The following is a 72089-nucleotide window of genomic DNA, read 5'->3' on the forward strand; positions in this document are numbered from 1 at the left end:
GACAAAACCAGCTTGGAAAAAATATTTGATAGCAACAACAAATTGTAAATCAAAGATGGCAGAAGCAGCTTTTGATGATGTTTTATTCCATTTCCAGGACTGAATGCAAAATGCTGAGGCAGCGTATTGTATCTTCCATGATAATCTGCAAGAAACGAATATAAAGAAAATTAATCCTCTATATTCTCGGTAAACATATATAGTTAAAGAAGACTATATAATTAATTTATCTAGTGATACACCAATCGTTTAAGTGGTATGTGGCGAAGAAAAGGGCAAGAAAGCCTTTAATAAGATAGGTTAAGGCTCATCTCATCTTATCAATACGTCTATCTAATAGATAGATTTATAAATAAACGTACAGATGAAAAGTAATATAATAAACTTGTGTTATCCGGTTAGAAATTACTGATAATAAAAGAAAAGTAATCAAGGATTAAATGCTTACCAGATCTGGCGTTTAAAGAATCATGTCAAATTTTGTGAAGAAAAGGAATGGTTGCTAGCAAGAGTGAAAGAACGAATATCTCGTACGTGGCTAACCATCAAACGGTCTTCACTATTCTTTTTAAGTCTTGCAACAAACTCGCTGTTCATATCAAATACCAACAGTTCTTCCAGCTGACTGAGATGGTTTATGCCCAACGGAAGCATCGTTAATTGCTCACACTTGCAAATGGTTAGCTTTGCAAGCTCGGGCATCGCTTTTTCCTCCATTATCACCGTATGTAAATGCTCAAATTGTTCAAGATACAGAATTTTCAATTTCCTGAACGTTGCAGCTTTGAATTCCAATAACTCACCCGTGTAACAATCAACCATGTGGAGCTCCAACAGATTTGGCAAAGCTTGAAGGGCCTCAAGTGGGCTGTCCTTCAATCTTGACCACTTCAAACCAAGTCTTACCAAACTTTTAAGCGAGGAAATCCACCCAGGGAACTTCTCTAAGCGCCCCTTTAGATATAGTCGTTGAAGAACACAATCAGGATGAATAACCACATCATATTCCAAATGAATGTATTCTTCCTCACTTGCTGAACAAACATCCAGAGTCAAAAGGTGTTCCATTGTTGCAATGGATTGACACAATGCCTTTCCGTCTTTTCTTTTGAGATCTATTATTCCAAGCTTCCTGAGCTGACTCATTTTTTTCAACTCTTCTATAACTCCACTTCGACTATTTGCCTTAACACATGACAACTTTTCTAAGGCAGATAAATTCCCAATACTTGGAGGAACCTCTACTCCTTGTACTGAGTTGAAAGTCACATAGTTGCTTACATTATAGCGGTAAACTAGAAGATGGCGCAAAAATTTGAGTCCTAAGATCTCCAATGGAAGCTTAGTTACACAAGTTTGTCTCAAATCTAAGGTTTCAAGAAATGCTAGATTCCTTATATATTTTGGGATCTTTTCTATATTGGTTTCCCTCAAACTTAGACACCTTAGAAGGGTGAGTTCAAAAATTTTATCAGGAAAATCCTCAAAACATATACCCTGCAAATCCAGAACCCTCAACAACCTGGAATGATGAATTAATTTTCCTATGCTGGGACTAATTGAATTTCCCCATGCAAACACGAACAAGGTTCTAACAGAGCTTTTACCTTTCATCAAGTGAGACAAATTAATTTTAGAATGATTAATCGATAAGCGTCGAATTTTTTCACCTGAGCTTGCTCCTAGTTCCGAGAGTGCTGTGACAAAATTTTCTTTTTCAGAAATCTGAATTATGAATTCCCTGACAAGGTTTAGTACTCGGCAGCTACTTACTCGTCCATCAAAATCCCATGCGCTTGCAGAAACTAAATTCCTTCCAATGAGCTCGTTGAGGTAGTCCTCTGCAACCTTCTCAGGTGTTTTGCCAGATGTATTCTTTATAAACCCTTCAGCTATCCACGAGCGGATCAATCTCCCACGAGGAATGGAGTATTCCTCAGGAAAAATGCTAAAATACAAGAAACAACTCTTGTGATTGATTGACAGATCCTTGTAACTTGGCCACAATATTCTGCTTAATATTGCCAGACCTGAGTCAGGGGCAATTTCAGAGCCAAGACTGTCATGCAATGTCTTCCACTCGTAAGGAGTTTGCCTCTTCTTTGCTAGTAAACTACCGACGGCTGCAATTGCTAGGGGCAACCCTTCACACTTCTTCAAGATCTTTTCCGACCAATCCTTCAACTCCGAGGGATATTCGCTTCCTTGGAAAGCCTTTTTACAGAATAACTGCCAGTCAAAAGGTGACGTTAATCCTTTCAGCTCAATCTTATGATCCGAAGATTTACGGCAAGCTGCCACATCCAGGTTCCGAGTAGTAACAATTATTCTACGGTGAAGGCGACTTTCAGGCAAAGCCTTCACAATTTCTTCATAATCATCTTCTCTCCAAACATCATCTAAAACAACAACATAACTCTTTCTCTCCAAAATGTTTGTCAATTCCGCCCTTAAATCCTCTCCAGATGAAGGGAGGGATAGGTTCTCCCTCCCCCCACGAAATTGTTTCAGCATACTCCTTAGAACTTCATCGATTTTGAAGGTTTGAGACACGTGAATCCAAGCATGGCAATCATATTTCCCGAAAGCAAGAACTTTTTTGCTTTCGCAAACAGTTTTCACAAGAAAAGTCTTTCCTGTGCCACCAGTCCCAACCACCGAAATCTTCATCATGCAACTTGAATCTTCATAAATTAACCGATGGAGACGTTTTTTTTCCTCCTCAAAGCCCATCATTTCATCCTCCCTATGTATCTGGTGAATCGCATGATCTCCATCTCCCACCCCTGAGTGATGACTTGTGCCTTCTTCATGGGGAATATTAGTATTGATCCGCATGTTTCCACTAACGATCTCCATCTTTCTCTTGATGCCTTCTATGGTGGAGGAAATCTTGTGGAGCTCTCGTGGGCGTTTGGCACCATCAACAACTTTGTGAGCAAACTCGGATAATCTGTTACTGCAATATATATCGGACACATGATACTTGAACTCAAGAACAACATCCTCCATATCATAAGCTAATTCTCGAACTTCGCTTATTTGATTTTTAAGCACTTCCATTGTTTCTTCTCTTCGATCCATGTCTTTTATATACGATTCTATATTTTTCAGCATACTTTTGACATGGTCAACATCACCGCGCACATCTTTTTTTAGCTTCACTTTCCCTTCAATGAAGGGGAGGACATTCTCGACCAAAACCAGCGCCGCTGAAACAGCAATATCCGCCATTCTTGCTTATTTTTCTGAGGGTTCACGATGTTCCTTTTTTTTTTTTTTTTTGGGCAGGGGTACAATAATCATGTATGCATTTCTGTTTTGTAAAGTCAGTTCAAGTCTTCAAGAGAAAGTCAGAAAACACAGCGAAATTGCCCTGGTCGACGAAGTCCACTCTCATAAATGACAAAGAATATCTGTTCACGCGCTGCTCTATCCAACCAAATTGGTTAGATAACATCAGCAATTAAAAATTTAAAAAATAAGAAAAGTTCAACCATTTTAAGTACAGACATGAGAAGAGTATCACAAACACAAGTTTATCAAGCTTGAAAACAAAGTATATAATCAAACATTTTCCCCTAATCTTATCATTCAATTGCCAGACTGGAATGATTTTCTGTGCTAAAATTCATATGAAAGATCTACAATTAATTAGTTAGTAATAAAATTTGAAGAATATGATTATTTTAGAAATTGAAGAGACGAGATTGCGTGTAGTTAACAGGTCCAGAGAGGAAAATTAAAAACAAATAAAGACTTCATAGAGCCGGAGACAGATCAGGACAACACAGAGCTCAGAAGGGGTCATTTTTAGAATAAAAGATCACAGTAGTCATCTCAAATGATGAAGATTATACTATATCTATCAAAGTTCATACTTGTCTCTAGTGATACGGTCTATAGAACTCTAACATGACAAAATCTTTATACATTTGAACTTGTTCTTCCAACTTGTATCAGACTTGATTAATCAATTAATTCATGCATTCACCAAGTTGGATAGCCAATTAAAAAGAATCTAAAAGGTCCGTCACCCACTATTAACATTTCTTTTAATTAATAATTTTACTATATGACAATAACGAGAGAATTTGTGATATTATGGTCATTTCATAATTCAATATGTATATATTAGGTAAATATTAAATTTAATAACTATCAATTAAATATAAATAAAAAATTTAAATTTAAATATAATATAAAAATATTAATTTGCGATATGCTAAAAATGTATACATACATATATATCTTTATAGATAGAGGGATAAATGTGTCTTAACACGGTAATTATTTATTTTTTGTTATTACAAACTTCTTAGGAAAGAGCTATATATCATTTATTTTTTTAGTACAATTTGAAGAATATTAATAAAGAAAGAAAACATTGGAGACGAAGACAATGCGATTCTTTTCTGAATCTTGCAAATTGGCGTATGCAAGAATGGACCTCTTAAAAATTATAATACTCTTAAAACTGGAAAGTCCTGGGTGTTGCATAATATTGTTGATAGAAATTCATAAAATTTTGTCTATTTTTAAAATATATTTAACCAAAAAAGACAACGTTTTACTATTCCTTAATTATCAACTCATAATATCTCTAAATATTACAGTAAGTTTGAGTGTAAACTATTTTTTTTTTTTGTTTTTTTGTTTTTTTGTTTTTTTGTTTTTTTTTTAAACTTCAATCCTTACATTAAGATACCAAATTTTTTTTTGCACTCAAGTTTTCAACCTTGATCGATATGGTCTACGAATTCCTAACTTGAAAAAAAAAATAAAAAAAATCATACATTTAATTTAATTTGAACTAGTTCTTCCAACTTGTTTCTGGATTAATTATTACTTAATTCATACATTAACTACTTTGGTACGATTATTAGACATAAGATTCCTTCTGTCCAAGTATATATGATAATCCCATTTTTAATTTAATTAATTAAGTTATTAGCAACACATACCCTTGACTTTTTACAAACTAGTAAGTAGCAGTTTCTCTTTCTCTTTGCATCACCAATTGTTACATGACGTGGCATTTGCATTAGCCCAAGAAGTTTCTTTCTCTTATTTCTTCCATCGGGTGGTGCAGAACGATTTCCAAAAGTTGAATTGGTATGATCAATATATTATTTTGACGACTTTGTTGTGTTTATATAATTAATTTATTTCTTGAGGTAGACTAGGTTAACTTACTAGGGTTCTTCCGGCACATTCTAAGAAAGAGTGGACGTTGAATAGACTAATTAATGGATTTATTACTTAAACATAATACAATATTTAGGGAAGACTTTTTTTTTTTTTTAAATATTTTTCCGTAAGAAACATCATACGAACTAGCTATCATCTATTTATTTATACAATTTGATATTCACGAAATGAGAGACGAGGCTTTATCATCCAAGTTGCGCTTCTATAAATAAAACTTCCAAGTCTTGCAAATTGGCACATACTCTTATTATAAAAGTAGGAAATTTCTGTTACGGTTGTTGCAGTATACTGGTATATAAAAAGTCATTAAGTTAGATATATTTAATAAAAAAAGGCAAAATTTTATTTAGGATTTCTTATCATCTCATAATATCTCCACATATTACAGTAAGTTGTATTATATATATCGGTTGAATTTCTGTTAGATTATAATATCTATATATTAATATAAAGTTGAGGTATAGACTATCTGATTGTCATTTTGAAGCTTTAGGATTCCTTTATTTTGACATGGTAGAATAATGTTGGACACATGGCCTCATGTAATTGGTGGTAATGACATGACATTTTTACATTTGGCTGTATGTTATTGGTGGTGATTTAGATGAGTTGGATTCTTTGTTACATATGGCTTATTAATGACACATATTAATAACCTTAACCATTGATGTTTCACATTCACTTTAAATATTTTCATTTATATAGAGATAAATTTATGTGAATGGAAAAGGATTTATACGTTGTGTGTAATGTAAAGGGTTAGAGATATTCATGTGAATATGAAGGGTTTGATAAGTTATAATTTTGATGCATTGTATGTGTTGTGTTGCTGTTTATTTGTTACATGTTTATTAATGACATATTAATAACCTTAATCATTGATGTTTCACCTTCACATTAAATATTTTCATTCATATAGAGATAAATTTATGTGAATGTAAAAGGATTTATATGTTGTATGTAATGTGAGGGGTTAGAGATATTCATGTGAATATTAAAGGTTTGATAAGTTTTATTTTTGGTACATTGTTTGTGTTCTGCGTGGCTGTATATGTGGAATCAATATAAAGGGTTAGAGATATTAATGAGAATATGAAAGGATTGATACGTTGTATATTTCAAATGGATTGAAATCCTATATATTTGTAGATATTTTTATGGTTTGATGCATTATTACTAGCAGGAAAAAGAGGTATATGTATTTATATTTGTATATATCTGATATCTTATGTTCATGCCATTTTCTTGTCAATATTTTTTTTTCCTGAAATTTGACGTAGGTGTATACGATTTGTGGGAAAAATAAAGCTGCTGCTCGTAGTTGAAATATATATCCTGTTAAAGGTAATAACTATTTTTAATTTTTTATTGTGAGACACCACAATAATTGCACTTGATAGTTGTATATGCCGATTCATTATAAATATTTTTTGCCTGAAATTTGATTGTAGCTGAACCATATCAAATCATTAGTATACCCACAACTGTTTTATTTTACATTTTAAGGTTCAGTAGCCGAACCATTTCTATTATTATTTTGCCCACAATTTCGATTCATTATAAATATTTTTTTCGTGGATTCTGATAGTAGCCTAACCATATCCACAACTTTGTCACATAAAATCCACATGCCGAACCATGCCGATTCATTATAATTTTTTTTCCCTGGAATTTGATGTAGGTATATACAATTTGTGGAAGAAACAAAGCTGCTGCTCACAGTTGAAATATATATCCCACTAAAGGTAATAACTGTTTTTATTTTTTAATTGTAATACTTCTTGCTAAATGTGCTTTAATGTCCTGTTATCAATTTGCCGAACTATAATGTTGTATACCGAATTTTAAGGGTCAGAACCCGAACCATATTGGACATATCGAATTATACGCATCAAATCACGGTGTCGAGCCGTGCCGAACCATTTTACTGCGATATAATTGTAGAAATGCATTAACCTATTTATGTTGATATTCTTATTGCCTAACCATATATTGTTCGGCACTATTAATGCTGTTACATTTGTATAATTGTGGAAATACATCAATGAATTTATGTTGTTAATTTCAGTGCCGAACCATATTTTACCGCCTAATCATTATTACAGTTACATCCCAAATTATTCTTCTTTAAAAATTGTTTGATGGAAAAGAGAATTAAATGTAGTACATATTGTGTGACATGATGAAATTTATAATTAGAAGTCTATTTTTCGAGTTAACTTCACTTACTTAATTGATTCTTTACCCCCTTTTTTTTTTTTTCAGACAATCTATTATAATGTCTTACAGTTCGCTGAAAGATCTTAACGAATCAATAGATGATTGGGTAATCATTGTCAGAGTAATAAGATTTTGGGAATGTCTTAACTTTAGAATGAATAATGATCTGATTAGCATTGACATGATTTTGATTGATGAACATGTAAAATATATTTAAATTAGCTTAAAGTTTTCTTATTTATAAATTACACAAGTTTGTTAACGTTTCTCACTTCCATTGATTTTACAGAACAATGTGATACATGGAACAATACCAAAAAACAGGGTTGTTAAATTTAGTAACCAAATTCATGAAGGTTCTATATATATCAAAAAAAATGTAAGAGCCATACCATGTGCTGCTACTTACAGATTTGTTGAAGGCACATATCGTATATAATTTCTCATGACCACATCTGTAAACCAGATCAAAGAACCACGAGTAGTTATTCCAAAGTAATGAAGTATCATTTTCAATTTGCTGGTGTTCATGATCTTCAAAATAGATTAAATGACACTACTTTTTTCTCAGATATATTTAGTTTGACTTATCCATATTTTAAATATATGAAAAATAAACTAATAAAGTAATCTATTATACTTAACATAATCAACGGTCTGCAGATGTCGTTGGAATTTTGAATGGAATAGGAGAGACTCAAGAAATCATATCAACAAAGAGTAAAAAAGGAGATGTTAGACTGCGGATTGAACATAAAGTTTTTCTTCCAAAACCATTACCTCCTGCTACCAACTTAGATATCTTACATCACAATTAATTTCAGAGAAACAATTACCATATCTTTATGGGGAAAATTTTGTGAAGAAATCAACGAAGCTTTGCAGATGAAAAATAGCAAGGTTATTGTTATCATTGTTACATCAACAAATGTGACGGAGTTCCAAGGTAATTTAAACATATTATACAAAATTAATATATTATGGATAATTAACTTACGTTTTTTAACGTACAGGCCAATTATTTTTAAATACAACTTCGCATCAAGAATTTATCTAAATTTTGATATTGAGGAGCTTCATTCTCTGCAAGAAATGTAAGATATTAAGAGATTGTATTTTATAATATGTAGTCAAATAATTATAAAATTGGTGTCTTATGAATTGTTAATAACTGCAGTAGCGAAAATATGCCAGTAGTTCAATTGGAAAAGAGAAATTTGAACAAAGTTTCGATAGAGAAGGAGATGTTTCAAAATATAATATCGTTGAAGCATATTACCAGTCTAATGCGGTATAACAATGATGATCAAGTACAATGCTCATTATTGGTATCAGAGCCTAGGTTTAGGACAGTGAGTAGCTATTTGTATGGTTATATGCATGTTTAGGAAAATTCTGTCAAAAAGACGATAAAAGTCTAAGGAGACTGGATTTTAAGTGGGACCATTTGTGACCCCTCCATTGTTTCCTGGGAATTTTCCTGGTGCGTATTTAATCATTTCAGCACTTACTACTACCTAGGGCTATTGTTAATTTGTTGGTTAGCTATTGAATATAATATTGTGGAGCTGGTTATTGGAATTTTGTTTACCAAGCCAATTGAGTAAGGCATATGGCATCACCGTCCGAGGATTCATCGTTCGAGGCAGCACCGTTTCGGCACCACCATCCGCACCAGTAAAGATGATAACGGTTTCAAATGCAAAAATTGATGTTGAAAAATTTGATGGGCAAAATAATTTTGGCTTGTGGCAGAGTGAGGTAATGGATAGCTTGTATCAGCAGGATCTAGATACGTTCTGGAGGAGGAAAAACAAGAAGATGTCTATGAGAAAGACTGGGTGAGGTTGAACGTAAAAGCGTGGAGGATGATTCGCTCATGTCTTTGTAGAGAGCAGAAATATCCATTCATGAAAGACGTCTGCAAATAAGTTATGGAAGGCGCTGGAAAACAAATATATGAAAAGAAGTAACGAGAATCGGCTCTATTTGATGAAAAGACTATTTCGTCTTCAGTTAAGACCAGGTACGAATATCAGTAGCCATATTGATACATTTAACAGATTATTGCTGATTTGTTAAATTTGATGAAACATTCAAAGATGAGCATAAGGCTATGTTGTTAATGGATCTCTTCCAGATGAGTTGGACTATCTTAGTATTACACTTCTTCATGGGAAAGAAATTGTCCTTTGAAGAAGTTTGTTCTGCTCTGTCCAATCATGAATTCGGAAGAAGGATCAGAAGGAGAATAGAGATGATCGAGTAGAGCTCTTGTAGCAAGAGGGCAGAGTCAAAATCAGAGTCGTAAGAAGGAGAGAAGAGGAAGATCTCGTTCAAAGGGAAAACTCATAGGGATCAATGTCCTTTTGTGTGAGAAAGGGCATTGGAAAAAGATTGTCCGAAGTTGCAAGAAAGAGGCAAAGCTACTTCTGATGCATACGTTGTTGAGCGTGAAGAGGATGAGTCTGATTTCTGTCTAGTTAGCCTACCTCCACCTCTGGATCAAATGATGGATTATGGATTCAGGTTGTACCTATCATATGTGTCCCCACAAGGAGTGGTTATTTAATTTTGAAGAACTTGATGGGTGAGTTGTTTATGGGCAATGATGTGCTTGTAAAACAACTGGGATAGTTCAATTCGGTTGAAGAATCATGATGGCTCAACTAGAACTCTGACAGATGTTCGGTAGTACCGAAGTTGAAAAAGAATCTCATCTCTTTGGAGCCTTGGATCTAAGGCTTCACAGTGAATATGCGAGATGAAATTCTAAAAGTTTCTTCAGGCGCTCTTGTGGTAATGAAAGGCACGAGAAGAAACAACTGTATTACTATAATGGTAGTACAGTTATTGAAACGACGCTGCAGTCGTGCAGAAGGATCAGATTCAGAATGCTCAAGTTGTGGCATATCGTTTGGGCATGCAGGTGAAAAAGCCTTCTTAGTTTGGTGAATCAAGGCTTATTGAAAGGTGCAAAGACCTAAGCTGGACTTCTGTAGCATTGTGTTCTTGAAAACAACAAGAGTGAAATTCGGCACCGCAATCCATAATACTAAGAGTTTTGGATTATGTTCATTCTGATGTGTGGGGACCTACCAAAACAACATCTTTGGGAGGTATGCACTATTTTGTCACTTTTGTAGATGATTTTTCCAAAGAGTTTGGGTGTATGTGATAAAAACAAAGATAACGTACTTGGTGTTTTCTTTAAATGGAAAAAGATGATTGAGACTCAGACTGGCAGAAAGATCAAGCATCTACGTACAGATAATGTGGGAGTATCGTAGTGATCCTTTTTGAAAGTTTGCCAAGATGAAGAAAGACGTCACTTTACAGTAAGAAATACACCACAGCAGAATGGGGTGGCAAACGCATAATCGAACGCATGACAACTGTGTGTATTTTCAAAGGCTACAAGGTGATACTCTCATTTATCTACTCTTATATGTTGATGATATGTTGATTGCTTCAAAGAATGTAGAAGATTGAGAAGTTAAAGGCTCAACTAAATCAAGAATTTGAGATGAAGGATTTAGGGGAAGCCAAGAAGATTCCGGTATGGAGATAATGAGATAGAGGAAATGGCAGGTTGTTTGACACAAAAGCAGTATCTAAAGAGGTCTACAACGTTTTGGCATAACTGAAAGTACAAAACCTGTAAGACTCCCCTTGCTCCTCATATAAAGCTTAGTGCGTTCATATCTCCAAGTACGCATGAAGAACGAGAGTATATGTCAAAAGTTCCGTATTCAAATGCGGTTGGTAGCTTGATGTATTCAAGGGTGTGTACTAGGCCCGACATTTCACATGCAGTTGGAATTGTGAGGCATGATATGCTGATCCTGTAAAGGACATTGGCAAGCTGTGAAGTGTGATTTTACAGTATATTATAGGTACTGTAAACATTGGTTTGGTTTTGAGCGGATGAAAATCTTAGTCAATTTGCTGTTGGCTATGTTGATCTGATTATGCTAGTGATTTGGACAAGCGTCGGTCAACTACTGGATATGTATTTCTCTTGCTAGAGCTCCAGTAAGTTGGAAATCTTCTTTGCAGTCTACAGTTGCTTTTCTACTACAAGGCAGAATACATGGCAGTTACAGAGGCTGTAAGGAAGCTATTTGGTTACAAGGGCTATTGGATGAATTGAAAATTAGTCAGAAGAAGATCACTATCTATCTTACAGTCAGAGTGTTATCACTTAGCAAAGATCCAGTATTCCACTTTCGCACCAGCATATATGTTCGTTCCCCTTTGTGCGGGAAATTATTTTCTGAAGGAAGAATCTTATTAGAGAAGATTGGGACTGCTGAGAATTCTGCAATGTCTTAACAAAAGTAGTGACAATGATCAAGTTCATCACTGTTTGAACTTATCAACATCCTGCGAGCTTGATTGTGCTTTTTGCACATTTGGAGGTGTTGCAAAATTTGACAGAAGAATACAAAACTTTGAAGGTTTGCTAATCGCCAAGGTGGAGATTTGTTGAAAAATGGCTTTTAGCAAAATCACATGGGGTAGAAGTGATAATGGAGAAAGGTTTGGGACTTATATGTAATAGGCCAAAATGAGTTAGTTTGTCCCACATTGAAGGAATGAAAAGTGAGAAACTTTTGGGCCTATATATAAGGACCTAAATCAATGTTAATTGTATCCCAAGTTGTAATTCCATTATACTTCTTTTGTTTAGGGTTCTTTCTTTAAGACCCTTTAGTTTGCAAGTTTTGTTGTATCTCCCCTTTGTTTTGGTATTTGTTGTATTGCCCAAATATTTGTAATATTGTTTGGAGATAGTGGAGTTTTCTTTTGCAGCGCCCGAGGACGTGTAGTTTTAATACCGAATCCGCGTTAATTCCTGGTATTCTTTATTTTGCATTTAATTTTGGCAATTTATTTATGCTTTACTACTTGTATTTTATATTCAATAAGCTAGCATTAGTTTATGTTTCCGTTGCATAACAATTATATAATTAACTGATTATATTAACTTTATTTTTACACAAGGATTACATATGAATAGGCTTGAATTTCACAATAAGGCCAAACTAATTGAAGTTGATTGTACATTCAGCTGGTGCTACCTATTGTGCAATTCTTGCAAGAAGAAATCAAGACAATAATGGTAATTTTTATTGTCAGAAATGCAAAAAAGAATCAAATTTCCTTAAATGAGGTATATCATTTTTTTTTCCCTTTACTAAATTACAGATTACAATTTCATTGTAGTGATCATTGATACACACAACTTAAATCATGATTGTCCATATTATATCGTTAATGATCTAACAGGTACAAGATAGATATGCAATGACCGACGGAACTGCAAAGGCAATTTTGATATTGTTTGATGTAGTGGCCCAGAAATTAGTTGGGCTATCACGTCCTCAATTGCTGAACAAACAAGGGAATGATCATGGAACAATCCCAAAACATTTGTAAGAACTGTGTGGACAGATATTTTTTTTCAAAATCAGGTTGGGAGATTCCAACCTGAAAGAAGGCTCTGAATATTATACTGTAGCAAAAGTATTTCTAGTCGATCATAAACGGGAGAATAAGCACAAGCTACATGAATTGGAAAAGGTTAGTATAGTCTTTAATCTGAAATTGTTAATTTGTCCAGTTTCAACTAATATGAACAGATTTACTAAACAACAGATGATTTGGGGAAAAGATGAAACAGACCAGACAACTGAGGAAGACGGTGAATTACAGATACCAACGGCAGATGATGTTACTAAATGTGGAATATTTTACTCCAACAAACAAAAACATGTCAGCAGAGAATGAATCAAGCTTACAATGTCATGAACAGGAAACGACAATGGACAATTCAACTTTAGACAACACAGACATATCAGTACGAAAGGGAGAACGAAATGAACTGAAAGAAGATGACAGTGGAAGTGACACATCTGCTCATCAAAATTATCATGGCAATAAGAAGAAAAAGCAAAAGCTATGATGAAATGTTGAAGTGTTTGCTTGGATGAATGTTGTATTGTGTGGAGTTGAGTCTTAGATACAAGCTTGGGGTAGGTGTTCTAACATTATGCCGATGATTGAGATATAGGCGTTGAAAGTGGAAGCCATGAAGATGGCCAGATATTAAGAAGGGATGTTTATACAATCAAATTAAATAACAATTATTTAACAATCTTGCCTAGTCATTTTGATGTTGAATGTTTTGTATCTGTCTTCAAGTAATATTAAATCCTTACATTAAATTTACTTTTATGTAAAAATGGTCTGTCAAAGTCCATTTCTTTTCAGTTAAAAGTTTGTTATTTACTTAAATAGATTTATGGAGAATAATTGTAATTAACTCTACCAATCAAGCTTAAAAAATAGCTATATTAACACTACTTATAGCCAGAAGAAAAACATTTTAACATATATTATAAACATTGTTACAAAAATACAAAAAAAAAAAAAAAAAAATTACACAAGTTCAGTATTTGTACATATTTTATCAAATACAATGGATCAAGTATCAACATCTGGGGAAGCATCAGTAACAACAAGATTTGCCTGTTTTCTTTGCAATTGCAATTGCTCTAAGAAATCCGGATTTTCATTTGGAAACCTTGACTTAAATTCCTTAGCACAAGCTTCTCGAGTTGCGAAGAACATTTCAGTTGTTAGACCATAGGCTTCATTCCTATCTCTTTCAGCTTCGACAATAGCAGATTGTATCTTATTATTGGAGTCAAGTAATTCTTTTTTCTGCCTTTTAAGAAGAACAACTTCTCTCTAGATTTTTGCACATTTTTGTTCAGCAAAACTAACTACCTCCTCTTGATCCTTTCATTCAGTTTCAACTTCTGGCTGTTACTAAAGAATTAGAGCGAGTTGAGTTAGTTAATCTGCCGTTTACTTTCAGTTCACTTTTAGTTTGTTTTAACAGTTAGTTACTGTGTTCTCAGCACTATAAAAGTGCCATTACTGTACCTGTTCTGTTAAGCTAAATAATACAGATTTTTGCTTCTTCTTTCACGATTTCTCTATGTTCCAGATATTAACAGCTCACATAGTATCAGAGCCGATTGACAAACGTCACAGATGGCCGATCTCTCTCAATTTTCTCCAATCAACACAATTTAGATCACAAACTAACCTCTGAAACCATCAATTCTGCAATTTCTCCAACAATGGCGTCTTTTACTCTACCTGTAATATCTCCTAAACTAACTAGGGATAATTACAGATTCTGGAAATCACAGATTCTGTTTGCTGTGGGTTCACGCGACCTGGAAGAGCATCTTACGGGTTTGATGTGTTGCCCAGCTCCCTTCATCAAAGTTCAAAGTGAAGGATCAGCAGAAATTGCAGAAAAGAAACCTAATCCACCGTATAATCAGTGGAAAAAGACAAACTTCTAGTAAGTTGGCTCCTTAGTTCAATATCTGAGTCAATGTTTACAATTATATCAAAATGTCAATTTTCTTTCGATATGTGGATTGCATTAGAAAAGGAGTTCCCCCCCTAAGTCGAGAACTAAAACCCTCCATATCAAGAATTTGTTGCAAAACACTAGAAAGGACAATTTAAGCATGCACGATTACTTCATGAAAATGAAAAACTTTGCTGAAATACTAAATTCTAGTGGAACATTAGTTACTGACGAAGAGCTATTGAATTACATACTTGATGGCCTCAGTTTTGAGTATGACGTTGCTGTAGTAAATATCACCACAAGGTTAGAATCCAAAATTGATCCTTAATCTGTTCAAGAAGCACAAGTTATTTTACAGAAATATGAATTGAGATTAGACAGAGCCAATTAATTTTGGATTGAACTCACTCGTTAAAATTGAATTTCAAGGAGGTTCTGTTCATTTTGTAAACTTGACAACTGGTGATAGTAACAAGAAATATCTCAATGAACAACCTCAGTCTTCAACCATGCAATCTCCTCCTGGACTTAGCCACAGCCAACTTGTAAATCCAGCTTCTAGTCAATTTGTGGATTCAGCACAGAATCAGTTTGTGAATGTTGTACCAAGTCAGTTTGTAAATCTAGCACCACATCCTACCTTTTACTCTCCTCGATTTGTTGGAAGTAGAGGAAGAGGGCGAGGAGCTGGAAGAGGTAGGCTTATCTGCCAAGTCTACAGTAAAACATGGCATTTAGCTCTAAATTGTTATCATAGATTTGATAGAAGCTTTACCGGAGGAAACAACTCCATGCTGTGATCTAATTTGCTCATAGTTACTCCACCAGACCACCAGTTGGTTTTTCAAGATTGTTGTATTCCTTTCCAAATTCCCACCAGCCTCCTTATAATCCTGCATTAATGACTTCACCAACTGGATTTCACTCAAGTCCACTGCCTACCTCAATCGGTTATTCTGGAGCACCATTTTACAATAACCTTGGAGGCTAGAACTCTACTCAAGTCAATCAAGTCAGTCCTTTAGCAAGATCTAATTCAGCAGTCTCTAGACAGCCTTAAATGATTCATGATTCTGGAACATCACCAAATGCTCATAATTAGCTGATTTTGTTACAAAATCAGCCATCACATTATGCTAATTCCACTACTACTTATGTTGCAGCACCCTCCATAGTCCAAGATGCCTCTTGATATATGGATTTAGGCACTACAAATCATGTGACAGCAGATCTCTCTCAGTTCACTGGAAACTCCAATTACTTAGGCAGCGAGCAGCTTCAGGTTGGGAATGGTGAGCTTCTAACTATATCTCACATTGGCTATACCTCTTTACCATGTCATTCTAGGTCTCTTTATCTTAAAAATATCTTATGTGTTCCTCACATTAGACAACAATGTAATTGTTGAATTTTTAGCTGACCATTATGCTGTTAAGGACAAACAATCCAAAGTGGTTCTTCTTCAAGGAAGGCTTAAAGCTGGTCTTTATCAACTTCCAGTTCCAATCATTCCATACTCCAACTTGCTTGCTGATTTTCCTCAATCCAATGTCTTAGCTTTTCATTCTTCAGCTCAACTTCCTAGTCCAGCACAATGCACAAAGCCTTTGTTTTCTTCAGTACTGAAAGATTGTACTAAGAATAATGTCAATATTGGCTGTGTGCCTAAGAATAATGATATATTTTCAAATTTTCCTGCACTTGTTTCTCCTTGTAACACTGCTGATATTGATAATAATAAAAGTGTTCAATCCTTCTCTGCTATCAAAACTAGTGGAATGCTACGACACACACGTTTGGGTCATCCCAATGCATCAGTTCTTGCCAAAATCTTACATCTTTTACAATTACATCACACCACCTCACACACCTTTGAATTCTGCTCAGCATGCCAATTCGGTAAGCTACATCAATCCACCTTTCCTAGGATAGATTCAAGAGCCTCTCAACCTTTAGAATTAATTCACTTAGACCTCTAGGGCCCATATCCTATCCCATCCCCTGAAGGCTTTAAATACTACATTCAGTTTCTAGATGACTACAATAGATTCACTTGGGTTTTTCCTTTGAAAAACAAATCTAAAACACAACTCATATTCAAACAGTTTCATGTCATGGCTGAAAAAAAGTTCAATACTACCCTAAAGTGTGTTCAAACAGATTTTTTTTTTTTTTTTCTTTGGGCTGGGGTGTGAATATAGAAGTTTAGCCTAACCCTTCTTGCTCAGGCTAGTATGCCTTTGAAATACTGGTGGTTTTCTTTTCAAAATGCCACCTACCTCACGAATAGGCTGCCCACAACTGTTTTGTCTGGTCTTTCCCTATTTCAAGTTCTTTTCAAATAAATTCTAGCATATAACCATATTAGAGTCTTTGGATGTGCTACCTATCCTTTCCTAAGACCTTACAACTCTCACAAATTTGATTTCCATACTACAACATGAGTTTTTGTTGGGTATAGCATGCATCACAAAGGGTATAAATGCAAGGATCCTAAAGGAAAAATTTACATATGTCAAAGTGTAAAATTTGATGAAACCAAGTTCCTTTTTGCCACTGATACAAATTTCAATTCCAGAAAGAATACTCTTTATTCCTCATTTACTGATGAGACTTTTCCCTGAATGCCTACTTCTTTGCCTCCTACCTGTGTCTCATTATCACCATCCACTTCCAGTCCTTCTATCGTGTCCACTTCTATATCTCCTTCTTCACCTATTTTGCCTACCAATGGTCAGCAAAATTCAACAGACACAAAGTTGTCTCAGTCACCTTCCACACCTAATACTACAATTTAGTCACATTTACCTTATACCGTTGTCTCCCCATTAGCAGATTCCTCAACCTTATCTCCTACCAACCCTCAAAGCACATCCACTCTACACACCTCTCACCAAAATACTCCACCACCAAATTCAATATCACAGCCCACTTGCTTACCTAAATCTCCATATCCAACTTCCTTTGAGTCTATTCATCTAGTAGTAGAGCTGCCTTTTGATAAACACTCATCCATTCACACAACCTTAATAAGGTTGTCTAAGCCAGCATCTTCCTCTAGTTGTCAACCTGCTTCAGAACACTTGATAGACCCTTCACAATCCCTAAACACTCACCCTATGATCACTCGGTCAAAGTCCAAACATCAAAACTCCCTATTGACCACCACTATCAGCCCTTCCTCTTCATTAGATGCCCATGAGTCAGTCAGTGTAGCTGAAGCTCTCTTTCACCCTTCCTGGAAGGCTGCCATGGACAGTGAATTTTAAGCACTGATATCTAATCATATGCGGGAGCTTGTACTAGCTTAGTCTCACATGAACATTATAGGGTGCAAGTGGGTGTTTAGAATTAAACATAATTTTGATGATCTATTCAAAGGTTTAAAGCAAGGCTTATTGCTAAAGGTTTTCAACAAACACCCGAGGTGGATTATCTAGAAACATTTAGTCTTGTCATTATATCATCCACAATTCGAGTTATACTTAGCTTGGCTGTCACTTATGGCTGGAATATTCAGTAAGTCGATGTTAATAACGCATTCCTAAATGGAGAGTTCATCGAGACAGTCTCCATGGCACAGCCCCAAGGTTTTTTTCATAGCAAAAGACCCCCTCATGTGTGCAAACAGATAAAGGCATTCTATGGCCTCAAACAAGCTCCTCGAGCTTGGTTTGAGAAGCTCAAAAATGCTTTTCTCAAGTGGGGATTTGCATCTTCAGTGGCCGATTCAAGTCTTTTCATTTATAAACACAATGGTCAAGTCATGTATGTAGTGGTTTATGTTGATGACATTCTATTGACTGGGAGTGATGCCAAATTGGTTCATGATATTGTCCACAAGCTGAATATTAAGTTTGCATTGAAAACTCTAAGTTCTCTCAAGTACTTCTTAGGCTTTGAGGTATATAGGATAGATTCAAGCATTCACATAAGCCAAGATAAATATGCTTGGGATCTCCTGATAAAAACTGGTATGAGTGACTCCAAATCATGCTCTACTCCTATGGCTCTAGGGAACAAATTGACATTTGAAGATAGTGAATTGTTTGACAAACCTTCTCTTTATAGAAGCACAATTAGTGCCCTACAATATCTAACTCTATCAAGACCTGATATTGCCTACTCCGTTAACAAGTTAAGTCAATTTCTCAAAGCCCCCACTCAACTCCATTTGGCAAGCTTGTAAGAGATTTTTTCGCTATCTTAAAGGCAACACTGATTTTGGAATTCAATTCACTAAAATTCAGTGTTCTCATCTTGAATGTTTCACTGATGCCAATTGGGCAGGGAACATCCAAGACAGAAGATCGATGAGTGGGTGTTGTTTATTCCTCAGTCCTAACCTCTTGTAATAGAGCTCTAAAAATCAGAAAGTAGTGTCTTTGTCATCTACTGAGGTCGAGTATAGAGCCCTTGCTCAGGGAGCTATAAAAATTGCTTGTTTTTGCAACTCGTTCTCTGAAATTGATTTGAACCTTCCTAAAATACCTGTCATCTGGTGTGATAACTAGAGTGCAGGTTTTCTTGCATCCGATATAGTCTACCATGCTTGAACCAAGCACATTGAATTGGATGCCCACTATATTCGAGAATAAGTTGCTGTCAACAACTTAAAGGTTCAATATGTCCCTATAGAGCATCAGATTGTTGACATTTTTACCAAGTCTCTGTCCACTTCCAGATTTGAGTATCTTCAAGCAAAACTTACAGTAGTTTCATCTCCTGAATGAAATGCATCTTCCTCTTCTAAAGGTTCTTAAGTTTGTAAAGTGTTGAAGCATCAGGATGATTTTGTAGTAGTATCAGGTCGAGCTTATCAGCATTAATCTTGCTGAAATATCACAGTTGATCTTGAGGAAATGAGTATCAGTTCTAGTCAGATTTAATTTGCTGTAATAGCATCAGTTTCAGTTTCAGTAATTCCAGTCCGATTCAATTTGCTGTAATAGCATTAGTATCAGTATCAGTAGTTTCAGTCAGATTCAATTTGCTGTAATAGCATCAGCTTCAGTAGTTCCAATTACATTCAATTTGCTGTAATAGCATCATTTTCAATATCAGTAGTTCCAGTCAGATTCAATTTGCTATAATAGCATCAGTTTCAGTCTCAATAGTTCCAGTCAGATTCAATTTGCTTTTGGCTATAATAGCATTAGATTTAGTTTGCTTCAGTTTGGATGAAATAGCATCAGCATCAGATTGACTTTGTTGTAATAGCTTCAGTATTAGGCATCAGTTTCAATTTGTTTTAATTGAAGCCTCCAATTGTCATCTTCACAGGATTCACCAAAGTGACTCTTAATATTTCTCAATCCTCAGCTCAGCTTACGAGAGGATGTTAGGAAAAGAGTCAAGAGTAAGAGTCAGAGCTGTCCAGCTTAAGGGAGGATGTTAGTAAAGAATTAGAGTGAGTTGAGTTAGTTAATCTACCGTTTACTTTCAGTTTGTTTTAATAGTTAGTTATTGTTATCTCAGCACTATAAAAGTGCCATTACTGTACTTGTTCTGTTAAGCTAAATAATACAGATTTTTGCTTCTTCTTTCATGATTTCTCTCTGTTCCAGAGCTTAACAGCTCGCACTGGCAATCTGTTCTGTAGATACATGTTTTTAGCTATAAGTTTTTGCCTTTGAAGATCTAGATTTTTTTTCTTTTCTACAATTTAATAATGATATTGCTTGATGCCCGCCAACATAGCTTCATTTCCAACAAACCGTATACAGCCTGTCCAAAAAACAGGATAGAAACAATAAAAAAATTTAATGATCCTCAGCAAAAATAAAGTGAAACAAATGAAACATTTTAAATCAGCAAAGTTACCTCATCTGGTGTAAGTTTATCTAGATCTCTTGCATGCATATTCTTCAAATTGTTACCAGATTTTGGAACTATATTTTGTTCCTCAATTTCGTTGTTTTGCTTCCCTCTCTTTATTAATTGGGCCTAATCTGTATCTTCATCATTTTCTTCAATCGATGTAAATATTTGTTTGGATCTATATGGTGTAGGATGAGCAGGAACAATCAGTTTGGTTGCGAAAATTGATACTATAGGTCTTGTAGTTGGAGGACCTTTTTCAAACTTTATTTTCATTAAAAAGATAAAAATAATAAATTTCTAACTGTTGACAGATAAATGGAATCCAATTGTATTAAAATTCATAATACCGTTTTTGGATTTAAAATTTGAGTACTTGCTCATCATATCGTAGATATCAAAAATCTAATGTTTCTGAATAATTTATTCCAATGTTTTGATTGCAATTTCATTTCCCTCAATGTTTCTACTTTCATTATCCGGCTTCTTAGCCTCGGCCCACTCAGCAAGTAATCCACCCCATCCTTTCTTACAACCCAACAAAAATTACCTATCACTCCACCCTCGCAGTTTATTGCTCAATTCTAATAACAATGCTCTACCCTTCCTACTCTCAATTAAGTTAAAGGGACTATTCAGTCTCTTTTTAATTACATAAAAATAGTTAAAAATAGAAAAAGTTGGTTCGATGGTATTCATCAAACAAACAACCTCGAAACTCATAACTATTTTCCAACCATTTGGATGGAGCTGGCTCGGCACAATGTTATAAGACATCAATATTTCTTCTAAAAATGGAGAGAAAGGAGGAACAAGCTCAGATTGCAAAAATATTTCAAAGAAGGTAAAAAACCCAGAAGGAGGTACAGTGCATATATAAAAATCAGGCGAATCGCAGGGCAATAAATCAAAATCCTTAGAGATATTGTAATCTCTTCGGAAATTTAAAACATCTTCATCAGAGAGGGTGTTGGTAATTTCTAAAACAGACATTGTCAAATAGTAAAATGTCATTAAAGATGAGTCAAATAGGAATAAACTTCGCTTACCCATGATTTGGTTTCAAAGAAGTGCAAAGACGAGTCGAAAGATTGTTGACAAACCAAAATAACGATAATTTTTTGTTTTAGTCAATTGTCGTTATCCTAATTCATTCAATTTCTAACAACCGAACATTTTGAATGCGCAATAAGTAGAATGGGAAAAAATACCCTAAATCCCAAAATTTCTTTTAAATACGTGCAAAGAATTTAAACGGCAATGTTTTGTTGAATTGAAAATTTTACAAAGTTCCAAAACATGATATACTTAGGGGTGGTTTGCCTGAGCTTATGAAAATTAGCTTATAAGCAATAGTATTATAAGCATTTGAAATTTTAAACAATTACGTATTTGGTTAAAGTACTTATAAAAAACGATAAGTAGTTGACGTGTTTGATAAAATGTGGCTATAAGTACATTTTATATTAAAATGACTAAGAGGGGTACTATATTGAATAAGGGTATACTATGAAATTTTAAAATTAAATAAAGATAATGTGGTAATATATTGGTCAAACTAGTTATAAACAGAGTGCTTATAAGTCCCTTCCCCACAAAAAAAAGTACCTCCTCCCCAACTTTTTTTTTTTTGGCTTATAAGCTCAAAAAAGTTATAAACAAACATGTCAGTTTAATTAGAGTTTATAAGCTAGTTTGACCGCTTATAAGCTTAGACAAACACCCCTTAATAACTCTATATTGTATTCTTCTAAAATGATACCAAATGATTTAATGCTTAGTAAAACTATATTGAAATAATAATTTCACATTTTCATTATTATTTTTCTAGAAATATCATAATTTAAAAATAAAACTTTACATCAAACCATTAGCTTTGGGACACATATGCTCTCATCAAACATCAATACGCACAGGATATTGCCTGTATTACATGTATGATGTATCTTGCAAAACAAATAAAATGCCATCACTGAATCATTTGGTAATTGTTATACTCACTATATATTAATTAAATATTGATATTTGATTTATGCTATAAAATTTAATTTTGTTATTAATGAAGCGCTCACAACAAAATGTTATTCAAATCAATGCCATCTTATACATAGATATTTATGTATATAATGGGATCCATACTATATATATATATATATATATACTCACTATATATTAATTAAATTTGATTTTTGATTATGCATAAAATTTACTTTTGTTATTAATGAAGTGCTCACAACAAATGTTATTCAAATTAATGCCATCTTATACACATATATTTATGTATAATTAATGGGTCATTATATATATTAATATATATATATATATATAATATTTATTTATTTATTGAATGTGAAGGGATCTATAAGTTGTATCTAATATAGTGCTATTTAGAACTGCTATTGAATTAATAGGATCCCTGTATATATAGAGATATTTATTTGAATGTTGATAGGTCGATACGTTGTATCTGTTGTCTTTGATTTGCTTCCAATTAATATTGTTAATGTGGAGGGATAGGTTGTATGTGTTATTTGCTTCTGTTTATGTGAAATTAATGTGAAAGGTTCAATGTATTATGTGAATGCGAAGGGATCGATACGTTGTGCTATTGAAATATTTGACTGTTATCGATTCATACATTGAATTATTGAAATTGATGAGATCCTTAATATGTAAATATATTTATGTAATCAATATTAAATAAACAGATAATTTTTGCTTACTTTTCCTGCAAAAAAATAAAAACTGTTTCATAGCTCAATATACCTCCTGCTAAAGGTAGTAATGCTCTTAACTCTTTTAACGACTGAATTTTAATTGTTACATGAACTGCTTTGGATAGTTGCAATATATCAACAATTATTGGTAACTGAATTTGATATAGGTATATACGATCGAGGAAATAATTTGACCTTTTAGTACAATATAGTTCTTCTACAGGTAATGAAGCTCCCTTTTTCATTTTCTGCTTTATATCATCGTGTTGTGCCATATTATAGTAGTGCAAAATTCTATTGGTTAGGTCTCTGATTTTAATGTTTTCACCAATATATGAAAAATAGATAAATCGACTATTATTATTCTATAGAATTGTAGTAAACAATTTGCCTGTACATAATAAATTATTTATTGTAGATTGGTTTCATTAGTTAGATGCTGACGTGTAATGCAGTTAGTTTGTTAGATTAGTCATGTTTTTAGTTAGCTACAGTTCCTTGTATATATACAGCAGCTGTACTTGCTCAATAACAGAATTACAACTTTACCAAAACCTTTTACTCTGTAAAGCTTGCGTTACTGTTCATGGTATCAGAGCAATAGATCCTTCACAAAATCATTGATTTTCTGGTTTTGTGACAGACTATTGCTTCTAGTTGAATGGAACCTGGTATAAGGAGCTCGGATCTTCAAAGTGAGACACAATGGAACTGATTCAGTACGAACATGAGAAAATATACGAAGCGGAGATCCTCTTTTTTGCAAAACTCTGATCAACCAGGTATGATCTTGTCTCAACTCCATTAATGGATAAGAACTACTTGTCTTGGAGTCGTTCGATGAAACTGCATTAGGAGCAAAGTGAAGTTAGGGTTATTAATGGACAATGTAAGATGCCTGATGAAAGTTCTTCAAAATTGACAATGGAGGAGGGTAGATTGCATGGTTACTTCTGGATTTTGAATTCAATTTCGCGAGAGATAGTTAAAGCTTTCTGTATACAACCTCTTCAAAGGATTTGTGAAGGAATGGAAGAAAGATTCGGTGAATGTAATGGACCTTTGTTATATCAAATCCAAAGGGATATTAGTTCAATTAATCAAGGAAATATGCCAGTAGTACAATACTACACAAAACTGAAGAAGTTATTGATGAATTGACATGTTTGATGCTATACCACAGTGTAGTTGTGGAGCAACTAAATGGGGGAGAAAATACAGTTCCTAGGGGATTGAATGATAACTTTGATCAGTTCGAAATCAGATTCTGGTCATGGATCCTACCCCATATTATCAAGGCATACTCAATGATCTTGCGAGTTGAAAAACGAGAGAGGTACATGTAGCATTTGCAGTAATCTTGAAAATGTGCTATGTTTGCAAAAGCACAGGGTGTTAAGACAAGATACAAGAGGAAGGATACGATTAAGAAGTAGAGAGACATTGTGATTTGCAATAAAAATGGGCATACGAAGGAGACATGTTTTAGCTTCATGGTTCTAATGGTACAAAGATTGAAGGAACAAAAGGGAAGACTCAACACAAGAGTTATGCAAATATTGATGTACACTCTGGAAGCTGGAAAGGAACTTGGCAATACTGGAACTGAGTGGGGAACAACTATCAAAATTAATCCAACAAGAGTTGGCTAAGCTATGAAGGAAAGGCATCAGCTGATGGCTCTACAATTGATTTTGCTCATTTCGTAACTTTGCAGGTATTGGTCTAACACAAGCATTAAGTTCAATTGAATTTTTAAGTTCGGATTGGATTATATACAGGAGCTCGAGTATATGTGTAATGATCTTGCCTTGTTTAACACCTATAATTCATTCATACCCACACCTGTATCTTACTGATGGTCAATTAATTTTGTCCACACATAAGAAAAGTCCTTTTACAGCAAGCCTTAACACTTACTAAAGTTTTCATATTCCAAATTTTAGTTTAACTTACTTTTAGTAAATAAACTTTTAGAGTCCTCACCATCAAGTTTGTTTTTTACCCTATCACTGGATCTTACAGGACTTGCAGACTGAGGCAGTATTGGCAGTTGGCAAGTTAGTGGGAAGATTATACATTCTAGATAAATTTCTTTTAGCCCAAAAACTATTAAAACTTTTTCTTCATAGTTATATCTAGGTCTGAATTACTTGTTAGTACACATGCTTGTAACACCTTCTTTTGTCACTAATAATGTACCATCATCAACTTTATGGCATCAAAGATAGGCCATCCATCACATGATTTCTTAATAAAGTTTCTGTTGTTAAACATTCGATTAGCCACTTTTGTTTGTGATGTATGTCCACTCAAAACTTTCCATCTTAGCAAACTTACTCTCTCACAACTTTTGAATTGATTCATATTGACATTTGGGGACCTATAGAGTAGACCACTTACAGGGCACATTATTTTTTAATATAGTTGATGATTTCAGTAGAGCTACTTGGACTTTTCTTTTAAGTCATAAGAGGCAAGTAGTACATACATTGACTACATTCTTTAGTATTGAGAAATCAGTTCTCCTGGCCATTAAAGAATTCAAACTGATAATGGAACGAATTTCTTAGTAAGATTGTCAGAATCTTTTCCTTGAACATGGCATCTTACATCAAAGATCAGCACTTATACACCCCAGCAAATGGATAGTTGAAAGGAAACATAAACATTTGCTTCAAGTGGTAGATCCCTTATGTTTCAATCACACTTCCTAAACACTTTTGGGGGGAAGCCAACAATGCCACTATATCATTAATAGATTGTCCACTCCAGTTCTCAAATGGAAAACCCTTATGAAATACTTTCCCATAACCTCCAGATTACCTTTTCCTCAGAACATTTGGATGCTTATGTTTTGCTACTAACACTCATCTAAAGATAAGTTTGCCCTAGAGCTTATAAATGTTTTCCAGGATATAACAGTGGTCATAAAGCCTATAAAAGTTTGATAGTCAGTCTAAAACAGTGTTTATGTCTGGGATGTCATTTTTCATGAGCATTCTTTTTCCTTTTAAAAAAAAATACGCCTATATCAAAACTGTGTCTTTACCTCAGATTCCTATTACTGAAAATCATCACTATACCTTCCTAATCATACAGAATTACCTTCTCCCCTTTGTCATCGTTCAGGTAACTCCTCTTCTATAGACTCTTCACCCTCACCAATTATACCTCTTATACGACGCAGTACCAGGACACCAAAACACCTGCTTGGTTAGAAAATTTTGTCTCTAATGTTTTTACTTGGCCATCAACTTCCACTGCCACTGTTGCTCAATCTGGTGTCTCTTCACCACATACACCTCCCACATTTCCATATGTGTAATCACCCTTTTTTACTTCATCATATATGTCTTTCTTGGAAAATGTATCTAATGTCCAAAAGCCTGCTTCTCATAGTCAAGCTAGACTTAATGCTCAGTGGGTACAAGCCATGCAACATGAACATCAGGCTTTAGAAGCAAATCATACATGGGAGTTAACTTCTTTACCTGCAGGAAAGAAAGCCATTGGTTCATGATGGGTTTATAAGATCAAACTTAATCAAGATGGTTCAGTTGATAGGTATAAAGCCCGATTAGTTGCCAAGGGTTACAACCAAGTAGAAGGTGTTGACTACTTTGATTCTTTTTCTCCTGTAGCAAAATTAGTTACTGTACGAATTTTTTTTTTTTTGCTGTGGCTACTGCAAAATTCTGGCCTATTCATCAGCTTGACATTAATAATGCATTTTTGCATGGCTATCTTGATGAAGAAGTGTATATGTTACCACCTGTTGGTTATGATACAGCTAGACTAGATCAGGTTTGTCGTCTGAAACGATCTCTATACGGTTTGAAACAGGCTTCCAGACAGTGGAATAACGAGTTTACTTCTCAGTTGATTACTTATGGCTTTACTCAGTCTACTCATGATACTTGTTTGTTGGTTAAATCTACTGATTCTTCCTTTATTACTCTTTTAGTATATGTTGACGATGTCATCATTATTGGTTCTTTTGAAACTGATATTCTTGCTGTGAAGAAGTTCCTTCATGATCAGTTTACCATAAAAGATCTTGGATATGCCAAATATTTCCTTGGTCTTGAGATTGCTCGGTCCTCATAGGGTACTTACATATATCAGAGAAAATATGCTATGGATATTATTACAGATGCAGACCTTTCTGGTGCCAAACCTGCTACAACTCCTTTACCTAAAGGCTTCAAGTTTTGTTCTACTGAGGATACTTTATTTGCTAATCCTGATCAATATCACAGATTGGTTGGCAGACTTCTTTATCTTGGCTTCACCCGACCTGATCTTGCTTATGCAGTTCAGCAGCTCAGTCAACATGTTCAACATCCCTGCACTCATCATTGGGAAGCTACTGTTCATGTTCTTCATTACTTGAAGGGTTATCCTTCCAAAGGCTTGTTTTCCCTGCAAACAGCTCTTTTCGTTTAGAAGCATTTTGTGATGCAGATTGGGCTTCTTGTCCAACTACTAGAAAGTTTTTAACTGGTTATTGTGTTTATCTTGGTTCTTCTCTCATCTCTTGGAAAACCAAGAAACAGACCACTGTCTCCAGTTCTTCTGCTGAAGCTGGATATCGCAGCCTTGCCTCTACTGTTTGTGAATTGCAATGGATTTCCTATATTCTTCAGGACTTACATGTTCATCTTCACCTTCCTATTCCTCTCGTTTGTTTTTTACCCTACTCACTGTATCTTACAGGACTGCAGACTGAGGCAGTATTGGCAGTTGGCAAGTTAGTGGGAAGATTATACATTCTAGATAAATTCTCTTTTAGCCAAAAACTATTAAAACTTTTTCTTCACAGGTTATATCTAGGTCTGAATTACTTGTTAGTACACATGCTTGTAACATTCTATTTGTCACTAATAATGTACCATCATCAACTTTATGGCATAAAGATTAGGCCATCCATCACATGATATTCTTAATAAAGTTTCTGTTGTTAAACATTCTGATCTAGCCCTTTGTTTGTGATGTATGTCCAGTCAAAACCTTTCCATCTTAGCACAACTTACTCTCTCACAACTTTTGATTGATTCATATTGACATTGGGGACCTTAATAGTGCCACACTTACAGGGGCACATTATTTTTTAACTATAGTTGATGATTTAGTAGAGCTACTTGGACTTTTCTTTTAAGTCATAAGAGTCAAGTAGTACATACATTGACTACATTCTTTAGTATGGAGAAAATCAGTTCTCCTTGGCCATTAAAAGAATTCAAACTGATAATGGAACTGAATTTTTTAGTAAAGATTGTCAGAATCTTTTCCTTGAACATGGCATCTTACATCAAAGATCATGCACTTATACACCCCAGCAAATGGATTAGTTGAAAGGAAACATAAACATTTGCTTCAAGTGGCTAGATCCCTTATGTTTCAATCAGCTCTCCCTAAACACTTTTGGGGGGAAGCCATACTCAATGCCACTTATATCATTAAGATTGTCCACTCCAGTTCTCAAATGGAAAACCCTTATGAAATACTTTTCCATAAACCTCCAGATTACCTTTCCTCAGACATTTGGATGCTTATGTTTTGCTACTAACACTCATCCTCATAAAGATAAGTTTGCCCCTAGAGCTTATAAATGTGTTTTCCTAGGATATAACAATGGTCATAAAGCCTATAAAATGTTGGTAGTCAGTCTAAAACAATGTTTATGTCTAGGGATGTCATTTTTCATGAGCATTCTTTCTTTTAAACAAAATAGCCCTACATCAACAACTGTGTTTACCTCAGATTCATTACTGAAAATCATCACTATACTCTTCCTAATCATACAGAATTACCTTCTCCCTTTTGTTATTTGAATGTGAAGGGATCTATAAGTTGTATCTATTATATAGTGCTATTTAGAACTGCTATTGAAATTAATAGGATCCCTGTATATATAGAGATATTTATTTGAATGTTAATAGGTTGATACGTTGTATCTGTTGTCTTTGATTTGCTTCCAATTAATATTTGTTAATGTGGAGGGATAGGTTGTATGTGTTATTTGCTTCTGTTTATGTGAAATTAATGTGAAAGGTTCAATGTATTATGTGAATGCGAAGGGATCGATACGTTGTGCTATTGAAATATTTGACTGTTTATCGATTCATACATTGAATTATTGAAATTGATGAGATCCTTATATATGTAAATATATTTATGTAATCAATATTAAATAAACAGATAATTTTTGCTTACTTTTCCTGCAAAAAAAATAAAAACTGTTCTTCATAGCTACAATATACCTACTGCTAAAGGTAATGTAATGCTCTTAACTCTTTTAACGACTGAATTTTAATATGTCACATGAACTGCTTTGGATAGTTGCAATATATCCAACAATTATTGGATAACTGAATTTGATATAGGTATATACGATCGAGGAAAAATAATTTGACCTTTATAGTACAATATAGTTCTTCCTACAGGTAATGAAGCTCCCTTTTTCATTTTCTGCTTTTATATCATCGTGTTGTGCCATATTTATAGTAGTGCAAAATTCTATTGGTTAGGTTCTCTGATTTTAATATGTTTCACCAATATATGAAAGAATTAGATAAATTCGACTATTATTATTCTATAGAATTGTAGTAAACAATTTGCCTGTACAGAATAAATTATTTTATTGTATAGTTGGTTTCATTAGTTAGATGCTGAGCTGTAAATCAATTAGTTTGTTAGATTAGTCACGTTTTTAGTTAGCTATAGTTCCTTGTATATATACAGCAGCTGTTACTTTACTCAATAACAGAATATACAACTTTACCAAAAACCTTTTACTCTGTAAAGCTTGCGTTACTCTGTTCATGGTATCAGAGCAATAGATCCTTCACAAAATCATTGATTTTCTGGTTTTGTGACAGACTATTGCTTCTAGTTGAATGGAACCTGGTATAAGGAGCTCGGATCTTCAAAGTGAAGCAACAATGGAACCTGATTCAGTACGAACATGAGAAAATATACGAAGCGGAGGTCCTCTTTTTTTGTAAAACTCTAATCATCCAGGTATGATCCTTGTATCAACTCCATTAATGGATAAGAACTACTTGTCTTGGAGTCGTTCGATGAAACTCGCATTAGGAGCTAAAGTGAAGTTAGGGTTTATTAATGGACAGTGTAAGATGCCTGATGAAAGTTCCCCAACATTTGATCAATGGAGGAGGGTAGATTGCATGGTTACTTCTTGGATTTTGAATTCTATTTCGCGAGAGATAGTTGAAGCTTTCCTGTATACAACCTCTGCAAAGGATTTGTGGAAGGAATTGGAAGAAAGATTCGGTGAATGTAATGGACCTTTGTTATATCAAATCCAAAGGGATATTAGTTCAATTAATCAAGGAAATATGCCAGTAGGACAATACTACACAAAAGTGAAGAAGTTATCGGATGAATTGACATGTTTGATGCCTATACCACAGTGTAGTTGTGGAGCAGCTAAATCGGTGGCAGAAATTACTTCTTTTAATCGTTTGATGCAGTTCCTTATGGGATTGAATGATAACTTTGATCATGTTCGAAATCAGATTCTGGTCATGGATCCCTTACCCACTATTATCAAGGCATACTCAATGATCTTGCGAGTTGAAAAACAGAGAGAGGTACATGTAGCATTTGCAGATAATCTTGAAAATAGTGCTATGTTTGCAAAAGCACAGGGTGTTAAGACAAGATACAAGAGGAAGGATACGATTAAGAAGGCAGAGAGACATTGTGATTTTTGCAATAACAATGGGCATACGAAGGAGACATGTTTTAAGCTTTATGGTTATCTTGATTGGTACAAAGATTTGAAGGAACAAAAGGGAAAGACTCAACACAAGAGTTATGCAAATATGATTGATACACCTCTGGAAGCTGGAAAGGAACTTGGCAATACTGGAACTGAGTGGGGAACAACAATATCAGAATTAATCCAACAAGAGTTGGCTAAGCTTATGAAAGGAAAGGCATCAGCTGATGGCTCTACAATTGATTTTGCTCATTTCGCTAACTTTGCAGGTATTGGTCTAACACAAGCATTAAGTTCAATTGAATTTTTAAGTTCAGGATCTTGGATTATAGATACAGGAGCCTCGAGTCATATGTGTAATGATCTTGCCTTGTTTAACACCTATAATTCAATTCATAAACCCACACCCGTATACTTACCTGATGGATCAATTAATTTTGTCAAACACATAGGAAAAGTCCTTTTGCAGCAAGCCTTAACACTTACTGAAGTTTTACATATTCCAAATTTTAAGTTTAACTTGCTTTCAGTAAATAAACTTTCAGAGTCCGCACTCATCAAGTTTGTTTTTTACCCTACTCACTGTATCTTACAGGACCTGCAGACTGAGGCAGTATTGGCAGTTGGCAAGTTAATGGGAAGATTATACATTCTAGATAAATTCTCTTTTAGCCAAGAAACTATTAAAACCTTTTCTTCACAGTTTATATCTAGGTCTGAATTACCTGTTAATACACATGCTTGTAACACCTTCTGTTTTGCCACTAATAATGTACCATCATCTACTATATGGCATCAAAGATTAGGCCATCCATCACATGATATTCTTAATAAAGTTTCTACTGTTAAACATTCTGACCTAGCAACTTTTATTTGTGATGTATGTCCACTGTCAAAACAACATCGATTACCTTTCCATCTTAGCACAACTTACTCTCTCACAGCTTTTGAATTGATTCATATTGACATTTGGGGACCTTATAGAGTAGCCACACTTACAGGGGCACATTATTTTTTAACTATAGTTGATGATTTCAGTAGAGCTACTTGGACTTTTCTTTTAAGTCATAAGAGTCAAGCAGTACATACATTGACTACATTCTTTAGAATGATTAAAAATCAGTTCTCCTTGTCCATTAAAAGAATTCAAACTGATAATGGAACTGAATTTCTTAGTAAAGATTGTCAGAATCTTTTCCTTGAACATGGCATCTTACATCAAAGATCATGCACTTATACACCCCAGCAAAATGGATTAGTTGAAAGGAAACATAAACATTTGCTTCAAGTAGCTAGATCCCTTATGTTTCAATCAGCTCTCCCTAAACACTTTTGGGGGGAAGCCATACTCACAGCCACTTATATCATTAACAGATTGCCCACTCCAGTTCTCAAATGGAAAACCCCTTATGAAATACTTTTCCATAAACCTCCAGATTACCTTTTCCTCAGAACATTTGGATGCCTATGTTTTGCTACTAACACTCATCCTCATAAAGATAAGTTTGCCCCTAGAGCTTATAAATGTGTTTTCCTAGGATATAACAGTGGTCATAAAGCCTACAAAATGTTTGATATTCAGTCTAAAACAGTGTTTATGTCTAGGGATGTCATTTTTCATGAGCATTCTTTTCCTTTTAAACAAAATAGCCCTACATCAACAACTGTGTCTTTACCTCAGATTCCTATCACTGAAAATCATCACTATACTCCTCCTAATCATACAGAATTACCTTCTCCTCTTTTGTCCTCTTTATCACTTAACTCCTCTTCTATAAACTCTTCACCCTCACCTATTATACCTCTTATACGACGCAGTACCAGGACATCAAAACCACCTGCTTGGTTAGCAGATTTTGTCTCTAATGTTCTTACTTGTCCATCAACTTCCACTGCCACTACTGCTCAATCTGCTGTTTCTTCACCACATACACCTCCCACATTTCCATATTTGCAATCACCCATTTTTACTTCATCATATATGTCTTTCTTGGCAAATGTATCTAATGTCCAAGAACCTGCTTCTTATAATCAAGCTAGACTTAATGCTCAGTGGGTACAGGCCATGCAACATGAACTTCAGGCTTTAGAAGCAAATCATACCTGGGAGTTAACCTCTTTACCTGCAGGAAAGAAAGCCATTGGTTCACGATGGGTTTATAAGATCAAACTTAATCAAGATGGTTCAGTTGATAGGTATAAAGCCCGATTAGTTGCCAAGGGTTACAACCAAGTAGAAGGTGTTGACTACTTTGATTCTTTTTCTCCTGTAGCAAAATTAGTTACTGTACGAATTTTTCTTGCTATGGCTACTGCAAAATTCTGGCCTATTCATCAGCTTGACATTAATAATGCATTTTTGCATGGCTATCTTGATGAAGAAGTATATATGTTACCACCTGCTGTTTATGATACAGCTGGACCAGATCAGGTTTGTCGTCTGAAACGATCTCTATACGGTTTGAAACAGGCTTCCAGACAGTGGAATAATGAGTTTACTTCTCAGCTGATTACTTATGGTTTTACTCAGTCTACTCATGATACTTGTTTGTTTGTTAAATCTACTGACTTTTCCTTTATTGCTCTTTTAGTATATGTTGACGATGTCATCATTACTGGTTCCTCTGAAAATGACATTCTTGCTGTGAAGAAGTTCCTTCATGATCAGTTTACCATAAAAGATCTTGGATATGCCAAATATTTCCTTGGTCTTGAGATTGCTCGGTCCTCAGAGGGTACTTACATAAATCAGAGAAAATATGTTATGGATATTATTACTGATGTAGGCTTATCTGGTGCCAAACCTGCTACAACTCCTTTACCTAAAGGCTTCAAGTTTTATTCTACTGAGGATACTTTATTTGCTAATCCTGATCAATATCGCAGATTGGTTGGCCGACTTCTTTATCTTGGCTTCACCCGACCTGATCTTACTTATGCAGTTCAGCAGCTCAGTCAACATGTTCAACGTCCCTGCACTCATCATTGGGAAGCTGCTGTTCATGTTCTTCGTTACCTGAAGGGTTGTCCTTCCAAAGGTTTGTTTTTCCCTGCCAACAACTCTTTTCGTTTAGAAGCATTTTGTGATGCAGATTGGGCTTCTTGTCCCACTACCAGAAAGTCTTTAACTGGTTATTGTGTTTATCTTGGTTCTTCTCTCATCTCTTGGAAAACCAAGAAACAGACCACTGTCTCCAGATCTTCTGCTGAAGCTGAATATCGCAGCCTTGCCTCTACTGTTTGTGAATTGCAATGGATTTCTTATATTCTTCAGGACTTACATGTTCATCTTCACCTTCCTATTCCTCTCTGGTGTGATAATCAGGCTGCCCTCCATATCACTGCCAACCCTGTTTTCCATGAGCGCACCAAGCATCTTGAAATAGATTGTCATTTGGTTCGCAATCAATTTAAGGCTGGTTTTGTTCATCCTCAACACATTCCTTCCAAGCTGCAGGTTGCCGACATTTTCACTAAATCCTTAGCTGGTCCTTTGTTTCATCAATTCACTTCCAAGTTGGGGTTGCTGGATTTCCATCAAGTTCCAACTTGAGGGGGGGATGTACAGAATAAATTATTTTATTGTAAAGTTTGTTTCATTAGTTAGATGCTTAGCTGTAAAGCAGTTAGTTTGTTAGATTAGTTTGTTAGATTAGTCACGTTTTTAGTTAGCTACAGTTCCTTGTATATATACAGCAGTTGTTACTTTACTTAATAACAGAATATACATCTTTACCAAAACCTTTTACTCTGTAAAGTTTGCGTTACTCTGTTCACTCAGATGTCCAACATTCCATTTTGGAGAACTTCACTAAAATAGACTGGAACTGTCCACTAGATTTGTTAAGGCAGCTCAAATCTACTTATATTGATATGTACAGGGAGGGCATTTTCTTTTTCTTTCTTGGATTCATGCCCTTCTTTTAATAACAAAACTGACTTGAAGGCATTTCCAGTAAATAATGCAGGTACCATTAATAAAAATAACAAGATATGGGAGGTTCCACCAGAAGAATTTGATACTGTTGTCGATACTAATGTTAAAAGGATTGCAAATGTGTTGCGTCACTTCATCCCATTGATGATCACGAAAAAGCAGGGGATTGTTGTTAATATGTCTTCTGGCTGGGGAAGATCTGGTGCTGCCCTGGTAAATTGACATGTTCACTGTCTCTGTTCTCAAATACACATGTTTCTTGAATATGATAAATCATATTCATTATTGGTTTTTATTAGTATCATTCTATATGGTTACTTAAATGGAAATTCTCTCATAGAATTATCTTGCATTATTCTTCAGTATAAATTAAAATTCTAGTTCTCCGTGTTTGACAGCAATATGGGCAGAAACAATAAATTATAAGTGCAACTGGTTATTGGGCTTATATATTAGATGCTTGGATGCATTGGTAATGTTTTTCTTTTTCCATGTATTTTTTATTCTCTTTAGTACTGTAAAGTATCAACCTCTGAAGAACAGAAATTTTCTTATCAAGTTGTGTGTTCTAAATGAGACTAAAATCACATGAGTGTTTTCTGATAGCCTTATTCCTTTTATTTTCTGGATCATGATAATGTTGGTTTTCAGATTTCCTTTACTACTATGATGATCTGTGCTTAAAATCAATTTATATTTCATCAGGTTGCACCTTATTGTGCATCGAAATGGGCTGTTGAAGGATTGTCCAGATCAGTGGCAAAGGAATTACCTGATGGGATGGCAGTTGTTGCTTTAAATCCTGGTGTCATAAACACTGACATGCTTGCATCATGCTTTGGCACTTCACCTGCCTTATAGCAGGCACCTGATGCATGGTATGTTATTCTCTTTTACTTTGGGTTTAAAAAAAAAAAAAAAAAAACAGCAGTTTTCATTCTTTCTTGTTCACTGTGTGAGTATTTGGAAAACCAATGAACTGGCTTAACATTGTTCTAATTTAATTGGAAAATTTAAACTAGAGTTCTCCCTGTCCGATGTGATCTAGAATTGATCTTACAACCCCAAGATATGCAAGTAGCTGAACTAGGAAATACGATTAGGTTATCTAGTTTTGATGTGATTAATTTTTCCCAGGATTAACACCCCATCCTTCAAAAGAGAGAAAAATGGAGTTTGTTAAATAGCCAATATGTTATGGCAGACAAAGGGAGGAACACATTAATAGCAGATTATTCTTATTTAAAAGAAAGAAAATCAATTCTAAAGTGTAGGATGTCATGTCAGAGAGGTAGACGGAGGAAAACTGCAATAGCAGGTTATTTCTATTTAAATTCAGTCATACTCTTTTGGAATTGCTCAATTTTCTGAAACTGGATGATACCGCAAGCTTGTGGAAGATTAAAACCTGTTTTTAAGCACGGTGGTGTTTATTCGTAAAAACCTGCAATCATTCTGCAGAAAAGCTCTTAGATAATCATTTTTCTTCAGCAATTTATGGATCTCTGTCACTGGCTTCTGCAATATTTGATTTTATTTGTTGGACTTTAGATCATATTACTTTCCATTATTTTCTTAGAGATGTTTCTTACCAGATCCTCTATAATTCAGGGCTTTGAAGGCAGCTACAATGATACTCAATCTTACTGGGGCAGACAATGGTGCATCTCTAACCGTATGATAAAAGCACCTATTTAACATTATTGACATCCATGTCGGCTGAGTTAGAATATCATCAACCAAACCGGAGTTACACTTCCTTTGTCGAAGTTGGAGGTAGAATGAAGTGAACCCTAATTCCCTTTTCTGTCACACCTCAATTGCCTGGTGAACCACTCTGCATTTTGATGCTGCTCTTTAGGCTAAGATATAGTTTCTAACACTAGAAAGGCTTATGTTTTGTAGGTAAGACCAAGCTATTGATTCCCCGGAGCCCTTCATTTAAAAATTTTTCACTCATCTCTCAATTGTCAATTACACAAACAAACCTGTATCTTTTGGAAATTGTCATTCATATACCTTTTGTTTTGCCTGATTGAAGGATTGTACTTTTTAGCCTTGAGTCGCTTCTTCGAAAGAAATTGTGTTCTTGTCTTCAAATGAGTTGGTGTTTTGATTGATAATTTAACTTATATAATCCAAAAGTCATTTAACGTATACCATTTTTGAATAAGATCCAGCTTGCGGTTGTTGTAGTTTAAGAAATAAGTAAGTTTATCAAACAACTTAGATTATGGAATAATCTATTTTATTAAGAATTTTAAAAGAACGTATTTGGTTTTTGTATTAGATTGTCACTTCTTTATTTGAAAAAAGAAAATAAGATTATGGTTACAATTTTCTAAACACTTTATTTGGTACTTTAATTTCATTATACTGAATTTATAATCTTTGTTTTAAAACCTGCACTTGGCGCTTCAGTGTTCTAGGTTTTTTTTTTTTTTTTTTTTTTGTTTTTTTTTTTTTTTTTTTTTTTTTTTTTTTTTTTTTTTTTAAAAAAAACTTGTATAGACTATTTTTTAATTTTTTGGAGGTGTTTTATAATATTTCAAAAATTTAGGGACTAACGAAAAAATTTTAGGGGCCTAATTGATTTTTAGGGATATTTTTGTAACATATTAAAATTTAAGGATTAATTAAATTTCTTAAAATTATATATATTGTTGACATCACGGTCCAATTGGCCAGTCGACTCTCGACCCGATCACCTTATTGGGTATCACAACGATAATTTTTCTAGAACAATGCTTATAATTACAAGATTCTAAGCAAAATAAATACATAAAACATAAACAGAAAATGACTAACGTAATTAATAATAGCTCTTTCTTACCGTTGAACTTCTCCACATTATTAAATCTTTCAATAGATATCTGAGGACCACATGCTACCATACGAACCTGAAAAAAGACAGTAATTACAACACTTTATGTGGACACGCGAAAAATCTCAAATAGGGACGTTTGTATTTTTTTAAATACAGATTTCCGTAGCGCGAGTAAATATTAAAAGAAAACCTTTCGACAATTCTCGACAGAAATTATGTTTGAAATTTGATGTTCTGGTAATTACAAAGGTTAATGAACGGATGCTCAAGAAGTAACAATTATAACCCCTGATGCTGCAAATTTCTGACTGGAAATTAAAGCAATACCTAGATCAAGAGTTGGAAAAAAAAGAAGGAAAAAATGCAACTGTACGGTCTACACTGTTGATTTGACTTATCATTCACGCAATCCAGCTAGATCAAAAATGGCAGATAAGGTAATGCAACATTCTTTTCTTCTTGCAGAAAGCCAGCTAACATTTGTAGCATGTGCGAAATTAAATTGAACTTTTATACCAATCATTCAACGATTTCTTTTTGTCTCAAACGGGCTAGGGAAACACTGTTGCAGCTAAAGACTCTTCTTTGTGGGGTCTACAAGAAATATAAAATGGAAACAATAATTACCATCGAGGTTTCGATTAAAAATACTTTTTCCTCCGTCAATTCAGGGAAACCACCCGGGATGAAGGTTTTGTGTCAGACGAATGTAACGGTGTATAAATGGTAGAAAAAGATAATATTGTTACTGCGTGATTTTGACACCAATAAAACGCACGTATGAAATACTGAATAGATTCAGATAATACACTTAAATATGAAAATGAGAGTAAATACAATGGACAACAGTGTTTAAAGTGGTTCGGATGCTAAGGAAGCGAATCTTACGTCTACTGATTTTTGTATTAATGATAGAGGTCAGGTTGCATTAGCGGACTGACTTACAAATGATTGTACAAGAGAGAATGCTATGTATTTTTGAAAGAGAGAATAGCCAATCCCCTAAATGAGAGAAGAACTCTCTATTTATAGTGGGATAGATTAAAGTTATCATTACTAAATCTGTGAGTTGGTGGGATTATCCATGCAAATCCTTCTTTATGTCACATTGCCCACATTCCAGAGTGATTTACGCGATTTGGTGCAAGGATTGGACACGTGGAATCACTATGGCTTCTGGTTGGCCTGGCGTGCACCCACTTTATTGACAGGAGTGGGCTACTCAGGTCACCACGCGACTTGGCTGCTTCTAACTAGTTGCAGGCCTACCCAAGCTCTTGACCTTTTATGCTGACTGAGCCTTGCGTCAGCCCTATGTTTTTCAGGCATAACAGAAGTCCCCTAGTTTTTAAGGTTTGAGAATCAAACCTTGGAAACTACAAATGCCTTGATCTAATGTGACTGAAGAGATGTTGGTCGATCCGACGTGATTGTAAAAGAGATCGCGGGGACATCTTCCCATAAGCGACCTAGGATGATCCGCGACCTCAGGATCAACAACCTGGTCACGGTTACCCAGTACCAATGATGATCCCAACCTGAGGGAATTCCCGGCCTGTTCTCACTTGGCAACTTTTTAAGACAAGTGGTCATGCTGCTTCGTAGTCGGTCACATCGCTTCGCGATTGACGTGAGATGGAGTCGAACAATCATGTCGCTTCGCGACTGACGAGAAGTCCGAAGAGTCACGTCGCATCGCAACTGACGATGAAGAGTGTTTCTGGTAACGATCTCTTCGGATATTATCCGTTGCACCTTTTGTAGCGGGCGCATTAAATGAAATGTTCTTTAATGCGTGTCGCAACAGACGTGTCTTATGCGTGATAAGTGACAGCTACGCGCATTAAATGCAAGCCATGCTGAAACGACATTCCTTATCAGAGCATTAAATGCGGCTATGGGCGCATTAAATGCGAAGAGGGGAAAATCGTGCCGTCGCTTAAGCATTTCAACGGAAAGGGGTGACGATCTGGTTTCCTGAGGCATGACGGTCACTTTTCCTCGTTGATTCGTGACACGTGGTCGCAATCAACAGTCATATGCGTTTTCCACCCAAACGTCATTTGATTTTGGGAAACCAAAGCGCCATTTCCTTCACTATAAAAACCCTAAGCTCTTTTCAGGCAAAGTCATAGTATTTTCATTCTTCAGGGAGCAAGAAACTTTTGCTAGTCATGATCCTTTGCCTTTCGGAGTGGTGTTCACTTGATATTTGGAACAGAAGAGCCAACCTTTCTCATCCCAAGAGGTGAAGATGACTCTCTTCTCTTACCTTCAATGTTTTTAGCTTTTGATAGTCATCATGTGATAGTTGTCTGTCTGTAGCTCACTGGAGATGAAATACTCTCTGTTGGGTTGGAGCCATTGGTGATGGCTCTTTTTAAGTATACTGTTAGGGTTTTTATGGGTTTAGGGAGGAAAATCTTTCCTCCACGTCATCGTACAAAAATGTACGAAGACTAAATGGTAACATTTTGTCGCTTTTGCAGATTGCAAAATGGACCCCCATGAAGGAGCCAGCTCGCCCATAGAGGATGCTCCTGCGGGGCTCCCTCGAGAAATTTACTCGACGCTTACTACCGACAAGCTGCAAAGGGTGGTTAACCAGTTCCCTGTCAGCGTGGAGGTTTTTCGCGATAGGGAGCATACTGCCCGGGATCTACCACGTGGGATGGTCGCGATCTCGGAGGATATCTTCAAGGGTGGGGGGTTGATCCCCTTCCACCCTTTCACCAGGTCGGTCCTTGATCACTTCGGGATCGCACCAATGCAACTTACCCCGAATGCGTACATGATCGCCATTGCTACGTACATCACGTGTCGAGAGAACCGACTGGGTAAGCTAACTGCAGTTGAGCTCGGTTGCTCATATGTCTTAAAAAAGAGCAAGGACAAGGATTCTTGGTACTTGTCCAGGCGAAACTCAATACAAGCGGGGATACATAGCTATCTAAGCAATGTGGGACCATACGACACAAAATTTTTCTTCTTTTGTTATGACGGCATCAGCCACTTTCAGGATCCGAATAGGTTTTCTTCCCTTCCAAACTTACTCGATTTTCATTCTTCGCTAACGAGCCATTTGTTTTCTGGCAGTTAATAGAACGACCAGTCTGAACTTGCTCGCGGACCCGGACAGAATCGTTTCATTCGGTTTTCTGCCCAAGGAGAGCCGCGACGCGAGGTTGCTCGTGACAACCGAGAACTTACGGAGGTATGGCTTCTTCAACGAGTACGCAACCTTAGAGTCCCCACCAAGTAAGTTTCTAGACTGTCCTTTATAATTTTTCCTGTAGCGAACTGTTTTACTAACGGTGTTCGCGTGCAGCAACCATGCCTCCTCGGGTGTCCAAGTCACCACGATCAAGACAATTCTCTTTTCCCTAGAGGCATACCGTCGGACTAGCTAGAGCTACTCCAAGTGGTCCCTTGGTTGGAGGGGCACAAGCGGGTACCCCGACCTGACCTGTGGAAGTTCCTCCATCTTCGGCTACTCGCCAGAAGTAGAAGACTCGGTGGCAAATTTGGACTGAGGAAACAAGTCCGAAGAGGAAGGCTTGGGCATTCATCCTGAGTGGTCGTAGCTTTACTGAGCATTCAGCTTGGCATTTCCACCAGTTAGTCGACGTGACCTACGGCTATAGGTCTCGGGAGGAGGCCAGGCAAAGAGCCTGCGGGTCAGGCTCTACCTGCCGAGGGCGTCAGAGCGCTTGTGCTAAACTCACTGGCCTAGCTTCTGGACTATTTGCAGCCGATGGTCCTAACGTTGTTGGAATGTGGACTCGCGGAGTTGTTTGAGTAGTTCCTGACATCCAATCCTGCCGAACTGCATTATTCCAACTCTTTAGCCAGGTAGACGAGTTGTCCCAAACGAGGACCTTCGTTCGCTTTTTTGAGGGGAGTAGACTAACCCTTTACTCACTGTACAGGCTTTGCTTTCCCTGCACATGTCTCAGCAGAAGGCCTAATTGGGGTCTGCCGAGAAGTTGGTCGAGCTGCGGGAGGAGAATACACAACTTATGTAGGAGCTAGAGGCCGCACGAGCAGACAAAGACTCGTCCATTGCTCAAGCAGACCAGTACATGTCTGAAAGGGACGTTGTTTGCCACACAATGGACTTTCAGAAGGTCGAGTTGGACAAACGCGGAGAGGAGGTGAGAGAGCTCCAGCGGACTGTGGGCAGACTTTCCAAGGAGGCTGGAGAGAAGGATCAAGCGCTGTAGAATACCTCCGAACGGGCCGTGCGAGCTGAGCAGGAAAGGGGCAATCTGTGGGAGGCTACTGAGAAGCAACGAACCGAGCTTGAGGCCACGCTTCACTTTGCACAAGGTCGCATTACCTCGCTAACTACGGAGATGCAACAATAGGAAGTGAAGATGGAGAACAGGGCTGCGAATTGGACGATCAGGTCCATTTTTGCTCTTCAGGTGAAGAATCCTGAGATAGATTTGTCTGATCTTCTTGGCGAGTACTGGGACGAACTGGCTGCTCTGGCGCAGGACGAGGCCAAGGCCGAGGCCGAGGAAATGGCTCAGGGACCTAATTTGGAAGAACATCCAAAGTATGTTCCAGAGGTGGTACCCAAAAAGGAAATTGACGACCAGTCTGGGGATGTCGAGGTTGCCCTTTTGGGACCCGGGAGTGAAGATCAGTGATCCATCTTTGTAGTTTTCGCTCTTGCTTGATTATGTATTCCCTTTATTACAAATAAATAAAGATCGTTTTTGGTAATTTTTTATTAGTACTTAACTTTTGGTACCTTTCAGTACATATGAGATCGTAAAGTAACTTTATAACTAGAATAAGTCTATGCGAACATAATTACACATTCTATGCGAATAGGATTATACATGTAAAGCGATTACAAAAGAACATAATTACATCCATTATTTACAAGGGTTATAAAATAAAAGCTTTACAAGGAAGAAATGAGTTCGGAATTACTAATAGTAAGGTCGAAGGTGTTTAGCATTCTAAGCTCACGATACTACGGAACCATTTAGCCTTTTTAGGTGGTAAGTCCTCAATCTTATCACTTTGGCGATACGGTATGGGCCCTCCCAGTTCGGTCCTAAAACTCTCGCACTTGGTTCTCGAGTATCGAGAAAAACTTCCTTCAATACAAGGTCGCCGACCTGAAAGTCTCTTCGTCTGACCTTAGAATCGAAGAATCTTTTCGCGTGTTGCTGATAGGCTGCTATTCTTAGCAGAGCCTTGCTGCGGTGTTCTTCAACAAGATCCAGACTTGCTTGCATAAGAACTTCATTATTGGCTTCGTTGTACAAGTCCATCAGTAGAGAACCGGTTCCTGTCTCCACAAGGATCATCGCTTCGTAGCCATATGCTAGCAAAAAAGGGGTTTCTGAGGTCGAGGTTCTCGGAGTTGTCCTATATGCTCATAGGACTTCGGAAAGGTCGTCGGCCCAATTCCTCTTGGCTGCGCCAAGTTTGGCCTTCAGAGTGTGCTTAATGGTTTTGTTGACAGCTTCAACTTGGCCATTTACTTGCGGTCTTGCGACTGAGGCAAACTTTTTATGAATACCCAACTCGTCGTAAAACTGCTTGAACTCCTCGTTGTCGAACTGTTTACCATTATCTGAGATGAAGGTATAGGGAATCCCGTAGCGGCACACAATGTTTTTGAAAACAAAGTCTTTGAGCTTTTTGGTCGTGATCGCCGCTAGTGGCTCGGCTTTTACCCATTTGGTGAAGTAATTTACTGTGATCACGACATACTTGACTCCCCCTTTACCAAACGGCATAGGACCAATGAGATCGATTCCCCACATAAAGAATGGCCAGAGGCTGGTCATAGTTATCAGTTGGTGGGAAGGAGCTCGCGGTACATTCCCCAACCGTTGGCACTTGTCACACCTTTTGACAAAGTTGTAAGTGTCTTATTGGATTCGGGGCCAGTAGTACCCTTGACGAACAACTTTATTGGCGAGGGATCGTGCGGCGGTGTGGTTACTATAGATCCCTTCATGTATTTCCCTCATGACGTAATCTGCTTCTTTGTCGGTTATACATCAGAGAAGGGGGGCGTTAAATCCTCGCCTATACAGCTGGTCTCCGATGAGGGTATAACAAGCAGATCTTGTTCGTAAAGTCCTTGTCTCGACCTTATCGTCAAGCAAGGTCCCGTCCTTGAGGTACCGAATGGTCAGGCAAGGTCCGAACCTTATTCATCACATCCAGGAATCTGATTGTGTTACATTCATAGCCTGTTTGATCAAGCTGATACTGGGGGTCTCGATGAATCGAACAGGAATGCTATCCGATGCATCTGAGTCCAATGATGAGGCTATCCTTACCAAGGCATCTGCCACCAAGTTGTTATCTCTGGGAATCTGAGTGATCGTGAAGTGCTCAAATGGCTCAAGTGCGGCCTTAGCTTTCTTCAAATAGCGGATCATATTTTCTTCCTTGGCTTGGTACTCTCCCAAAATCTAGTTAACGACCAGCATGGAGTCGCTGTGGACGCTGATTACAGTTGCACCCATTTCTCTAGCCAACCGTAGTCCAGCGAGCAGAGCTTTATACTCAACCTCATTGTTGGTTAACTTGAACCCGAACCGAAGAATGCCATGAATGCGAGCCCCTTTAGGACTCAGAAGGAGAAGACCTGCACCGACCCTCTTTCTGTTCGATGATCCATTGATGTAGAGGCTCCAGGTCGATAGATTTTGAGTGGTTTCCTGAATGACTTCGCTAGGCTGTTGTTCTAACTCACTCGTCAGAAGATATGAGAATTCTAATATGAAGTCAGCAACAACCTGCCCTTTGATAGTTGGTTTCGGTCTGTACTTCAGATCAAACTGACTTAATTCTATGGCCCATTTAAGTAATTTACCCGACGCATCCGGCTTCTGGAGGACCTGCCTGAGCGGGTAATTAGTCATTACATGGATTGTATGGGCGTGGAAATAAGGTCGCAATTTTCTAGAAGCGTTCAGCAGGGCATAGGCTAACCGTTCTATTTCTGGATACCACATCTCGGCATCAAACAGACACTTGCTTGCGTAATACACTAGCCATTGGACCTTATCCTCTTCCCGAACTAAGGCTGCACTGACCGCGAACTGAGAGACGGACAGATAGAGGAGGAGGATCTCTTGCGGGAGAGGCTTGGACAGGAGATGTGGCTTCCCGAGGCGTTCTTTAATACTTTGGAATGCCTGTTCGCACTCGGGAGTCCACTTGAACTTTTTATTGGCCTTCAGAACATTGAAAAACGGTAAACAGCAATCTGTTAACCTCGATATGAAGCAACTTAGCGCTGCTATTCGCCCATTAAGGCTCATGACCTGCTTTTTGCAAGTCGGGCTTTCCATATCGAGAAGAACTTGGATTTTCTCGGGGTTGATCTCTATTCCCCGTTGGTTAACCATGTATCCTAGGAATTTTCCTGAGGATACTCCGAACGAGCACCTGAGGGGGTTTAGCTTCATTCTGTATAGCCGGAGGATATCAAACATCTCAGCGAGATGCGCTATGTGATTTGAAGCGACATGGGATTTGACCAGCATGTCATCTACATAGACCTCTATTGATTTTTTGATCTGTTCGGAGAACATCCGGTTAACCAATCTCTGGTAGGTCGCGCCAGCGTTCTTGAGGCCGAAAGGCATAACTCTGTAGCAATACAATCCCCGATCTATAACAAAAGATATATGCTCTTCGTTCGGTGCGTACATCATAATTTGATTATATCCCGAGTACATATCCATAAAGCTCAGTAGCTCGTGCCCTGAGGTGGCATCCATGAGCTGGTCAATTTTGGGTAGGGGAAAGCTATCTTTCAGGCATGCTTTGTTGAGGTCGGTAAAGTCGACGTAGGTTCGCCATTTGCCGTTGGGCTTCTTTACTAGAACCGGGTTGGCAACCCAGGTCAGGTAGAGCGCTTCTCGGATGGATCCGTTTCGAAGAAGGTTATCCACCTCTAGTTTTAAGGAGGTATATCACTCCGGATCCATCGCTTTTCTTTTTTGGCGAACCGGCTTGGCTTCACTGTCGATGTTTAATGCATGACAAATAATATCCGGGCTGATCCCGACCATATCTACGTGCGACTATGCAAACACATCGATGTTTTCTCTGAGGAAACTAGTAAGCTCGGTAACGAGCTGGGGGTTGAGATTGCTCCCAATCTTTAACACTCTGCTTGATTCGCTCTGATCGACCAACACTTCAGTCAGATCCTCAACTGGCCCACTGGAAAGGTATTCCTGAATACGAGGATCCATATTATCCTCGGTTGGGCCAGGTTGTGGCTCAATCCGGCTGATCACCATTGCCTGTCAGGGAATGCCGCGTGAGATACCTTTCCCTTTGCATGCCATTTGTACTACTTTTACATAACAGTCGCGAGCTACGCGCTGAGACTCGCTAACTTCCCCTATCCCCGTCGGGGTGGGGAACTTCATCTTTAGATGGTATATCGAAGTGACTACTTTGAAGTTTCTTAGCAGAGGTCGCCTTAAGATACCGTTAAAAGCGGATGGATAATCCATTACCAAGAATTCAGTTACCTTTGTCACTTCGTGAAAGTCACTCAGCGTGACTGGAAGCAAGATTGTTCCTTTGGGGATCAGGTGGTCCCCTGTAAAACCATATAAGAGGATCGAGGCGGGCTTCAGGTCGGCCTCATCCAAGTTCATTCTTTCGAAAGCTGTCTGGAACAGGATATTCATAGTACTTCCGTTATCCACCAATATTCTGTGGACGTTATGGCGCCCTATGAGAGGCGTGATTACAAGAGCGCCGTCATGGGGATGATACAAATAAGCTACATCCTTTTCGAAGAAGGTAATTCCCTCCTCCCTACGAATCTTTTGCAGTCGTTGCGTCGTGCTCATCACACTAATCGGGTCATGATGGGCTACACAAGCATATCTTTCCTGGGCACCCTACGAGTTTCCTGCAAGGTGCGGTCTCCCAAAGATCATATTGACGCTGCATATGCCTTTGCGATCATGTCGCTTCTTTCCCGATTCCCCTTAATTGTTCTCTTGGGCAGGAGTGGAATCATCAATATACTATTTGAAATGCCCCTTCTTGATGAGGTCTTCGATTGCCTGCTTGAGAGCTCGGCACTCATCAGTGTGATGCCCATTGTCCCGATGAAAGCAAAAGTACTTTTTACTATTTCTGGCTGACGGTGGATTTTTCATGGGCTCAGGCTCTCCAAGCAGGCTGGCTTCTTCTGATTTATCGAGGATAGCCGATACAGATGCATTCAAAGGCGTATACTGATTTCTATAGCGTTCGCGACGAGGAACAGGAGCATAAGACTTTCTAGGCTCATAGCGCGGCTTCTTTCCTTTTCGTTGATCGTCAGCAGCCCATCTGCAATCAACTCTCATACTCTCCCCCCGACCAGACGCATTGCCTGAAGCACCAAGGTCGCGGCGGTGCAGCGCTGCCACTGAATTTTCAATCCGGAGGTACTTCTCCGCAAGGATATAGAATTGGGTGAGGGAAACATCATCCTCAGCCTGTAACTCTTTCCACAGGTCGGTCTGTGGACGAACTCCTGCTATGATAAGAGTCCGAACAGACTCTTCAGGAGTGTGAGCTACCTTGTTGAGTTCTCTATGAAATCGGTCGATGTAAGACTAGAGGGACTCATCCCTCTCTTGCTCTCTTGCCTTATATTGCTGAGGTAGCTCAAAGGCATTGAGAACTTTCGGTTCACTTGGAAGTGCCTTAAAAATGTCACACTCATCTGAGGCCACGAGCTGATCGATCCCGTTGGGAGCGAACTGAACCACCGTTTGGCATGAGAGGTTAAAGTTACTGCCAAACAACGGTACTTTGCTAGATCTAAGACTTGGTGAAGCTCCATCAGGTCGTTGAATTCATATAAATGAACTTGTAGATCAGAATTTCCATCGAATGCCCGCATGTCGGGCATTCCAAATCTTGATAGGAGTGGGGCGGCTAGCACTTCTGGAGAGAAGGGGGATGCAGATGCGACCTACCCTGGCTCATTTTGCTGAGCTCTTAGTCGGTCTAGACTCGCTGAAGCTCTTCAATCTAAGGCGATGGAGCCATTTGGGGATTGCTTTTGCCCATGCGAGTTCGACCCTCGCGATTGCGGTTGAGGAAAGTCTGGAGGTTGGATTCCTCTTCGCCTCGGCCGACAGTTCTGGCCACTCTTAACACACGTTGGCTAGAGCCGTGTGACGGCGATGAACGGTGCGGGGAATTTTCACGACCTTCGCGGTGGTACAAACCGCCCCGCGAAGTATGGGAACCTCCCGCACGATGACGATTAGGATTATTTTGCTAGCGGTGATAAGAATCGCCCCACCCAACACTTTTATGGGGGTGTACATGCGACGTGGCATGGGACGGCTTAGGTTGTGTCCTTTCACCGAGTCTTAACGCCACTGGTATTATATTTGAGATGTGGTCGGTGTTCGCCAGCCCTTTGGAGCCCTTAGACCCGTTTTTTTGCCACTTGCTTACCCTTTCTTCGACGGCCTACAGTGCTCGCAGCACGGGCTGTCTCCCTTTGCCTCACTTTCGCGCGACCTGCAGGCATTTTTGGCGGTTACACCGCCCTAGCTGATTTAGGTGGCACACCCTAGTCCAACCTTCGGTTGACTGTCTGAAGGGTATTGTTGAACCTTTCCAAGTAGCTCATAATAACAGGGTCAAGTTGTGAACTTGATGGGATATCCCCCATGACATTTTGCGGAATCGAAGGTACCTCGGAAGAGGTGCCCTCCTGGACTTAGGGGATCTCCTCAACACCCTGGTTGGTTCGCTCAGGTTCAGTTTGGCGGGCCATTTGCTGTTGTGGGACCAGTTTGTTAGAGATTCTCCTGATGAAGGACGAATACTAAATCAAACCCTTTTTCTAGCGCCAAACTGTTGATGCGTGATTTTGACACCAACCAAACGCATGTGTGAAATGCTGAGCAGGCCTAGAGAACACACGTGAATATGAAAATGAGAGTAAATGCAATGGACAATAGTGTTTAAAGTGGTTCGGATGCTAAGGAAGTGAATCCTACGTCCACTGATTTTTGTATTAATGATAAAGGTCAGGTCACGTTAGCGGACTAACTTACAAATGATTGTACAAGAGAGAATGCTATGTATTTTTGAGAGAGAGAATAGCCAATCCCCTAAATGAGAAAAGAGCTCTCTATTTATAGTGGGATAGATTAAGGTTATCATTACTAAATCTGTGAGTTGGAGGGATTATCCGTGCAAATCCTTCTTTATGTCACATTGCCCACTTTCCAGAGTGATTTACGCGATTTGGTGCAGGGATTGGACACGTGGAATCACTATAGCTTCTGGTTGGCCTGATGCGCACCCACTTTACTGACAAGAGTGAGCTACTCAGGTCACCACGCGACGTGGCTGCTTCTAACTGACTGCGGGCCTACCCAAGCTCTTGACCTTTTATGCTGACCGAGCCTTGCGTCAGCTCCATGTTTTTCAGGCATAACAAATATGAAATAATCGTTGGCCATTTGCAGGTTAGATAAATGCAATATTATCAAAAACAGTCAACAATGTAACTATCCAAAATCATCATATGTTTATTTAAAATACATTTTTTTTATCACTTATGCCGTTATATTTAACTCACAGTAACACTTTTCACCTTAGTTTTTGAAAACTAAGGTGAAAAGTGTTGACGCCAAAACTAAGGCGAAAAGTGTTGACGCCAAACCTTAGAGTGGCAGATAATAAACCTTAATAAATATGATATAATAAATTATTCCATGTAGTTGATTTTAGTATTCAACGGACAATTTTATGATCAAGTCTTTTTAAGTCAACATGGTCTTGGAAAATATAATATATCTTCACATACTAGCTAGCTACATGAAATTGAGGACCATGTTGACTTAAAAAATACTTGGCCATATTAAGGACTTAACTATATGGTCTTGGCAAATAGCATTAATAATTTTTCATCCAGTGCAAACATGATTAATTAGTAACGTATCACCTTATCTTTATATTAAACTGAAAACTTATATCAGTATATATTATTTTCTCTTTCATTTATACTAATTTACAAAAATGTTTCTATCCAATTAGTGTGTAAACCCGTCGTATCTACCGTCTATATATATCTTAAGCAATATTTATTCTATGTGATAGTAACTAGTAAGACATTCAAGTCAAATCCAACAAAGATTAAGAACTTAAACATAATTAAATAAACTAAAATTTGTTTAAATTCATACCTTGATCATCACCATGAGTAAACTCTTCATCCTCCTTTTCAAAAACAAAGGCAACGAGAACTATGGCAAAAGCTAGAGGAAAAACGGATACATTGTAATTGTTCTTGATGCCAACAGCCGCCAATATAAGATGAACAAATGTAGCAACCAGCTGAACTATTGAGAACACAATCTCCACAATCTCAAGTTGCCTCGCAGATTGTAATTTTTGTTTCAAATTTTTTGTTCTTCCCATAATTCGATTGTAAACAATCATAACAAAGCTAGAAGCCGACAATAAAAATGCAAAAAGAAGAAAAATACATTTGTTTTTCCCAAAGAGATCTAGTACAAATGATACCATCTCCAACAAAAGAAAAAACAAAGCCAGTGTTTGTTTCTTATTTTTGGTTATAAGTAACCTCAAACCCTACAAATTTAGAGCCCAAAGTTACAAAAATATATAGTGTTAGTATTGTAAAATAAATTAAATTAAATAAAGACTGAATTAAAATGTTACCGTGGCGATGATGGATGAAATAAATTTCTTTGCTTCTGCTACGTTCATTTTATCCATGATAGAAATGCTGCTAACTATGAGTTCTTCATTTGTTGTTATCAAAAGAAGGAGACGTGGAAGAATAAAAGAACAAAGCGACAATTTCTACTTAAACAATCGGTCTTACATACTGACTAACTAGAAAAGCTAGAGACAGAAACGAAACGACATAAAGTTGTAATAATAATTTTATGTTTGTCAGGTCAAGTAAAGAAAGAAGAGTGACCTCAAAGATCCAGTTATAAGGCATGCACATATAGGTAATTTCTATGTGTTTCAGTGGTGTCAGAAGAAATTGCTTCATGGAATAGCATTGGACAGGGGCGGAGTTTATCCATACACCCTAAATCTTAAATTCGGAAATTTTTTTGTTAATATTATAATTAAAACTAGAGAGTGCTTTTATTTTTCTAAAAACAAAAAATAGACCCTCAATTCTAGTAAATAAGTTTAACTTCGCAAACATTTTTGTTATAATTGAATTGTACATCATCTTCTTCTTCTCTTTTTTAATTTTTTTGTAATCACATATCTTTTCCTATATATTTTTTAAGTTCTTAAATTAATAAAATTTTGTTTCTTTTCTTATAAAATTATAATAAGTTTAGTTTATTATGTGAATATTGTTTTCATTTCTCTTCTTTTTTAAAACAAATTATACATTTTAAATGATAAACCTCCTTATAATAAGTATATACTTTTCTAATAAGCCACTTTCCTTATATTAAAATGTGTGATAATTTTTCATTTTTTATAACAAAAAAAAAAATTCATAGAATATAATATATATACAAACACATTCACTTATATTTTATGCTATATGTAATGTAATACAGTAATAGAACAAACATTGAAGCCATCTGTATAAAGTAGAACCTATTTGAAATAAAATCAACTCTGCCGCATTTTCTTTAGTTCAGAACCACGCATTCATGTTCATGCATTTGATTTTCCATAGAAAATTTTCCCATCTAACTTTCAACCCAAGGACTTCGGAAAAACTTTTTTTTTTTTTTTAATTTCTCTTGTTTGATAGCAATTCTCTTAATTATTTATGAGCTTCTTTGAAGTATTGAAGTGTTAAAAATATTCTTATGCTAGTTTATAAATTTGATTTAACCCTTTTATATGTTAGAACACATTTTATTAATTAAGTTTAAAGTTGTATTTCAAAACCTAGCCCAGCCGGTTTAACCAGTCGAACCGTCAACCAATGACTAAGTCGGGTTGGTTAGGGTCGAAAATGAGAATTGTAATTAACCCATTTTGACCTGCAGTTGGACCGGTGTTATTGTAGCGAACCACCAGTCCACTCGATTTTCTGTCAAAATCGAGTTAACTCAAATTCCCAGATTTTCGTGGACAAAGTTTCAGTTGGTAGGGAGGTGCCATCGACTAGAAAACACAACCAAAACAAGCACAAGGCAACCACGAAGCCAAAACCAATAAAAAATCAGCCAAAAATCCAATCAATCCCACACCAAAACAATTCAAATTACGGCTACTGGAGGTGGCTCTTGGCTGGTGTTCAGTGGGCAAATAGGGATCGGAGTTAAGGGGGTTTTGAAGGGTGGATCATAAGGAGTCGGGAAGCGCTGTTGGATTAAATGTTTGTCATTGGAATCGCTAGAATTTGGCCAAGAAACGGCGAAACCCTAGCTCGTGATTTTCGGCAATCAGTGGGTGGAATGACTTGCGAACTTTGGGGGTTTTTAGGGGATAGCTGATGAGTCTAAGGGTGTGGTGGTTGGGTTTGTCGTCACTCAAAGCGGCCGAAAATCGACAAAGGACAGTTGCTCAATGCAGTGGTCGTGGCCGACGATCGGCGAGTGATGAGAGGGAATAAAGGGTATGGTTTTGAAGAAGAGAGGGTGGGGGTTCTAGTGGACGTGACGGGCGTGATTTTGGGTTAGAAAACAACTAGAAAAAGGGAAAAGGCCGATGCCGCAATTTGGTCAAACAAAGAGGAAATGAAGAGAAAGAAGGAGAGAAAAAGAGAAGAGGAAGAAGAAGGACAAAAAGAGAGAGAGAGAAAAAAAGAGTATATATGCTACTGGGGTGTGGTTGCTTTATTTTAGAACTACAGGGACTGACGATAGTTTGCAAGGGTGGGGTGTGTTTGTTGGGTTTCAAATTGGTAGGAACTGATGGTGATTTTTCAGAGATATGTTTGATGCACACTGGTTGAAACGGTTGGACTAGACAACTCGGGAACCGACCCCTTGACCGGGTTGACCAATGGTCCGGCTTTTAAATCACTGGTTTAAAGAGCTCTATTACTTTTATTGGAGTAAATAATTATAATTTTTATTGTAAAAGTATTATTTTCACAAGATTTACTATAATAAGCTTTATTTAAAAAATAAAAAAAAAAATTATTTGAATAAGTTACATTAAACGGACTTTTAGAAGAACCCATATCAACGTTTGTATGTATTAAACGAGAAAACAATCTTTAACAAATGAGTATAATAGGGAAATAGCATATTTAGCATTTTATAAGACAAAACTTTGATTGTATTAATACATATTATTCACGAGAATATATGAAAATAAAATAAAATTTTCAATATGTTAATATTATTTTTGAATTATATATTAATTTAATGTTTGAAGAGTAGTTTCTGTAACTGAAGTCCATTTTATAATAAAAAAGAAAGCTAACACTTAACACAGAAGTATACAGAAAAGTTAAAAGGATAGGTTGAGCATGAGGAATGGAATAAGAATTCAGAAGAAGACTTGAGCGGCGGTTATGGTTGCAAGGGGCGTCGGCGTGGATGGGATTAGAGGTAAAAAAAAAAATGAGAAGAAGAGTGGAGCAGCGTGAAAAACAGAAAAAAGAGTGGAGCGGCGTGGGTGAGGGAGATGGGTCTAACAAATATCTAATATTGTCAGAAGCTAAAGAGGAAGAAGCAGTAAAGGAGAAGAAGAAGAAAGAGGCAAAAGAAGCAGTATAATCTACCCGAGACTGCCTACGAGAAGAGAAGACAAACAGAATACTGAATTCTGTATATTTGTACATTATGTAATGTTCTGTACAAAAGGGTTATTTATACAAATATAAGAATCTATAAAAGGCAATCATATATTATGCGTTAATGCTGTAATCTCACATAATTAGGGATGTGATTAGCATGTAATAATAATATCATATTTGACATAATGACAAATATTAGTTTTCTTAATTAACAATGTTCATATCTTCACAAATATCAAGGACAAAATGTAGTCAATATCCATTCTATCTCTGTATAGAAAATGTCGTATGTGGTCTTCTTTATGCTCTATCTTCTGACCCAATTGTTATATAATAATATGCATTCAATTAAAACTCTAGATAAAAAGAAAAATTTTCTCTAATCAATCTAATTAACAACAATAAATCCCTTAAAATTTATATTAATTAACTCTAATAATTTCAAAGTAGCAAGGATATCAAATCATAATCCCTTATAATCACTCCTTAATTGTTACTTCTATTTTTGACAGCTTACAGAGTGGATCAACACTGGAGGTATGTTGCCTCCAGAGTTTGCAGCTGTTGCTTCAGAAAAATGTGAAAAAATGTTCAGAATGGGTGATCGTGTGGTTCGAGCTTTATATGACAAAAAAAAGTTGTTACTCCATGCTATCATATCTGGTTCTCGCAGGCAAATTTATCGCCTGCTTAGAGATTTGCCTGCATATGACAAGAAAAAGTATTTATATTAATATTTTAAAAATTGATGCTACTCATTTACTTTTTTTTTTTCCTTACATTATCAAGTTAGTTACAATCCAACTCACTTTTTTTTTAGAATTATATTAAATTACTTATCTTACCCCATAATAATAATTTCTGAGTCTGTCCCCATAAATAAGTTGAGTTGGTTGATTGTTATGGCACTGATTTAGGTTTATTACGATGCAAGAGGACGTGCATGTGCTGCATCGGTTGTTATGAAGTGCAACCTGCATCAACCACTCACCTCACCACTTACGTTGGCAAACTGATTAACTTGATTCTGTTACAACTGGATTCTATTACAGCCATTGCCGAACTAACTCTGCAACTTGACTCTGTTACAACTGGATTCTGTTACGGTCGTTGCCGAATGAAGAACTTGATTCTGCAACTTGACTCTGTTACAACTGGATTCTGTTACAGCCGTTGCCAAACAAAGCAACTTGATTTTGTTATTCTGCAACTTGATTCAGTTACGTCTTAGAATTTGTATAAAAAGGACTGCACGATTAGTGCATTGTAACGTTTTGATCTGTTTCTAATAAACATTTCTTTAGCAAGTTTTCCTTGCTCTGTTTTTCTGTCAAATTTCATTTCTTCTTCTCTAGAAAGTTTTACGACTTTCTTTTCTCGATTCTAGGACTTCTTCATGGTATCAGAGCTATTTAGTTGACATGGATAAATTTGAAGACTTATCCAACTCCAAAAGCAAGATCAAAATGATAGATTTGGAGAAATCAACCTATAGCAATGATCAGCTGAAGAACTTCAGCTTTCCAAGTTCCTTACCTAATGTTGCTGTCAAATTAGGAGAAAAGAACCACAACTACTGGAGATCTTAAGTACTACTAGCTCTTACATCATTTCAGCTTAAAGGTTTTGTTTGTGGTGAACGTCCCTGTCCTGAGCCTTTTATCTTGAACAAAGATGACGAAACATGAGACCTGGTGAGAAAAACTAATTCCGATTATTTTCTATGGAAAAGAATTGATCAATTTCTTATGAGCTGGTTATATTCCTCAATCTTTGAATCAATGGTTGGATATGTTGCAAAATGCTCAAGTTCTTTTGAAATTTGGAAAACTTTAGAGAATCATTTTATTACCGAATCAAAGGCTAGAACAATGCATCTTAGGAACTTATTGCAAAATACCAAGAAAGAATTCTTAAGTATCAATGAATTTGTTCTCAAAATGAAAGGATATGTTTATTCTCTCTCTGCAAGTGGAGTGATCTTAACCACTGAAGAATTGATAGCCTATATTCTAGATGGCTTTGGTTCTGAGTATGATGCTGTATCAGTACACCTATCAGCCAGAGGAGATGATATTACTCTCCAGGAGGCACAATTCTTGCTCCACAAACATGAAATTCGACTTGAGAGATATAATAGTGCACACAACATATACCATGATAACTCAGCCTTAATAGCACAGAAACAGTCCTCGATATATCCTTATCATGTTGTCAATACAGGTCACTTACCATACATAAATACCATTCAACATTCTGTGTCAATACCAGCACCATACACTTCTTCACCGTAATATCATGTACCTACATTACACTACAATCCATCACCAACTCCAGCTTTAGACTTCAGCAACTCAAACAACACTATTTTACCTCACAATGCCTTAATGGTGCAAGACACAAGAAGAATAAATCCAAATTCTGGACGAGGGAGAGGTAGAAATTTTTTCAAACCAAAAATCTTCTGTCAGGTATATGGGAAACCTGGTCACACGGCTGTACAATGCTATCATAGGCTTGACTTATCCTATAATGGTCCTCAAAATCAAAACCAACTCAACAGTCTCAATATCACCAAACCACCCAACAACAATCCTTTTCACCCAATCAAACTGAATTTTTAGAACAGGCAAATCAAGTGTACTATCTGCAAAAGGATCATGGCTCTACCAATCAATCAAAAGAAGTTCTTATACCACAATCTAATCCATCACAACTATAGCAACATCAGCAACAAATTCCTTAGCATGCAGGTCCAATGTCCTGCTTTGCTCAACCTATCTCAGTAGCAGATCCTCAATGGTACCTTGATTCTGGAGCCACCAGTCACATCAGCTCAAACACTCAATCTCTAGAGACTGTTGCACCTTACAGTGGTCCAAAAAAACTGCGGGTTGGAAATGGTCAGTGTCTCACTATCACCTATACTGGTAATCTGCATCTTTTTACATCATCATCTTCACATAAACTACTAGTTAATAATGTGCTAGTTGTATCACAAATTACAAAGAATTTGATTAGCATATCAAAACTCACTCAAGATAATGCAGTTAGTGCTGAGTTTTTTGCTAACTTGTGTATTATAAAGGACAAGGAAACGCAAACAATTCTGTTGGAAGGGAGACTTAGGAATGGATTGTATCAGCTATCTTCACCTATTACTCTATCTCAAAGTTTCCATGAAAGATCATCAGCCCTTGGTTCTGATAAATTTGCCTCAAGAATAAAGTTGTCCACTGATATAGAAGCTGTATCCACAGTTGACAATTCAAGACTTCAAAATTTACATTTTTCAAATGTAGCTACTGCTATCAATAAGCATGACTCAGTTGTATGGCATATGAGACTTGGCCACCCTCACTATGAAACTCTTCAAGCCGTGTTACATAATGCATTAAATAAAAAAATTTCTGTTCCAGAATCTATGTTACATAATTGTTCAGCCTGTAAATTTGAGAAGTTGCATCAGCAACCTTTCTCTCCGTCAGCAGCAGTCAGCACAAAGCCCTTGGAGTTGATCTTTGCTGACCTATGGGGTCCGTCACCAGTAGTTTCAAAGGAAGGATACAGATATTACATTGCCTTTCTTGATGATTTCAACCGTTATTCTTGGATATATCCACTGAAGCAAAAATCAGAAGCCTTTGCCATTTCCAAACAATTTCATGTGTTTGTGGAAAGACAACTTGAAACTCAATTAAAATGTATTCAAACTGATTAGGGTGGTTGAGTTTAGATATTTTCTACCTCATCTAAATTCTCATGGCATCAAGTTCAGGCATCCATGTCCCCATGTCCACCAACAAAATGGCAAAATTGAAAGGAAACACTAGCACATTACAGAAATTGGCCCGACCTTACTGGCCCAATCCTCACTACCTTTTCAATTCTGGTGGCGTGCCTTTCATACAGCAATTTATCTGATAAACAGGTTACCAACTCCAATCCTTTAGTCCTTATCCCCGTTTGAGAAGTTGTTTCACAAGCCTCCTGATTATACCATGTTAAAGGTGTTTGGCTGTAGGTTTTTTCCTTACCTAAGGCCATATAATTCTCATAAAATGGATTATCATACAAAATCCTGCATCTTTATTGGTTATAGCTCTTCTCACAAAGACTACTTATGTCTAAGTGAAACAGGACGAGTCTACATCTCCAGGCATGTTAATTTTGATGAAACAAATTTTCCATCCAAGGATGTGCAAAGTGTTATTTCTGCATCTCAATAACAATCAACTGAGTCAGTAAGGTATCCCTTTAACTGGTAGCTTCCATGTGCACTACCAACTAATTTTTCACAAAAATTTGTAGATTCACTCACACATACCACTGATGGCAATTTATCGAAATCAGCAACAACACCCTCAAATGACAATCTGACTGCATCTTTTTCTTCAACTCAACCTCAAAGTCAGACTTCTGATAAAAAGGTCACTGAAAATGTTCCAATATTGGCAGAACATCAACCTCTAGGATTGTACCAAGTTATGGATAATAACATATCCTCATCAACTCCTACAATTCACCTAGAGGTTGAACTTCCTTTACCTCAAAATTCATCAGCCTTACAGCAGTTAAAAACTAACAAACACCCTATGATAACTAGATCTCAACGCAAAACGAATGCTCAAGTTGCTGAAATTGCCGAGACGTCATCTAGAGCACCAGTTCATGAACCTACTAACGTACATGCAGCCTTAAGCTCTCCAGAATGGTTTTCAGCCATGAAACAAGAATATGATGCACTGCAGCATAATAACACCTGGACGTTAGTTCCATATGAAAGTCAAATGACCTTGGTGGATAATAAATGGGTGTTTCCTATTAAGTATAACATGGATGGCAGTGTTTCTAGGTATAAAGCATGGTTGGTGGCTAAGGGGTTTTAGCAAACTCCTAGAATTAACTACTTTGAAACCTTTGCTCCAGTAGTCAAGCCATGTACCATCAGAATCGTCCTGGCTTTGGCTGTCCAATTCGGTTGACATCAACAATGCCTTCTTAAATGGTGATCTTACTGAAGTTGTTTACATGACACAACCAGCTGGATTTATTGACACAAATAAGCTTGCTTATGTATGTAAGTTGAACAAGGCTTTGTATGGCCTTAAGCAGGCCCCTCGCGCCTAGTTTGAGAAGCTCAGAGGAGTGCTATTGAAAAAGGATTTTTAGAACTCTTCATCAGACAGCAGCTTGTTCATTCATCATTTCTCTACAAAGGTTGTTTATTTGCTAGTATATGTGGATGACATTTTAATTACAGGTAATGATTCTGTTTATATTCAGCAACTAGTTAACGAATTACATAACACTTTTGCCTTAAAAGATTTAGGAGAGTTGAGTTACTTTCTTGGTTTTGAAGTAGTGAGAACTACTGCTGGTATTCACCTAAATCAATCCAAGTGTGCTGCTGACCTACTAAAAAAGGTTAGTATGTTTGATGCCAATGCTAGTTCAACACCTATAGCCGCAAATACTAAGTTGATTAAAGATGATAGTGCCTTATTTGGCAACCCAGCTCTGTATAGAAGTGTTGTTGGCAGTCTACAATATTTGACAATGACACGACCAGATTTGGCGTTTGTTGTGAATAGATTAAGTCAGTTCCTACAAAGTTCATCTATGTCCCACTGGGTTGCCTGTAAAAGAGTCCTTCGTTACATCAAAGGTACTCTTGACGTTGGTCTTCAGTTTCAGCCTTCCCAAACTCTAGTGTTAGAAGGCTTTGCTGATGCAGATTGGGTCAATGATCTGAATGATAGAAAATCAACTAGCAGCTTCTGTATTTGTCTCTTTGGCAACCTCATTAGCTGGGTATCTCGCAAACAAAAGGTGGTGGCTTTAAGTTCTACAGAAGCTGAATACAGATCACTTACTCAAGCCTTTACCAAACTTGTTTGGGTTCAGCAATTGTTACATGAATTAAAGATTTTTATTCCTAATCAATCAATCTTATGGTGTGATAATAAAAGTGCAAATGCCTTGGCTGCAAACCCTGTGTTTCATGCTCGAACTAAGCACATCGAAATTGATGTGCATTATGTCCGAGACTTGGTTCTCTCAAAAAGGTTAGCTATCAAGTACATAGCCAGTAAGTTTCAGATTGCAGACATACTTACAAAACCTCTGCCGGTCACACGTTTTCAAATGTTGTGTGATAAACTACGTTTGATCTCTCTTATCCGCTTCAAGGAGGACACACAATCCACTATCAACTGTCCTATGAGTTTTAGGGAGGACATTCTGTCTCCTATTTCCTCTTGTAACCAGTTAACCTTTTCGAGCATCCACTCAAGTCAAAACTAAACTTGTTTTCACACCTTTGTTTTTCAAACTTTCACAGCTTACTGCTACTCAGTTCGAGGGAGGATATTACGGTGTTTATTTTTCAAACTATCACAGCTTACTGCTGCTCAGTTCGAGGGAGGATATTACGATGCAAAAGGACGTGCATGTGTTGCATCAGTTGTTACGAAGTGCAACCTGCATCAACCAGTCACCTCACCACTTACGTTGGCAAACTGATTAACTTGATTCTGCAACTTGACTCTGTTACAACTGGATTCTGTTACAATCATTGTCAAACTAACTCTGCAACTTGACTCTGTTACAACTGGATTCTGTTACAGCTATTGTCGAACGAAGAACTTGATTCTGCAACTTGACTCTGTTACAACTGGATTATGTTATAGCCGTTGCCGAACGAAGCAACTTGATTTTGTTATTCTGCAACTTGATTTAGTTACATCTTAGAATTTGTATAAAAGGGACTGCACGATCAGTGCATTGTAACGTTTTGATCTGTTTCTAATAAACATTTCTTTAGCAAGTTTTCCTTGCTCTGTTTTTCTGTCAAATTTCATTTCTTCTTCTCTGGAAAGTTTTACGACTTTCCTTTCTCGATTCTAGGACTTCTTCAAGGTTGTATAAGACACTATGCGTGAATCAACTCTAGGCGTCAGGTGTAACCTGTTCCAATGTCCTGTAATGCTTTCTTTCTAGCTAGTATACTCGGAAAATAATTAATAAATAATAAATCTCATTAACAATATATATAAGAAAATACACATATATACGAGTAACAAAGTATGGGCCCATATTGAATTTTTCTTTATATACAAATATTTACAAAATATACTTAAAATAGCAACGTGACAGTGTAGCCCAACCCATCCACTGCGCGATGTTCCGTATGACCGCAACTCACTTATTACCTGCAAAAACATTAAAAACAACGGAGTGAGCACTAATTGCTCAGTAAGTAAACCCGCTATGCTACCCTTCTCTCTCCGCTGCTTAAAATTCCAAATTTTCTTTCCTTACATCACATTTCCCGATTATTCTCTATTCTTTCCATGTTCTTCTCTTTGTTCTTTCTCTGTTCTTTCTTTATTCTTTCTCTATTTTGCTCTCTGTTTTTCTCTCTGTTTCTAAATTTTTCACACCCATGATAATGAACATGGTATTAGCATATTCATGATGCAAATGCACAAATGCATAAATTATGCATTTTCTTTTCTATTTTTCTTATTCTGTTATTCTGTTTCTTTTTCTTTATTTCTTTCTTTCTTTTCTTTTCTATTCTTTCTTTCTTTTCTTGCCGATCGGACTCGGTTAGGTATGGATTTGAAGCCTTGGCCGTGTGAGTGAATTCTAATCTGGGTACAGTCCTCATCCACACACACTTCTAACAGACTGTACATTTCTTCTTTCTGAATTCTGAGGCCGCCCACTAAAGGCGGCGTGCATGTGAGACTATGTCACTCACGAGCTCCCCATCACACAACCTTCTTTTTTTTTTTTTTTTTTTTTTTTTTTTTAATCTTTTTACACTTCTTTAGTAAATTTCAGATTTGAATACCTTTAATATTCTCATGTATTTATATTTTCTCTTTAACATATTTAGGGTTTTTTCATGCTCTTATGAATATATATGCATGTAGATGGTTTCATGCTTATAATTCTTTCTATTACATATTTAAATGCAAATTATGCATTATGGAATGCCAACATGTCATTCTCTACCATCTACAAAACCATCCCAGGTAACACATATCATACTCATACATGCACTTCTCTCTGGCATTTCATCAAACAATTCATGTGCACAAATCAACACTAATTTGGCTACACTTTTATCTCTATTTTAGGCCACCAAAAACTTGGAATAAACTCCTCCATAATTAACTCCAAATCTGCCCAAAATACACACCTCAAAATTTTCACTTCAACTCTTCCAAATCTCAACCAACATTCATCAAGTATCACATACACCAACCCAACTTCTTATGGATAGAGTCTAATTATTATTCAACACCAAATCCATCAACAATTCCACATATAACATATATATAGCACAAGAAAATTCTCTACACACAAACTTAAATCACACTTGGTAGGATTTACTTACCTTGACATAGCAAATTCAACCCTTTAAGAATCTCCTTTGATCAAACTCTCTTCATCTTAAATCCTATGAGCAAAAACCATCAAAATCAACACTTTAAAACTAAAATTCACTTCTAGTGCAAGGATCTTACCTATAGAAGCTAAGATTGAAAATCCACTTAAAAACACCCAAACCTTTGAATTTCCTTTGAAGAAGAATTGAGAATTTGAGAGAATTGGAGGTGAAAGTGGCGTCATATGGGTAACAGTGGCTAGGGTTTCACTCTTCAATTTGATATAACATAAAATATTATAGTTTTTCATTTTGCCCTTGCACTTCTTTAAAATTTCATCTATGTCCCTTAGTCAATTACCATATGCCCTCATTTTTATTGCATTCTCCATGAATTCTATCTCTTTTCACTCCCACAATTTCAACTAATTTTGAGTGAAAAGACCATTTTACCCTTAATGCAAGTTTAAGGCTTTTTCTTCACATTTTCCTTAAAATAACCTTAGCAAAAATCAACTAAAGGCATAGAACATAAATTAAATTACGTACCTCCTGTGGGCGTTACATGTCCAGATGTAGATTTTTCTTTTTCTTTTTTTTTTTTTCTTTTTTTTTTTTTTTTTCTTTTTTGTTATGACCAATGGTGTTTGATTCAGTTTACACACACTTTAACTAATCCCTGTGACTCTATAACTATTAGTCAGGTAAGAGCTTCAGTAGCCACCCCTATTAGCAACGGAAGAGGGACTTAACCATGACCTCTTAATACACCCAAGAATCATTATCGAACGACTCGGCTACCTAGAGTTGGTTAATTGGTTAAAGGTGCATATTCTTTCTTCAGTTTTTCAATTTCTCTTATAGGAAACAGAAAGAAAATATAAATATTGTTTCCTTTATTTTTCCGGGTTAATTTTGTTACACCTTTGTGAGATCAATTAGAATTAAACTCATCTATTTTGTTCAAAAAATATTAAAACACTCCTGCATTAGGTTTCTATCCAATTTTAATTCAAAAGTCTGATTTACCCCTCCCATTACTTACCAACTTAAAACAATTTTTTTTTATTGCTCGTTACTTTATAAATCATTTAAACACTCTTTAAATGCTAGAATAGTTTTCACATAATTTATTATTCATTTATTTTTAATTTAATTATTTTTAAGGAAAAGACTTATTACCAAAATTATTATTTTTATTTTGTCTTAATAATAATTATTTTGTGGTTGATTATAACTTTTCAAACTTGTTTATCTCATAATATAATTTTATAAAACATTGACTTCAAAACATTCATCTTTACATATTTTTAAAAAATATTTATTAACATTCATCATTTTTAAATTTGATTTTTTTTTTAATTTTTATTAATTCTTATTTAGATTTTTTATGTAATATAAACTTGAAAGGTATAATTGTAAGTTATTTTGTGGATTTGGATATTTGAATGAAGAATTTAAGAAATTGCTTAAATTGGTAAGTGATGGAAGAGGTAAAACATGTTTTTAAATTTAAATTGGATGGAACTCTACCATATAGATGGGCACGGGCCGGGACCCCAATCTTTGAGCTTGGCCCGAGGGCCCAAGGCGATTACCCGAACCCGCCCCGTCCCCAAGATGGGGATGTAGGGGAATCCCCAGCCTTACTCGCGGACAATTTGGGGATTTACTTTTACTTTTACTCTATTTAATTTTTTGATCCAAGTTTTTTACTTGCAAGAATATATATAACATTATATTATATATGAAGTAATTATATATATGTATAACATGTATACTAATCTACATTATATTCGAATTTATTATGGTTACATATATATTATTTGACATATATATTAGGTAATATATATGTTAAATTGAATCACAATAACCTAATATCTAATCATCCAAAAATTAGAACATTACTGTACAATTTATAATATATAATATATATATATATATATATATATATTATATATAAACTTTTGGCTTATAGATCTTAACTTATGACTTATATAATTAATTTATGTTAGGAAATAATATATATGTTTTAATTTGCTACCTAAATATTTAAAAAATACCTTGATAATTGATTCTAATTCCATGATTACAAGATTATCTCCTTATTTTAATTTATAATGAAAGATTTTTATTGGTGGATTTCAAGATCTATAATTAACTTATTTCAAAATCTTCATTATTAAATTTTTTTTCTTTAGACTCTCCTCATTTAAAAAATAAAAAAAATCTTAAAATTTATTTTTATTGGTTTACTGAGTAATATACTTTTTGAATTAAAATAGAAAAAAAAAAAATTTACTAATCATCCACGATATATATATATTCGGGCCGGACCGGGGACATGACCACCTTCCTATATATATGTAGGAAAAAAAAATTACTAGTCATCCACTAAATTATATATATATATATATATTCGGGCTAGACCGGAGACATGACCACCTTCGTCCCCAAGTTTGAGAGAATGCCATTGGGCCTAGGCCCGTCCCAACCCCCGATTGATTCCAGGAATCTGCGTCCAGTTTTTAATACTTTTTAAACAAAATGGATGAATTAATACTAATCGATCTCATAAGGGTGTAAATTAAATAATCCCTTATTTTTGCATTTACTAGTCATAAAGACCAAACAGAACTTTTGTGCATCCGGGACTCAAAAACAAAACATTTTACAAAATTATAAACAAAAAGATCCAATTCTTCATTTTTATGAAGAATTTTTCAAACCACACGTTTAAAATAATTTTGTAAATGTATCTATCCAAATGTCAAAGTTTTGAAGTGGTCACATATTCTCTTAGTCTTAATCAACCGACGGTAAATTGTCTTCCTCCAAATACATGTCGTTTCTATTTGCGGAAAAGTCTTTACACCCAAGTCTTCAATTAGCAGCCAATACATTTCATGTATGTATGACATTTGTTGATGCGTGATTTTTGACAGCAACTGATCGACACGTGCGTAACGTTGGCTGGCCAAGCGACACACGTGAATATGAATAAGGTGTAGAGTAAATGCAATGATGAGAGCTTTTTAAAGTGGTTCGGATGTTAAGGTAGCAAGTCCTACATCCACTGATTGTTGTATTAGTATTGTGGGTCAGGTCGCAACAGCGGACTGACTTACAAATGATTAGGGAAAAGTAAACACAAAGATACAAGAGAGAGAGAGAGAGAAAGCTAGTTCAGAATGTAAAAAGGCCGAATCCCCTCAATGAAGGGGTCTTCCCCTTGTTATAGTGAGATGAGTGCAATCAATCATCATTAAATCCGTGGGTTGGTGTGAATGTCAGCACAAAATCTGGCTTTACGTCACATTGCCCACCTTCCCAACTGATTTCACGCGATTTGGAACATGGAATGGACACATGGGACCTCTACAACGTCTGACAGGCCTGGCGCGCGCTTACCGTTCTGACGGGAGTAGGTCACACTTCATCACGTGATTTCCCACGTCAACCCTTGATTTCCCAAGCATAACAACATTAAACAAGTTCTATATAGCAAAGTATTCATTGATAATAAATAAATCATCAAAAATGTGTCAGAAAAGACTTAATATATATTTTGTTTAAATCATATTATTTTATTTATTGACAATAACTAAATATAAAAGAGAAAAATTTGAAGTTTTTAAGTAAGAAAACTATAAACTGAAAATTTATTTTAGAATATGCTAATGAGAGTAGGTGAGAGCGGTTTCAGGTACCTTGTATTTTTTGGGGGAACCGGAACCAGAACTGCATAATGTAGGTTCCCAAAAAAAGGAATCACAACCGAAACCGCATAATATAAGTTCTTAAATTCAAGGAACCAGAACCTAAAATGCAGGTTCCGGTTCCTTTCCTTGGTATCCTATAAAAAATAAATTACCTCTTATTAGTTTAAAAAATGACAAAAATACCTTAAAAGTTTACAAATACACTTGTATCAAATTTTGATTACTCATTTCATTTGTGTCCAATGTGACTCATAAATCCTCTAATCTCTAGGCAACACTTAAATTCAATCAATTCATCACAATTCACATAAAATTCCTCAATCAAAACCAAAACACAAACAATTAATTAAATTAATTAAACAATCATACCATAAATCTATAATTTAATTTTATAATTAATTAAATTTCTAATCATTTAATTAAGTATTGTACTAATGTTTACAATGGAATATTATAATTAATTAAGTAATCATATTACAAATCTATAATGTAATGTTATAATTAATTAAATTTTTAATCATTTAATTAAGTAATGTACTAATGTAGTAAATTATAATGTTTATAATGTAATGTTATAAATTTATAATTAATTAAGTAATCATTTAACTATGTAATGTTATAATTATTAAGTGATTATAATATAATGTAATGTTATTATTAATTAAGTAATTATTTAATTATAATATAATGTTTTAGTTAATTAAATTTCTAATAATTTAATTAAGTATTGTACTAATGTTTATAATAGAATATTATAATTAATTAAGTAATCATTTATTTAAGTAATCATATTATAAATTTATAATGTAATGTTATAATTAATTAAATTTCTAATCATTTAATTAGGTATTGTGCTAATGTAGTAAATTACTAATGTTTATAATATAATGTCATAATTAATTAAGTAATCATTTTTACTATGTAATGTTATAATTAATTATGTGATCATATAATAATATAATGTTATAATGAATTAAGTAATCATACTATAAATCTTTAATATAATATTATAATTAATTAAATTTTTAATCATTTAATGAAGTATTATACTAATATTTATAATGGAATGTTATAATTAATTAAGTAATCATTTTTTTATAACGTAATGTTATAATTAATTAGGTAATTATACTATAAATTTATAATATAATGTTATAAATAATTAAATTTCTAATAATTTAATTAAGTATTGCGCTAATGTAGTAAATTACTAATGTTTATAATATAATGTTATAATTAATTAATTAATCATTTAATTATGTAATATTATAATTAATTATGTGATCATACTATAATGTAATGTTATAATGAATTAATTAATCATACTATAAATCTTTAATGTAATATCATAATTAATTAATTTTTTAATCATTTAATTAAGTAATCATTTTTTTATAATGTAATGTTATAATTAATTAAGTAATTATACTATAAATCTATAATGTAATGTTATAATTAATTAAATTTCTAATTATTTAATTAAGTAATGTACTAAATTACTAATGTAATGTTATAAACTTATAATTAATTAAGTAATCATTTAACAAGTAATATATTAATGTTTATCAATTTATTTTATATAATTAATTAATTACTAATTCACCACATATATACTTAAAACTTGATGATTGAAGTAAATAACTAAATATTATATTATTATTCAATCAAATATACTATTGTATTTAAAAATAATTCTTTTAATAACATTATGTTGACCAAATGTTGAAAAGGATAGTTATGTAATTAGGCAAAGTTATCAGACTGGTTTGTGATTAGGCTAGTTGTCATGCGGTGCCATTTTGCTCTTCTCTATATAAACAGAAGAAACAGTAGCTTAAAGTTAATTAATAAAAACACTACTGAATCAGCTCAGTTAACGAGCTCTTCTCTTTCAAATTTCCTTTCGTATTTGACTTGGTATCAAAGCTACTGATTAACATCAATGGCGACTAATTCTGGTTCCACACAATCGCTTAAAAGCGTAGAAGAACTCCTAAGAATATCAATCGATCGCTCCACTTCACACTTACTCAAAGAATCTGTTAATCGTGCATCCTTGGCTTTACCTTCAAGCTTGCAAACCATCAGTCCAAAGCTCACAAGAAACAACTAACGATTTTGGAGCTCACAGGTTCTTTTTGTTGTAGGATCGAATGAATTGGAGGATCATCTTATTGGTAAAGTTCCATGTCCTTCTCTTTTGCTCGTATCGAATTCAGACATTGAAAATGAGTTAGGGCAAATTAGAGGTGAACTTAAGATAGATGATGATTTTGTTAGTAATAAGGTGAATCCTGCCTATATTTTATGGAAGTGTACAGATAAATTTCTTGTAAGTTGCCTATTAGCTTCCATTTCCGAGAGCATGTTTGGAGTTATTTCGAAATGTAGGTTCTCCACTGAAATTTGGAATACTTTACATCTTGAATTCCTAAATGATTCTAAGGCTAGAGCTCTACACCTTAAGAATCGGTTACAAACTACTCAAAAAGGGAGTCTGAGTATCTCGGAGTATGTTAAAAGGATGAAGGAAATAGCAGAAAGTCTATCTGCTAGTGGTTTGATTGTGGCTGATAAGGACTTGTTGCAATATGTATTAGATGGCCTAGGACCAGAATATGATGCAGTTATTGTCAATTTAACCTCTAGACTTGAATCCAAAGTTGATACTGTATCCTTGCAGGAAGCTCAGTTCCTGTTACAAAAATATGAGCTTAGACTAGATAAACTCAACACAACAGATCTGTATAACCACTCTGCAAATGTGGCATCACTTCATCACATTGGAGTTCTTACTGATGTCACCAACACCAACTCTCCTTCTACTCAACAATTCATATCTAAAAGCTCACCTAACACTTCACAAACACCTGCACACAAATCCATTCCAGTTCCTTCACTAGTATCACTAGGAAACCCACATTATCAACAAAATTATGCCATACCTATTGCTACTGCTTATAATGCTGGACTAGGAAACCAACATCAACTGACCTACAATACTTCCATGTTCACTCAAAGACCTCCCTTTCAACAGTATGGTAGAGGTAGAGGTAGAAACTTTGGAAGAAACAGACTGATTTGTCAGCTTTGTAACAAGGCAGGACACTCTACTGTGCAGTGTTATCACAGGTTCAATGCAGCTTACAATGGCAATTTTAACAGTGCTTATACCAACTCACAGCCATCACACTTCAATTCTCAGCCACAACAGTTTTATTCCCCGCAACAGTCAGCCTCTCAGTCATATGTGGCCAATGGATACTCTTCTGGTTCACTACCTCAAAAGCACCCTATAAACTCTCAATCCCAACAGTTTGGGCAGTCACAACCTATTGAACAATCTGCTGTCTCTTTCTCACAGAATTCACATCAGTCATAGTTTCCTTCTCAAATTGCAGAAAACACTGGAAGTCCACTGTTAAGTGTTCCCAGTCAGTAGTTGGCAGGAGATAGTCAAGTTTTTGTTGCCAGCTCAGACATCACATTTCCTGGCTCTAAATCTGGTTGTCCCTTGTATAATCAGCAAGCTCTTCCTCAACCAGTTTTTCACTCTGCCCTTGCTACATCTTCCACTCATACTGATCCTGTGTGGTATATGGACTCAGGCGCAACAGATCATGTCATTGCTGATTTGAATCACATGAGTCTTAGCAAGAGTTATGATGGTGGAAATCAACTTCAAGTGGGGAATGGTGAGTTCCTTAACATATCTCATATTGGTTTTACTCCTTTGTCTAGTGATCTTCATTCCAAATGTTTACTACTCAAAAATATTCTATGTGTGCCTAAAATTACAAAAAAATTGCTAAGCATCTCTAAGTTTACCAAGGATAATGATGTAGTGGTAGAGTTTAATGCTGATTGTTGTATTGTTAAGGACAAGTTAACCAGGGCCATTTTGCTGCAAGGGGAACTTAAAGGAGGCTTTTATCAGTTGAACATCTCACCTAAGCCTACTGTACCTTGTTCATTCAGTCCTGATGTATCTTACTCTAGTGGTTTTTGTTCAAATATGTCTGGTCCAAACAAGTCCAAGTTTGAAAGTTCTCAGTCAAGTGAATCATGTTTTGAGTCCTGTAGTTAAACAAGTTGTGAACCTGATGTATTCTGTTCTAAATACAGTTCTGGTTGTCTTCATAATGTAGAGTCACAGAGGCCTGTTAATAATACTAGTGATGCTAGTAATTCTGGTACTCATGGTTTTATCACATGTAATAATTCTTTTAGCAATAAAAAATTTGACAGTTCTTCTGATTTCCTTAGTTCTGAGTGTAAATCTGATTATTCTAATTCTGGAATTCATTGTTTACTTGCTGATACTACTACAAATATATTTATGACATGGCACAAGAGACTAGGACATCCACATTCTCTTGTTTTACATAAAATTCTTGCTACTTTTTCTAAAAACAGTGTTAATCAAACTCCATCTAAAGCAGTGCCTGTTCCTGAATTTTGTGATGCTTGTCAAATGGGAAAATTGCATCTCACCAGCTTTCCATCCTCTTCCTCCATGTCCACTACACCTTTAAAGCTAGTACATAGTGATGTGTGGAGTACTGCACCCTTACCTTCAGCTGAGGGTTTTCGTTATTATGTACAATTTTTAGACGACTTTAGTCAATATACTTGGTTGTTCGCTCTTCGCACAAAGGCAGAAGTAAAATCAGTTTTTGTTAAGTTTCATCATCTTGCCGAAAGGCAATTTGGTCACAAACTCAAATGTTTACAATTCAACCAAGGAAGAGAGTACATTGCATTACAACCCTATCTTACTAATTTAGGCATTCAGTTTCGACATTCATGTGCATATATTCATCAACAAAATGGACAATGTGAAAGAAAACCTAGACATATAGTAGAAACCAGATTAACCTTTCTTGCCCATGCTTCCATGCCTTTATGTTTTTGGTGGTTAGCTTTCGAAACTGTTGTTTTTCTCATAAATAGGATGCCTACTGCCACTATTAGTTTCATGTCACTTTATCAGAAATTATTTGATCATATGCCTGTTTATGACTCTTTAAAAGTGTTTGGTTGTGCTTGTTTTCCTGTCCTTCGTATGTATAATAATAATAAGTTTGCTTTTCATTCCGTTAAGTGTGTTTTTGTTGGGTATAGCCTTGTTCACAAGGGTTATAGATGTTTAAAACCTGATGGTAAAATTGTCATAACTCCAAGTGTTAAGTTTAATGAGGTTGAGTTTCCTTTTGCCCAAGGTCCATTTTGTTCTATATTCATACCAAATAATTCCAAAGAAACACATATTGAAACTCCTTCCTCTTTTCCGTTTATTGCTGTTTACCCAACTTCCTCTGGTCAAGCTCCTGGTTCCTCTACAGTATTCAGCCCTGGAAACAAGTCTAACAATGGTGCAATAGGAGGTAATCACTCTAACCCTGTTCCTACATTGCAGTCTAATCCTATGTTTTCAGAACACAGCAAAAGTTCATTTAATTCTGCTGTTCCACCTAACACTAAGAGTCAATCAAATTATGATAGGCAGTCATCTGTTTCACCTGTGCATTTTTCTTCAAATCCTGATGATCAGCCACCTATTTCACCTGCTCCACCTCTAAACACAGCCATCAATTGTTCTTCTCTGCCCATTATACCATCCAACATTAACCCTTCATCTTGCTCACTTGAAGTTGATCTTACATTGTCAAAATTCTCCAAAGATTCAAAAAATTCTCAATCAGTAGCAACAAACACTCACCCTATGTTGACAAGGGCAAAAACTGCTGCTATAACCTCTGCTGAACCAAGTACTAAAGCTGGTCATTCTACTGCTTGTCTTACTACAAAACATGAGGGGTTTGTACCTATGGTTGCTCCTGCAGTGCACCAAGTTTCATCAGGTTCAGAGTTGGCCTTTACCACTACAACCTCTGATCTTATGTATGTTCCTTCACAACAACAAGTTGAAACTGAACCAGCATCAGTAGTTGATGCTTTAGCCAGTCCTAGTTGGAAAGCAGCTATGAAATCAGAGTTTGATGCACTTGTAATTAACAAAACTTGGACACTTGTACCTTTATCTCCCAATATGAATGTAGTAGGAAACAAATGGGTGTTTCGTACCAAGTTTAATGCTGATGGTACCCTCCAAAAGTATAAGGCAAGGTTGGTTGCCAAGGGATTTCAATAAACCCTTGGTTTTGACTACTTTGAAACATTTAGTCCCGTAGTTAAACCTTCTACAATCAGGATAATTCTGACTTTGGCAGCAACAAATGGTTGGGACATACAGCAAGTTGATATGAATAATGCATTCTTGAATGGGACTCTGAATGAAGAAGTGTATATGCAGTAGCCAATTGGGTTTGAAGATCTTTCTTAGCCT

General features: G+C 36.0%; 2 protein-coding genes across 2 annotated transcripts; one reads left to right on the top strand and one right to left on the bottom strand.

The window, feature by feature from the left end:
• Positions 1–435: 435 nt before the first annotated feature.
• LOC116114900 (disease resistance protein RPM1-like) lies at positions 436–3234 on the bottom strand. Its single transcript, XM_031401031.1, has one exon. It carries the CDS (start codon positions 3232–3234, stop codon positions 469–471), a length of 2766 nt encoding a protein of 921 aa, XP_031256891.1. The 3' UTR covers positions 436–468.
• Positions 3235–27507: 24273 nt separating this feature from the next.
• On the top strand, positions 27508–28125 carry LOC116114901 (uncharacterized mitochondrial protein AtMg00810-like). The gene is made up of 3 exons (XM_031401032.1): positions 27508–27781; positions 27835–27980; positions 28087–28125. Exons 1-3 carry the CDS (start codon positions 27508–27510, stop codon positions 28123–28125), a joined length of 459 nt encoding a protein of 152 aa, XP_031256892.1.
• The last annotated feature ends 43964 nt before the right edge of the window (positions 28126–72089 follow it).

This window comes from Pistacia vera, unplaced genomic scaffold, assembly GCF_008641045.1.
Source record: "Pistacia vera cultivar Batoury unplaced genomic scaffold, PisVer_v2 Contig727, whole genome shotgun sequence".
Classification (NCBI taxonomy): domain Eukaryota; kingdom Viridiplantae; phylum Streptophyta; class Magnoliopsida; order Sapindales; family Anacardiaceae; genus Pistacia; species Pistacia vera.

Bases quoted from the DNA above. Each gene is read 5' to 3' on its own strand.
- LOC116114900 (XM_031401031.1), bottom strand. From the start codon at position 3,234: ATGGCGGATATTGCTGTTTCAGCGGCGCTGGTTTTGGTCGAGAATGTC.
- LOC116114901 (XM_031401032.1), top strand. From the start codon at position 27,508: ATGGATATTATTACAGATGCAGACCTTTCTGGTGCCAAACCTGCTACA. The intron at 27,782-27,834 runs GCTTGTTTTCCC...TTTGTGATGCAG, and splicing joins GAAGGGTTATCCTTCCAAAG to ATTGGGCTTCTTGTCCAACT. The intron at 27,981-28,086 runs GTTTGTGAATTG...TGTATCTTACAG, and splicing joins ATCGCAGCCTTGCCTCTACT to GACTGCAGACTGAGGCAGTA.